This window comes from Musa acuminata, chromosome BXJ2-9, assembly GCF_036884655.1.
Source record: "Musa acuminata AAA Group cultivar baxijiao chromosome BXJ2-9, Cavendish_Baxijiao_AAA, whole genome shotgun sequence".
Lineage (NCBI taxonomy): Eukaryota > Viridiplantae > Streptophyta > Magnoliopsida > Zingiberales > Musaceae > Musa > Musa acuminata.
Genome location: NC_088346.1, coordinates 41,861,427 through 41,933,515, shown reverse-complemented (window position 1 = coordinate 41,933,515; position 72,089 = coordinate 41,861,427).

Genomic DNA, 72,089 nt, shown 5'->3' with positions numbered 1-72,089 from the left:
ATGTTGGAACAACATATGTTGAAGCCCTACAAACAATTTTTGCCAATTCGAACTTAGAATTTGTTCCTAAAAGTTGTGAACATTTACTGCCTCTAAACACTAAGGTACTTCATCACATCCTAACTAGCATCATTCTTCCTAAACAATATCATCATGATGAAGTAAGCCAATTAGAATTAGGAACTATATATATGATCATGAAAGGACATGACATCTGTCTTAGTTATCTTATCCAACAAAACATGTTGGAACTATCTAAGAAAGACATGATGCTCCCATATGGTGGTATAATAACTAAAATAATGAAAGCCTATGATATTCTAATACCACCGGAAGAAGAAGTAATAAAAGTAGATAGATTCAGCATAATTAATAAAAATCTACTTCACCGATTAAGATGTTTTTATAGAAACGGTAACTGGGTTAGAATGCCAAGAAGAACTAATCCCCCTCAACCTGAACCAGAACCGGAAACACTAGTCTTTAGGGGTACCCAATCTCCTCCAATCTGTCCCTTTGAGGAAACACATCCGTTTGAGCAAACTCACACATCATCTGTCGAAGATATTGGGATTCGGATGGACCGATTCGAACAAAGACAAGAACGACTTGAACATCAACAAGATCAAATCCTAACTGAGCTGCAGCAAATTCATCGACAATTTGACTCTTTATTTAGGCACTTTAACCTTCCACCTCATGAATGAGCTGGTATGAACACAATCATCCGTTGTTGTCATAAACTCCTCATGGACTTTGTCTTTAATATGGCATGTTATAAACTCTTTATGTTACTCACCATGAAGGACTTTGTCTTTGATATGGTTACCTGATATGTTGTAAACTCCGTATGTTACTCTTTACCTTGATCTGTAAGCATATGCAAAGTTACAGACATCTCTTGTTGTTTATCTCGGATTTTACATTGAAACTAAATGTTTTGAAAACCTTGTGCCGTGATAAATATAAAGTGACATACCAATGTAGTTGATAAGTCAGTAATATGACATTGATACGAAACTTCAATTTTTTACAAAACCTCTAAGTGAAGAACAATTTGATTTTATAAGAAGAGAATTAGGAATGTTGATGTGTCCGAATATTTAAACTAGTTAAAATTATTTTTCGGACTTTATTGAATGATCAAATCACTTGATTACTATTACATGCCTTGGTATCACTTGATCAAATAACATGTTGGAAATTATGTGTCAAATATAAAAATATTTTTGAAAATCAGTAGCTTACTCATATCCGAATGCATGAAAGAGGTTATTTTCAGATTTGCTTAACAATTTGAATGCTAAAAAATCGGATTTTCCTGTACACTCTTATGAAATTTTTTTTGAAAAATGAGTTTCCTCCTTCATACACAAAGAATTATAACATACAAGGAGAAGAGGTATTCAAAGTATTATATGTGCCATGCCTTCCTTTATGTGCTTGATAACCTGCTTATATTGTTCTCCTGGAATCACATCTACCATGCTTTTTGTTGATGACAAAGGGGGAGAAATATATGAATTGATATGTTTACTATCACTAATGTTGATATGGTTGATGCTGATATGTTTACTAATGATGATATGGTTGCTATCACTAATGATGATATGGTTGCTATCATTGATGCTGATATGTTTGCTATCACTAATGATGATAGGATTGCTATCATTGCTATATGCCCTGTATCAAGATATCAAACAAAAATTTGCATCGTATGAGCTGATATCTTACCATGTGATGCAATGCTACACTTGCTAAAATATTTGAAATGTGTACATCATGTAATGATATCAAAATCTTGCTTCACAGCTTTACATGTCGATATCTTACAATACGATGAATTGCTACAATTACCATCATTCAAACTTGTTATATTTGAAAATGTATGTCCAGCCTTGACATCATCTTCAAAGAAATACATCATGATAGGAATCATGATGGGAATATGTCTCTTGAATTTATAAAGTTTTTAAATTCAAGAAGTATGGCATATAAACAGGGGGAGTTAAGGTTAACTCCATTATCAATTGATTGTCATCATCAAAAAGGGGGAGATTGTTGAATCTCGGATTTTGATGATGAAGTCAATTGTCATTTGTTGTCTAATGTATGTGTTGAGATAAGTGTGCAGGATTGACTACGATGAAAGTAAGACATGCAGCAGGAGCTGCGCCGGAGTCATGACAATGATCATGTTGGGAGTTCGAGAGCTCGACGGAAGTTCGGACACTCGTCAGAGGTTCTGCGGGAACAAATCCGAGAAGTCCAGAAGCTTGCCAAAGGAGCTCATCGGAACTTGCCAAGTGGATCGTCGCAAGTCCAGGAGTTTGCCGGAAGTCCGCAGGAGCATCACTGAGGGTTCGTCGGATGATCGACGGAAGTTCGCCGGAAACTTGCCGGAAGAAGCGATTGACGCACCGGAGCAAGCTGCAGAATTTGTCTTAGGAAATAATCGTAGTTAGCACATTGATTAAGTTAGAAATGGGAGGTGATCCCATTAGCTTAATCTTGGGGCAATTGGGCCCCTAAAGAACTCAAATTGGGCCGAATGGATCAACCCATTAGGACCCAGGTTGCTGTGGGAGGTGCAACCGCCAAGGCAGGGAGGTAGCACCGCCCAGGCTATGTCTCCCAGCGAGACTGGGCGGTGCAACCGCCCCAGCCAAGAGGTGGCACCGCCCCGGGCTCAGTCTCCGAGCGAGACTGGGCGGTGCAACCTCTTCTGTCAAGAGGTAGCACCGCCAGAGCTCAAGTTTCGAGCTCTGCCAGGCGGTGCAACCTCTCCAGTCAGGCGGTGCAACTGCCTGAGCTCGGTCTTCGAGCTCTGGCAGAGAGGTGCAACAGCCCCTGACAGAGGTGGCACCGCCCAGAGGCTCAGTCTTCGAGCTCTACCAGGCGGTGCAACCGCCCTAGTCAGTGCTAGTCATAGGTGCCCAGCAAGCCAATCACGTGAGTGATGGCACGTGTGACTTGATACAGAATCTTTTTGCTTATTATATTTTGGCGTATATCACTTTATAACTATTGCATAAATGCATATATGTATTGTGATATCCTTGGATTTGTGCAATGGGAATCGGATCGTGATGAGATCACGATAATGAGATCGATTCACCTTTAAACACATATCCTAAATAATCCCGGTCATAGGTTACTCGAGAGGGACATCGTGATAACCGGATAGACTGGTGTGCTGTATACCCGTCCATATGATGGATGCAGCTGGTCTCATAGCTGCTCGTGTAGGGACACTAGGGATACAGTACAGGTGCTCATTGGAGAATGAGTTCACTGATTGATCCGCTTACGGAATGCTGGATGGTTGATGATGCCTTATTGTCAGACAGCGATTCCGTAGTCCTAGTGGTGTATTTGGTCCTTAGACTTGAGACACCAAGGATGTCTTGTATGAGTGCTCCACTCTTTGATACCAGACTTATAGGTTTGGCTGTCCCAGATCTAGTACAGCTGGTCATTGGGAGTGGTAGTCGACCTTACGAGGGCTATTGAGTGTCGACAGAGGATCATCCACTCTCGGCGTCATGAGAGGAATATCCCATGTGTTCTTGCTTAGACAAATCCCTGGCCAGGGTCATTCGGGTTGAGAGAGAAAGAGTTCTCCGGGAGAATCCGATTAGAGCGAGACTTAGTAGAAACCGTATGGGTCTGATAGCACCATGCTCGATATACGGTCTCTGGGATATTAGATGGATGAGGGACTATAGGTACATGGTAACTGAGGACAGACAGGTCCAATGGATTGGATTCCCCTGTATCGTCTGGGGACTACGGCGTAGTGGCCTAGTACGTCCGTAGTCGATGAGTCGAGTGAATTATTACATAGATAATAATTCACTGAGTTAGAAGGAGTTCTGACAGGTATGACTCACGGCCAGCTCGATATTGGGCCTAGAGGGTCACACACATATGGTAGGCATTGCGATGAGTAGAGGTTTGGATATGAGATATCCGACGGAGCCCTTGTCTTATTGGATGCAGATCCAATACCCACTAGGGAAGGACCCATTAGGGTTTGACACGGGATCTCTATAAATAGGAGGGATTCACAGCCTCATAGGCTAGAGTCTTTGCTTGCCTTTCCTATTCTCCTCTCCCTCTCCACCTCAGAGTAGGCCTGGAGTTTTGAGGAGCGTCGTCGCAACCCTGTTGTGTGGATCACCGCTAGAGAGGAGGACGCTTGACCTCCTTCACCCTCTCCTAAGGATCTGCAAGGAAACAGGGATATACGATCTCCCTAGGTAACACAATCTCTATACGCAGTTTTGTGTTTTGCGGATTTTTTTCGCACCAATCTTCGCACGACGACGAACATCTTTTTGGGAATCGAGGATTTTTGTTTTCTTGTTCTTTCGCTGCGCATATGATGTCGCCCCCCATGATTTCCCAACAGTCAGGAGGTGCAACTGCCTGATCCCGGAATTCCGAGAATTGATAGATTTGAGCTCCAAATTTGAACTGGGTTGGGGCCTATAAATACCCCACCCATTCAGCACTGAAAGCACAAAACACACACTAGAAATCTTGCTGTCTTTCTGTGTTTCTTAGAGCTCAAAACTGCTAGTTCTTCTCTTTCTATTCTTCAAGTTTGAGTTATAAAGAGAGGAGAGAAAACTTCTGTAAGGGTTGTCTCCTAAGCCCGTCAAAAGGAGTGAATCTGTAAGAGGGTGGTTGGCCTTCGCCTATTGAAGGAAGGCCTCTAGTTGACATCGGTGACCTCGTCGGTGGAGGAAGCCAAAAGTGGAGTAGGTCAAGATTGACCGAACCACTCTAAATCTCGGTTTGCATTTCCTTTGAGTATTTTACCTTCACTGCAAACTTCTCAATAGCTTACTGCCCTCTGCGATTTTACGAACGAGTTTCAAGGTTCAAACGTAAATCTGCATTTAGACGTAAATCTATGTTTAGACGTAAATCTGCGTTTAGACGTAAATCGGCTTTCCTCGTACAATCATCATATTTCAGTTTACGTTTACGTTTTGATTTCAATCATAACTGTTTACTGCCTTCTGCGATCTTACGAATAAGTTTCTAAGTTCAGAATTTTCCGAATATGCGTTTAGACGTAAATCAACTTTTCTCGTACGATCATCATATTTCAGTTTACGTTTATGTTTTGATTTCAATCATAACTGCTTACTGCCTTCTGCGATCTTACGAACAAGTTTCTAAGTTCAGAACTTTCTAAATATGCACTTACATAAATCGTTTTTTATCGAACGAACGCAGCTTTCTTTTTAATCGCTGAAAAATTTTCGCCGCACTAATTCACCCCCCCACCCCTCTTTTAGTGCTCTCGATCCTAACACTTCGATCTTGAGCATTCACTATCAATGTACCCTATCTTGCTCCTAGCTTGTGATGGTAAACGTTTCTATAAAAAATGATGATTTTTATGTTACATTGAGTCATTTAAGGTTCTTTTAGGAACCCAAATCAATTTATGTGGACTATATTTCTTAAATGGACAATGATAAGCTACATGCTCAAATTTACAACAAAAGTTGCATTTCTTTCGGGGTAAAACATGCAAGTAGTAGGGCCTTTAACAAAGGTGGTTGGATTATGGTGAGAGCTACTCACAAATCCGATTTCGCCTTTTCTATGAACGTGACCCTTGTTGGCAAGGATTATGTTCAAGGATTTGCTACCAACCTCGAACTTTTCTAAGGTTTTCTTAAGTAGTAAGTTTTCTTTTTGCAGTAATTCTAGTTCATCACATTTCGTACATGAAGCTAGAGTATCATTGTGCTCAACTTTTAATCTATCAAAATTGCTAATAAGAGAAACATGTTCCTTTTTTTAAAGAGTTATATTTTTTACTCAAGATTCTACATTCATCAAACAATTCATGAAAAACACTTGAAAGCTCATTGAAAGTTAAATTTACGTCTAGTGAACTTATTACCTTATCTCCAATAGCCATTAGTGCATAGTGAGTAACTTGCTCGGTGTTGGTTGGCTTCTCTTCTTCGGAAGCACTTGAGTCATCCCATATAGTTTTGAGAGCCTTCTTCTTTAGTTGCCTCCTCTTTGCTTGAGAACATTCACTCTTGAAGTGTTCTGGCTTCTTGGATTCATAACATATCACTTGTTCTTTCTTAGATTCAAATTTATTTTTAGTATCATTTTTAAATTTATTTCTTTTTATAAATCTTTTGAACTTTCTTGTTAAGAGTGCCAAATCATCATCAAAGTCATCATCACTTGAGTTTTATTTCAAGTGGTTTTCTTGTGTTCTCAGTGTCATATCCTTCCTATTCTCTGCAAGGGTGTTCTCAAGCTCTTCATGAGCTTTACATGTCATTTCATACATCATTAGTGACCTAATTAGTTCCTCAAAAGGAAAATTATTTAGATCAAGCCTCTTGAATGATCATGACTTTAGGGTCCCAACTCTTTGGAAGGGATCTTAAAATTTTATTAACAAGCTCAAAATTCAAGAAACTTTTACCAAGTCCTTTTAGATCATTGACGACATCCATAAATTGGGTGTACATGCCTCCAATGGTCTCACTTGGTTTCATTCGAAACAACTCATAAGAATGCACTAAAAGATTAATTTTTGACTCCTTCACTCTACTAGTGCCTTCATGAGTCACTTCAAGTGTGTGCCAAATGTCAAAAGCCGTTTCACAAATCGATACTCGATTAAACTCATTTTTATCTAATGCACAAAACAAGGCATTCATAGCCTTTGTGTTTAAAGCGTAAGTCTTCTTCTCCAACTCATTCCAATCGTTCAACGGAAGAGAAGATTTTTGAAAGCCATTTTCTACAATATTCCATAGTTTGAAATCCATTAAAATTAGGAAGATCCTCATTCTAGTCTTTCAATATGTGTAATCCATCCCATTGAACGTGGACGGACGTATAATTGAATAACCCTCTAGGTTGCTAGCAAATGACATATCTCTTGGGTTTAAAACCAAATGAGAGTGAACCTTGCTCTGATACCAATTGTTAGGATCAAGAGCGACACTAAGAGGGGGGGTGAATTAGTGCAGCAGACAACTTTCATGATTTCAAAAGACTTGTTTCGATTAAAACTGATTCCAATGAAAATGGTTTCAATTTAATCTATTTCGGAGAGAATTTGAACTTGAAAGCTTTCATAAAATTAAAGCTGATCTTGGAAGGTGTTTACTTGAAAGCGTATGTAGGCATAGTAAAAGTACAGTAAGAACGAGAGGTAGTTTGCTATAAAAGTAAATTGCTCAAAGTAAATGCAAACCGAGTTTTAGAGTGGTTCGGTCAATGTGACCTATATCCACTTTCGGATTTCTCCTCCGACGAGGTCACCGACGTCCACTAAAGGCCTTCCTTCAATAGATGAGGACCAAATACCTCATTATAACACTTTCTCCTTTTCCCGGGTTTAGGAGATGAACCCTTATAAGTCTCACTCCTCTTTCTTAGATGGTTACAAGGCTAAGAGATGAAGGAGGAGAACTCTAACTTTTATAATACTTTAAGACTTAAGAACTCAAGATTATGCCAATAGGTTTCGTGCCCTTTCATGCGGAAAAGGGTGGGGTTTTTATAGGCCCCAATGACTTTAAAATTAGAGTAAAAAGTTGTCACATCCCCGGAATTCGAGGTATTGGTAGTACCACTATCGTTATTGGGCGGTACTACCACCACTAATTTGACTCTGGGTAGTACTGTTAGGATCAGAGCGGCACTAAGAGGGGGGGGTGAATTAGTGCAGCGGATTTAAACTTGTAAATTTGAAAACGATTTCGTAAATGCGTAGAGATTTCAATTCGTCAATGACTTAGAGAAAGTAGCTCGAGTAAAGTGAGAAGATAAAAACTAAAAGCTTGTTGCTATGTAAATAACGGTTTCAAAAAAGTAAATACTCACACATTCAAGGAACACACCAATTTAAAGTGGTTCGATCAAAATAATCTACATCCACTTGTGAAGCCTTCTTCAATGAGGCTCCCAACTTCCACTAGCAAATCACTTTGAAGGAGAAGGACAAATACCCCTCTTACAACCTTTTACAAGTGGTTCACACTCCTACAAATTTTTAAAGAGAAAGAGAGAGGTGAACACTCAAGCTATTGAAAGCAAAACTTGCTAAAGACTTTGCTAAGGCTTTTATCTCAATCTCTTGCTTCTCAAAAGTTGTCTTCTCCGCTGAGAATTGAGGGGTATTTATAGGCCCAAAGAGGATTCAAATTTAGGCTCTAAATTTGAATTGCTTTTGGGTTTCCCGGTGCTGGCGGTGCCACCGCCTGTCACTGTCTGACACTAACAGTGTACTGGCGGTGCCACCACCAGAACTCTCAGGTTCTAGGTGGTGCCACCGCCCAGTCCGACGGTACCATCGCCCGACCTTTTGGGTTCTGGGCGGTGCCACCGCCCAACCTTACGGGTCACTGGTTGGGCTCCTAATTTGGCCGAAACCAGTCTATATTAGGGCCCAATTAGCCCGTTACAAGGTTATAAGATTAACCCTTCATCCTAACCCTAATTACATATAAACTATGAAATTAAGACATAGTCCGACAACATCAAGTTTCCTTTCGGCGAGCTTTTCGGCGAGCTTTTCGGCGAACTTCTGGCGGACTTCCGATACACCATCGGATTTCTCCCGGCAGACTCCCAGTAGGCTCCCGGTTTTGTGGCGAGTTCAGCGAGTCTTTGGCAAATAGCCGAACCTTCTTGGTGATCTTCACAAACCTCCTACGATCTCTCCGACGGACTTCCAAAAACTTCGGCAAGTCCCCGATTCCTTCAAGGTTGGTTCCGACAGCACTTCTGATGAATATTCAGACTTTCGGTGGACTCTCGAACACCCATCTAACTTGACTTTGGTAGACTTGCTTTATGTCTTCAAGCTATCGTAGTTAATCCTGCACACTTAACTCAATAATATGGATTAGATCAATTAACCCATCAATTGATTTCATCATCAAAATCTGAGATTCAATAATCTCCCACTTTTTGATGATGACAATCAATTGATGATGGAGTTAAACATAACTCCCTCTATCTAAATGCCATATAATGAGAAGATAAAAATACTTGAATTCAATCTCTTTGAATTCAAGCTTAAACCGATATGTTCTATCCGTTCAACTTATTGTTATTCTCAACAAGCATGAGCAAATTCAAAACTTCATATTTCTCATAATTTTAAGCTATTAAAATTATTTTTAAGTCGAATGATAAAAGACAATTATCATTTCGACAAGAGATATGAACTATCAACATAAATCTCATGATATAAATATAAGGCATAATTTCATATGATCATGAGATGAAACAACAATCAATCTAAAAACTTTCATATTGCGATGTTCTAAAAAAGTTTTACGATGCATATAAGATATTTTTGCGATGCATATGAGATATTTTCATTATATAACATATTAGCTTTTGCAATTCATATAAGTTATGCTATCACATTTGCGATGCATATAAAACATTTGCATTACACAAGCTTTTGCAATTCATATAAGTCATGCTATCGCATTGGCATAGGTCATCAATCTTTTGCTCATTCTTCTCCCCCTTTGTCATCAACAAAAAGGAGATGAGACTTTAAGCGTACAATTTGTGATCATAAAATCATTAGAAAAGGAGTTCAGCATAAAGATCGATCATTCTACATTCATAAGATTATACAAAATTCATCTTATAACAAGTTCAGCATTCGTCCAAAATTCATATTATTAGAAAGAAAATCAGCATTTATCCAAACATCATATCATTCGAAAGAAAATCAGTATTCATAAGATTATACAAAATTCATCTTATAACAACAAGTTCAGCATTCGTCCAAAATTCATATTATTAGAAAGAAAATCAACATTTATCCAAACTTCATATCATTCAAAAAAAAATCAGCATTCATCCAAAATTCATCTCAAAAAGAATCAGCATGACTTTCATACAAAAAGAACAAAGATGACAAAGCTTTAACTTGGAATTAAAAGTAATTATACAAGGATCGCATGTCAAGGTAATAAATTAAGAAGGCATATCGATTAATCCTTAGGAGGAAATCCATAGTTCTTATACATGACATCTATTTTTTGATTCATTTTTCATAGTTCCCTTAAAATTTCAACTTGCTGAGATTGAATTTGCGCTTGCTGTAATTTGAGTTGCTCTTGTTGTGATTTGATTTGATGCAATTATGCTAAAATGAGATCTTCAAAGGATGAAGCAGGAGCAAATTCTGAAGGTGCTGCACCAAAGGGACTAGGAGGAGGAGATTTATTTCCCCTAAAAATTGATATTTCGGGATGTTCGACTAGTGGGGAAGCTGGATCAGTCCTTCTAGGTTCCCTAACCCAAACATTGTTGCTAAAGGTGCACCTAAGTCTTTTGAGCAGGTTTCTATTGATAGTGGTAAATCTATCAACTTGAATTATTTCTTCATCGGGTGAGACACAAATATTATGGGCAAGTATTAATCGAGTGACTAACCCCCCATATGGTAACATTGTATCTTTAGTTATTATGTCCTACATATGTTGCCAAATTAAGTATCCAAAATAATTATGTTGGCCGGTCATTATCAAATACATAGTGCCTAGCTCTATTTGACTAATTTCATCATGATGAAATTGTTTGGGAAGTAGTATGCTAGTCATGATGTGATGAAGAAATTTAGAGTTAAAGGGCAATAAGTGCTAGTCATAGGTGCCCAGCAAGCCAATCACGTGAGTGATGGCATGTGTGACTTGATAAAGAATCTTTTTTGCTTATTATATTTTAGCATATATAACTTTATAACTATTGCATATATATATATATATATATATATATATATATATATATATATATATATATATATATATATATATATATATATATATATATATATTATGATGTCCTTGGATTTGTGCAATGGGAATCAGATCGTGATGAGATCATGAAAATGAGATTGATTCACCTTTAAACACATATCCTAAATAATCCCGGTTATCGGTTACTCGAGAGGGACATCGTGATAACCGGACAGACTAGTGTGCTGTATACCCGTCCATATGATGGATGCAGCTGGTCTCATAGCTGCTCATGTAGGGACACTAAAGATACAGTACATGTGCTCATTGGAGAATGAGTTCATTGATTGATCCGCTTGCGGAATGTTGGATGGTTGATGATGTCTTATTGTTAGATAACGATTCCGTAGTCCTAGTGGTATATCTGGTCCTTAGACTTGAGACACCAAGAATGTCATGTATGAGTGATCCACTCTTTGATACCAGACTTATATGTTTGGTTGTCCTAGATCTAGTACAGCTGGTCATTGGGAGTGGTAGTCGACCTTACAAGGGCTATTGAGTGTCGATAGAGGATCATCCACTCTCGGCGTCATGAGAAAAATATCCCATGTGTTCTTGCTCAGACAAATCCCTAGCTAGGGTCATTCAGGGTGAGAGAAAAAGAGTTCTCCGGGAGAATCCGATTAGAGCGAGACTCGAGTAGAAACCGTATGAGTCTGACAGCACCATGCTCGATATACGGTCTTTGGGATATTAGATGGATAAGGGACTATAGGTACACGGTAACTGAGGACAGACAAATCTAATGGATTGGATTCTCCTGTATCATTTGGGGACTACGGCGTAGTGGCCTAGTACATCCGTAGTCGATGAGTCGAGTGAATTATTATAGAGATAATAATTCATTGAGTTAGAAGGGGTTCTGATAGGTATGACTCACGGCCATCTTGATATTGGGCCTAGAGGGTCACACACATATGGTAGGCATTGCGATGAGTAGAGGTTCAGATATGAGATATCCGACGGAGCCCTTATCTTATTGGATATCCAATAAACCCATAAATTATTGGATCCTATGGATAAGATTTAATAAGAGCCCATGAGAGATTATTGGATAGAGATCCACTAATCTAAAAGGCTTGGGTTATTGGATGTAGATCCAATACCCACTAGGGGAGGATCCATTAGGTTTTGACAGGGGACTTCTATAAATAGGAGGGATTCAAAGCCTCATAGGCTCTGCCTTTGCTTGCCTCTCCTATTCTCCTTCCCCTCTCCACCTCAAAGCAGGCTTGGAGTTTTGAGGACCATCGTCGCAACTTTATTGTGTGGATAACCGTTAAAGAGGAGGACGCTTGACCTCCTTTACCCTCTCCTAAAGATCTGCAAGGAAATAGGGATATACAATCTCCCTAGGTAACACAATATACTCTATACGCAGTTTTTTCAGTTTCGTAGATTTTGCACACCAATCTTCGCATGACGACGAACATCTCTTTGGGAATGGGGGATTTTGTTTTCTTGTTCTTACGCTGTGCATGTGATGTCGCACCCAAGATTTCCCAACAATAAGTACTCGTAACTTTTGGAAATCATGCATATGTTTGAATTTACAAAAATAGTTTCTAAGGCTTTGGAGTAGGTTGATCCTATTGCTATCCCATTTATTTATAAAATAATAGCCCATGTCTTTTTCGATAATTTCAATTAATTCGCATATAGTGCTATCAAAGATTTTAATTTGTGTTCCTAAGAGGTAGGTAGTTAAGCTATCATTGTCCATACATAAGTTTGAGTAAAATAACTTAACTAACCTAGGATAAATTGGTTAATTGATTTGTAGGATAGGTAAGGCATCTAAATCTGCAAACCATCTAATGGGTTCTAGGTTTCCAAATTCATCTAGATCAACATGTTTGCCTTTATGTATAGTTCTTATTTCGAAATTAGGAAACCTAAGAGCTACTTCATTAGATCTAAAAAGGTTTTGGTCATAGGAATCTCCTTCCACCCTCTTCCCTTTTGTTCTTATTGATCTCTTAGGAGCCATGTCTAAACAAGATGATAAATCAAGGAAAAAATTATGAAGAGTAGGCAAAATAATGAGAGGAAGAAGGAAAGATTTTAGATTTTACCTTATGGAGAATTCCTTGGAAGATAGAGAGTTTGATCAAACAAGAATCCCTCTTTTAGGCTTCTAAAGGTTAGAATGAGGGTGAGAGAGGTTTAGAGAGTTTTATGGGAGTTCTAGGGAGAGTTCTCACAGGTTGGGGGTGGTTCCACCATCGGCCCTAACTCTTCCACTTATATGTGGATTCTCGGGCGATGCCATCGTCAATCCGAGTGGTGCCACCACCTAGGGACCGAGCACCCAAGCGATGCTACCATCGGTTTTGGTAGTGCCATCGCTAGCGTGCCAAAAATATTCCTTCCCTCCCCCTTTTTTTTTTCAGAGGTGTTTGATTCAAGATAGGATAGGATCTTGGATTGTTCTTTAAGATGTCATTTGGAATCGAAAAAGAAGGAAGAAGTCAAATCCACGAAAACCGGAGAGGAAAGAAAAAAAAAACTTCAAAAAATACATATAATCAAGTTTATTCACAAGGATAATTTAATATGCCTAGTTCCCTTCTAATAAAGTCAAATTAGTCTTCATTTAAGGCTTTTGTAAAAATATCTGCTAATTGATTTTTTGTGTCAATAAACTCTAGAATGACATTATTGTTAAGGACATAGTCGCGTACGAAATGATGCTTAATGTCGATATGCTTAGTTCTAGAGTGTTGAATTGGATTTTTGGTAAAACAAATGACACTTGTATTATCACATTTTATGTGAATTTTTTTCAAGTAAATTCCATAGTCTTCCAACGTATTCTTCATCCAAACAACTTGTGCACAACATGCACTTGCAGTAATATATTTGGCTTCCATCGTAGATAGTGCAACTGAATTTTATATCTTGAAAGTTCAAGAAACAAGTGCATGTCCTAAAAATTGGCATGTTTCAGATGTACTTTTTCTATCTATCCTGCATCCGCCAAAGTCGGCATCTGCATAAGCTATTAAATCGAATTTATTAGATTTCGGATATCACAATCCAAAATTGGGAGTTCCTTTAAGATATCTAAAAATTCTTTTAACACTTTTAAGATAAGATAATTTAGGATTAGAATAAAACCTAGCACAAAGTCCTACACTAAATATGATATCCGGTCTAGTCGCGATGAGGTAAAGTAGACTACCTATCATTCCCCTATACGTTTTTTTATCAAAATTTTCACTATTTTCATCCATATCTAACTTAGTAGAAGTACTCATAGGAGTGTTTATTGCTTTTGAACCATCCATGTTAAATCGTTTTAACAATTCTAATGTATATTTAGATTAATTAAGAAATTTACCATCACTAAGTTGTTTAATTTATAATCCTAAAAAGAAGGCTAATTCATCCATTAGGCTCATTTCAAATTCATGAATCATACATTTGGCAAATGATTCACATAGTGATTCATCCAAAGAACCAAAAATAATATTATCAACATAAATTTGAACAATAAGAAAATTATTTTTAAAATATTTGATAAACAATGTAGTATCAACCTTGCCTTTTGTAAAATTATTTAAAATAAGAAAGGAACTAAGCCTTTCATACTAAGCTCTAGAAGCTCGTTTTAAGCCATAGAGAGCCTTAGTCAATTTAAATATATGATTAGGAAGAAGAGAATTTTCAAATCTAGGAGGTTGTTCAACATACACTTCTTCGGAAATAAAACCATTCAAGAAAGCACTTTTGACATCCATTTGAAATAGTTTAAAATCATTACTATTAGCATAAGCAAGGAGCATCCTAATGGCTTCTAATCTTATCACAGGAGCGAAGGTCTCTTCGTAGTCGATACCTTCTTTTTGGTTGAAACATTTGGCCACTAGTCTAACCTTGTTTTTAACCACGATACCACATTCATCTTGCTTGTTTCTAAAGACCCATTTAGTACCAATGGCTAAATGGTCACTAGGTCTAGGAATAACCTTCCATACCTCATTCCTCTCAAATTGGTTCAATTCCTCTTGCATTCTAATAACCCATGAATCATCTTTCAAGGCTTTGTCAATGCATTTAGGTTCAATTTGAGAAAGGAAGGTGACATTAGCATAAAAATTCTTGAAGGAAGAATGAGTTTGAACCCCTTTTGATATATCTCCTATAATTTGCTCCTTTGGATGAGCATCTACATACTTCCATTCCTTGGGTAAGGAAATTTTGGAAGAAGATACATCCAAGTTGCTATTTTGAGGAGGGGCTTCATTTAAATTCAAATTATCAAAATCAAGATCATCATCAAAATCATTTTTTTTAACTCAAAAATTTTATTAAAAAGACTCCTCTATAACTAAGGTTCTTTTGTTAAAAATACGAAAAGCTTTAGAAATGGAAGAGTAACCAAGAAAGATGCCTTCATCGGATTTAGCATCAAATTTTTCTAAGGCATCCTTTTCATTCAAAATAATGCATTTGCAACCGAAAACTTTAAAATAAGAAATATTTAGTTTTTTGTTATTCCATAATTTATAGGGAGTTTTTGATAGATGGTCTTATTAGAACCCTATTCATGACATAGCAAGCCGTATTAACGGCTTCGACTCAAAAATACTTAGGTAGACTATGTTCATTTAACATGGTTCTTTCCATTTTTTTATAAATTTCTATTATTTTTTCAACTACCCCATTTTGTTGAGGATTTCTCGGAGTAGAGAAGTTATGATTATATCCATTGGATTTACAAAAACTTTGGAAGTCATGATTTTGAAATTCTCCACTATGATCACTCCGAATTGATGAAATCATGAAACCTTTTTCGTTTTGAGTAAGTTTACAAAATTTAGAGAAACATTTGAGATAATCATTTTTGTGAGGCAAGAAATAGGTCCAAGTGTATCTACTATAGTCATCGATAATTACGAAGGCATATTTGCTTCCTCCTAGACTCGTTGTGTCTATTGGTCCAAATAAGTCCAAATGGATCAATTGTAATGGTCTGGTGGTGCTAATTTAATTTAATTTAATTTGTTTACTTAGTTGACACACATCACATACTTTGTTCTTAACAAACTTTATATTGGGAATCCCTCGTACTAACTCTCTAGATGAGATCTTAGCTATTAGTTTCATACTTGCATGGCCTAATCTCCTATGCTAAAGCCAAGCATCATCATTTAAAGTGGAGAAGCACATTTCATTACTCAGTTCGTCAAGGTTGATTGTATAGACATTATTTTGTTTTAAAGCAATCATTGACATGTTATTGTTTGGTTTTTCAATAATGCACACATTAGATTCAAATCTAACGATGTAACCTTTATCGCATAATTGACTAATACTTAAGAGATTATGTTTTAATCCATTAACTAGCAATATATCATCAATTAAAAATTTTAATTTGTTACCTATGGTTCCCTTGCCAATGATTTTGCCTTTGTTGTTGTCTCCGAAGGTGACGTACCCTTCTTCTTTGCTAGTGAGCATAGAGAAATGAGATGGATCTCCAGTCATGTGTCTTGAGCATCCACTATCAAGATATCATCTCTTGCTCGTAGCTTGTGGGTTTGTCTACAAAAGAGGATGGTTTTTAGGTACCCATTTGATTTTGGGTGCCTCAAAAATTGATCTACCACTTTTGTTATTCATCATTGAACTATTTATAGTTCCTTTAGGAACCCATATCAACTTATGTAGACTAATTTTCTTAAATGGATATTTGTAAGCAACATGTCCGGATTTACAACAAAAGTTACATTTTAAATGAGGTGAAACATGTAATGTGGGTCCTTTAATGAAAGTAGTAGGATTTTGGTGAGATCCTCTCACAAAACCAAATCCACTTCTATTTGCGACGTGACCCTTGTTGCAAGGATCATGTCCAATCCCTTGCTACCGACCTTAAACTTGTTTAAGGTCTCTTTAAGTAGCAAATTTTTATTTTTTATTGCTTCTAAGTGTTCACACTTAGAGCATGAAGGAGTTTGAAGATTATTAAGCTTATTTTGTAGTAAGACATGCTATTTCTTTAATAGATTAAACTTCTTACTAATAGTTCTACACTCATCAAATAATTCATGAAAAGCGATAGAAAGTTCATCGAAAGATAAATCTTCATTAATTAAATCACATACCTCTTCTCCTAAAGCCATTAGCGCAAAGTTTGCCTCCTCTTTGTTGCTAGCTTCTTCACTTTCGGAATCACTTGAATCATCCCAAGTCGCTTTTGAAGCTTTATTCTTCTTCGGTTCCTTCTTCTTGGCTTGGGGGTATTCATTTTTGAAGTACCCCGGCTTCTTGCATTCGTAGCATATTACTTGGTCCTTTTTATGTTCAAGTTTGTTTTTAGTGTTGTTTTTAAATTTATTCTTTCTTATAAATTTTAAAAATGTTTGAGTTAAAAGTGCGATGTCATTGTCACTGTCCTCATTACTTGATGTTCCTTTTAAGTGGTCTTCTTGTGATGTAAGCATCATATCCTTCCCATTCTTTGGAAGGGGGTTCTCGAGCTCTTCATGAGCATGGCATGTCATTTCGTAGGTCATTAGAGACCCAATAAATTCTTCAAGAGGAAATGTTTTAAGGTCCTTGGCCTCTTGAATGGTTGTAACTTTTGAATCCCAACTCTTTGGAAGGAATCTTAAAATTTTAGTTACTAGTTCAAAGTTAGAAAAACTTTCACCAAGAGCTTTGAGTCCATTGATGACATCCGTAAAACGGGTGTACATGTCTCCGATGGACTCACTTGGTTTCATTCGAAAAAGTTCATAAGAGTGCATAAGAATGTTGATTTTGGATTCTTTCACTCGACTAGTGCCTTCATGAGTGACCTCAAGAGTTCTCCAAATATCAAAAGCCGAATCACAAATTGAAATGTGATTAAATTCATTCTTGTTCAATGCACAAAACAAGACATTCATAGCCTTTGCGTTTAAAGCAAAAACCTTCTTCTCCGATTCATCCCATTTGCTCATCAAAAGAGAAGATTTTTTAAATCCATTTTCGACAATGGTCCAAAGCTCAAAATCCATGGAAATGAGGAAGATCCTCATTCGAGTTTTCCAATACATATAATCCAACCTATTAAATATAGGCAGACGTGTAATGGAATGACCTCATGCATGCCAGAGTAAGCCATCTCTCTTGGGTATTAAACCAAATATGAGAGTGAACCTAGCTCTGATACAAATTGTTAGGATTAGAGCGGCACTAAGAGGGGGGGGGGGGTGGTGAATTAGTGCAGCGGATTAAAACTTGTAAATTTGAAAATGATTTCGTAAATGTGTAGAGATTTCAATTCGTCAATGACTTGGAGAAAGTAGCTCGAGTAAAGTGAGAGGATGAGAACCGAAAGCTTGCTGCTATGTAAATAATGGTTTCAGAAAAGTAAATACTCACACATTCAAGGAACACACCAATTTAAAGTGGTTCGGTCAAAATGATCTACATCCACTTGCGAAGCCTTCTTCAATGAGGCTCCCAACTTCCACTAGCAAATCACTTTGAAGGGGAAGGACAAATACCCCTCTTACAACCTTTTACAAGTGGTTCACACTCTTACAAATTTTTAGAGAGAAAGAGGGAGGTGAACACTCAAGCTATTGAAAATAAAATTTGCTAAAGACTTTGCTAAAACTTTTATCTCAATCTCTTGCTTCTAAAAAGTTGTCTTCTCTGTTGAGAATTGAGGGGTATTTATAGGCCCAAGAGGATTTAAATTTGGGCTCCAAATTTGAATTGCTTTTGGGTTTCTCGGTGCTAGTGGTGCCACCACCTGTCAGTGTCTAACATTGATAGTGTACTAGCGGTGCCACCACCGGAACTCTCGGGTTCTGGGCAGTGCCACCGCCCGACCTTACGGGTCACTAGTTAGACTCCTAATTTGGCCCAAACCAGTCTGTATTAGGGCCCAGTTGGCCCCTTATTAAGTTATAGGATTAACCCTTAATCCTAACCCTAATTACATACAAACTACGAAATTAAGACATAGTCCGGCAACATCGAGTTTTCTTCCGGCGAGCTTTTCGGCGAACTTCTGGCGGACTTCCGATATACCATCGGATTTCTCGCAGCAGACTCCCAGTAGGCTCCCGGTCTTGTGGTGAGTTCAGCGAGTCTTTGGCAAGTAGCCGAACCTTCTCGGTGATCTCCGTGAACCTCCGACGATCTCTCCGGCGGACTTCTGAAAACTTCGGCAAGTCCCCAAGTCCTTCTCAGTTGGTTCCAACAGCACTTCCAACGAATCTTCAGACTTTCGACGGACTCTCGAACACCCATCGAACTTGACTCCGGTAGACTTGCTTTATGTCTTCAAGCTATCATAGTTAATCCTGCACACTTAACTCAATAATATGGATTAGATCAATTAACCCATCAATTGATTTCATCATCAAAATCCAAGATTCAATAAGAACCACCACCAAACAGGGGTGGTACCACCACTGGTAGCACTACTGCCGGTGGTACCACTGCTCAGAAAACCAAGGGAACTGCCTTCCAAGCGGTGCCACCGTCGGCCATGTTTTCAGGGGCTGAATTGGGTGCTCAATTCAGCCCATAATTAAGTTAGTGGGATTACCTCCTAATCCTAACTTAATTTATGTTCTAAGTATGACAATTAAGCCATGTTTACTGCACTTCTTGTTCCGGTGCGTCAATTGCTCTTTCGGCGAGCTTTCGGCGTACTTCCGGCGAACATCCGACGAACTCTCGACAATGCTCCGGCGGACTCCTGGCAGGCTCTTGGACTTTATGCCGATCTTCTTGGCAAGTTCTGACGAGCTTCTTTGGCAAGCTTCTGGATTTCTCAGTTGGTTCTGGTAAAACTTCCGACGAATGTCCGGACTTCCGACGAACTCTCGAACTCCCAATGAGATCTCGATCTTGACTCTGGCACAACACCTGCTTTATGTCTTACTGCTATCGTAGTTAATCCTACACACTTTTCTCAACATATAGATTAGATCAAACAAGTTACAATTGAGTTCATCATCAAAATCTGAGATCCAACATGATGAAGATGTAAAATAGTTGCAAAGTAAGTAAATAGCAAAGAAGAGAAGGCATACCAATTTTATAGTGGTTCGGTCATCGTGATCTATATCCACTCCCGATTCCTCCTCTGTTGAGGTCACCAGTGTCTACTAATAGTCTTTCTTCAATGGGCGACGATTAACTATCCTCTTACAACTCTTTCTCCTTTTGACAGGTTTAGGAGATAACCTTTATAAGCCACTCACCCCTCTCTTAAACTGAAATCAACACTTAGAGCTAGAGAAGGGGAATTTTCACAAGATTGCAATAGTATTTTGCCCACTTTTTATTCTCAGTTGATGTGTTCACTAAGTATTTATAAGCCCCAAATGAATTTTAAAAGTGGAGCCTAAATTCAAATCCCTAGGATTTCGGGGTACTAGCGGTACCACTACTAGTACTCTCTGACATTGGGTGGTACCACTAGTACTCTCTAAAATTGGGTGGTACCACTATCCAATTTGACGATATCACCACCTGACATAGTCTCGATGATTGTGTCTTGGAGATTGAGCTGCTGGCGGTTCCACCACTTGGACCAATGGTTCCACCGCTTGACCAACTTTTGGGTCATTGAATGACCCTCCGAATGAGCCAAAATCAACCCTAAATAAGGCCCAATGGGCCCCTAATTAAGTTGGTTTAATTATGTTCAAAACCAACTTAATTATAACTTAAAATACTTTGATATTGATAAATTATTACATAGCATGAATCACATATTGTCCGACATGTCATTGGTTCATATGATGCTTCGTCTAACCCTTCGGCTCATCGTCCTCTTCTCTGGCATATTACCCAATCAGCATATTAACCTCCTGCAATATCCGATCTTCTTAGTATAATATCTAATCCTTCTGGCTCGATGCCCAAACTCATTGCACAAAGCCTTCTGCCGACATGTCGATCAATCTTCTGACATGTTCCATTCCAGCCCAACAATTGATTCTTCTTACTCTAATAAATTTGTCTCTCCATAATCAAAGCTAGTCGTGTGTCACTCAAGATGTAGATTAGATCATAAACTCATCAATTGATTTCATTATCAAAATCTAAGATTCAATAATCTCTCCCTTTTTGATGGTGACAACTAATTGATGATAGAGTTTAAACTAAACTCCCACTATCAATAAGCCATAATTGAGATAAACCTTGAATTGAATTCAAGTCAAAGCAATTTTAATCATCAATATTTCATCATTGCATGCATCATTATCGAAGTATTGCATGCATAATACTAAATCATCATGTATATTTTTAAAATATAAAATCATCATTATATATATGATTCAAAATCATCGTTCATAATTTTAAAATATAAAATTATATCATACCATGCATGATCATCATAACTTCTCATTGTATGCATCATCATAATATCATGTGTGTTTCATGCATAATTTCATATCATAACTTCTCCTCTGTCATCAACAAAAATGAGAAAAGTGCAACTAGCAAATTTTTTGAAGTATGCAAGCTATTAAGGTAGCTTGTTTTGAATATGCAAGCTAACAAGTTTTTCACTTATGGAAGTTAGCAAAATTATTGCTTCTTTTGATATATACAAGATAGCATATTTTTGTATCTTCTTCAAATGTGCAAGCTATCAAACTTTGCTTTTCTTTTAAGATAAGCAAGCTAGCAAGATTTTTTCTTTCTTTTCAAGCTAGGGATTTTTGTAAGTTTATAAGTTTTTGCTTCTCCTTGAATTGTGCAAGCTAGCAAATCTTTCTCCCCCTTTGTTATTGTCAAATAGAAGGGAAGAATACAATAGTATAATTTTTCTCCCTTTTTTTATATAATAATTTAATCATATCATGAGATATACAAATCATAAATACAAGATAATTATACATAATAAAATTAAAGTCATAAATATTAAGAAGTCAAGATCATTATCTGAAAAATGTATAAGAAGAATTTATGCATTTGAGAGATTTATCATGCCTAAGTTTAACATTCAAGCTAGTAATTATGGTTCTTTTGAGATGTTAGAAATTTTCTTTCTTCCCTTTGTCATTGCAAACAAGAAAGAAGAAGAGGGGAGGTTCAAAAATTTGCATCAATGATCATCATATGAAAGATATCAAAGATCATGAAAGATCAATGCAAAAGAGTCATAATGAATCTCAAGTTGAGAAATTAAGATTATAATTTGTATAAATCTCCTCTTAAATAAAAACATCATAGAGAATTTCAAGAATATCAAGAAATCAAGAGAAGGATCAAAATTAAAAGAAATCTCTTTTTTAGTGAATAGAAAAAGAAAGAATCATAATAAACAATCTTGATTCAAATGAAAAACATAAGTCATTGAAAACTAAAAAATCAAGATAAAAATCATGATTCATTTGCATAAGTATTCTCTTTAATAAAATGCAAGAGTCATATGAGAATAAAGTGTAGGGGATCTTGATTCATATAAAGAAAATCTCAAGTTATAATTCTGAGAATTTAAGAGCATGATATAGATAAAACTCATTCAAATTCAAATTATCAAAATCGCTTTCGAGAGATTCAAAATGACATATGTGATTTATTTCATATAAGCATGCCTTTGTATTTTATGCTAAACAAAAATATGCATTATCGTTTAAAATAAAAAAAAAAGATTTCTCATAAGAGTCATCAAGATCAATAAACTATAAATCACAAAAATCATTATTGTTAAGAACGAGTCGACACTGAGAGGGTGGGGTGGGTGAATTAGTGCAGCGGTAAAAACGTCAATTTAAGAAATTTCATTTCATACGATAAAACCAATTTTGCAAATGTTTAACTTTGAAAGAAATAAGAAGGAGGCTTGCAGTTAAAATAAAGTGCACAAAGGAAATGCAAATCAGATTTTTATAGTGGTTCGGTCATTGTGACTTACATCCACTCCGTCGATTCCTCTTTTGTCGAGGCCACCGACATCCACTATCGATCTTCCTTTAATAGGCGAAGATCAATCTCCTTCTTATACCCCTCTTCTTCTTTTCATAGGTTTAGGAAACAACCTTTATAAGTACTCTCTCCTCTCTCAAACTATTCTAACACTTAGACTATAAGAGGAGGATTCTCACAAGAGATTACAATAGCATTTTTCCCTTTTTAAATTCTCCGTGCTTGCTTAAGTTAACTAGGGATGAGAGGGGTATTTATAGGCTTCAAGTTGATTCAAACTTGGAGTCTAAAAAGGTCTCATCCCAAGTTTCTTGAGTACTGGCGGTACCACCGTCGTTCTTAGGCAGTACCACCGTCGTTCCTAGGCGATACTACCATCATAGGATCTGCTACTGGGCGGTACCACCATTGGCAAGATTCACTGTTGGCAGCACCACCGCCTAGATTTTCTAGGGTGATGTTCCCCAGGCCAAGCTTCCAGCACCCTGATTGGGCCTTGAGTCCGACCCAAACCAGCCTAACTTCTGGCCCAGTTGGATCCTAATAGAGTTGATGAGATTGTCTCCCAATCTCAACTCCAATTATGTGCTAACTACGATTCCTAAGACATAATCTAAGCCAGATAAGTTCAGCGAGCTTCCAGCGATATTCCGACGAACTTTCGATGATCTCTTGGTAATGTTCCGGCGGACCCTCGGTAAGCTCCTAGACTTCACAACAATCTTCTTGGCGAGTTTTGATGAGCTTCTTTAGCAAGCTCTTGGACTTCTCGGTTGGTTTCGGTAGAACTTCCGATGAACGTCCGGACTTCCGACAAACTCTCGAACTTCTAACGAAATCGCGTTCTTGACTCTAAGACTTCATTTTGCTTTATGCCTTGCTATCATAGTTAATTCTGCACATACAAAAATATACTTTGATCTAGACAATTACTACTAAGCATGAATCATGTCATCCGACAAGTCATTGGTCTATCGACGCTTCATCCGATTTTTCGGCGCATCGTCCTCTCTTACGGCCTATTACCCAATCGGCTAGTTGACCTCTGCAACTCTGATATCCTTAGCATAATATCTGCTCTTCTTGGCTTGATGCCCAAATCCATGACCCGAAGCCTTCTATCGATACGTCGACCGATCCTTCGACTCGACGTCTAATCTTCTAACATGTTTTTTCCGGCCCAACATGATTTTTCTTACTTTAATTGTCTTTCCCTGATCGAAGCATCCTGCATCACTCAAAATGCAGATCAAATCATAAACACTTATCAATTGATTTCATTATCAAAATCCGAGATTTAACAATCTTCCCTTTTTTGATGATGACAACCAATTGATGACGGAGTTAACCTTAACTCCCAAAGTTTAAACAAACTCCCCCTATCAATATATCATATTGATAGAACTCTTGGATTCAAAAATCCAAGCAATATGTTATCATAAAACTTATACATAACACTTCATCATACTTCTCCCCCTTTATCATCAACAAAAAGAAGAAGTCCAACTATCAAGTATTTAGACATACAAGTTCAAATTATCAAGTCCAACTATCAACAAGGAAGAAGTAGAGTGAAAGAATATAATTTTTACATCAATACTTTACTTATAACATGAGGTTTACAACCACAAAGACAAAGAAATTTACACATCATATCATGAAAGATAATAATATCAAATCATGAATGCCACAAGACATGATTTATTTCATCAAATCTCTTCTTTTTATAAATAACAAAAAGAAACATAAGAGATCAAATGATACAATATCTTGATTTATGCATAAGAAATCTCAAGTTATAAAACTCAAAAAATCAAGATAAAACTTATTCAAATTCAAATCATCAAATCAAAATCATTTTCAAGAGATTCTAAGAATAAAGATAGGTTCATTAGTCTCTCCTTTTTAAAAAGTCAATAAAGTAGAGAAATTTTTCAAGGAGAAAGCTTTCTTCTTTTTAGTGATTCAATTTATTGATTGATTAATACATGTATGTTTTTTTCTTTTATGCAAAATCCATGCATCATTCATTAACACCAAAAAAGAACTTTGAAAAGATCGTAAAAATTATCATGCATAAGTTCGAAATATAAACTTGTTAAGCATGCTTTCAAATCATCATTACATTTTCATTAAGACTTCAAGCATGGTTTCGTTGAACATAATGTTGAATGATTATTAAAGATATCTAAACTTCTTTAGTTTCAATTTGTGTGATTGACTTTATATTAGCATGCCCAAATATTTGTTCTTATGTCAAAACCATGCATCAACGTTTAAAATAGAAAGATAAAAAATCATCAAGATCAAAAAGTATAACACATAATTCCAAAACATATGATTTCAAATTATTACTTCAAGTCCTCATGCATAAAAATCATCAAGTATGATACAAACATTTATTTTCAAAACATTCATCATGATAAGACATACAAGTCAAAGAAATCATTAAATATAAAGCATATTCATCAATCATAGTTTCATTGAGCATAAGGCTTTTCCAAAAAAAATAAAAAATCAATATGAAAATCATCAAGATATACATTATTGATTCTTAAAGCATACATAGGATTTATCTTAAGTATTAGATTTAAGTCTAATATTTTTGTTCATTTATCATAAAATATATAATTTTCATGATTATTTTTAAAATTACTAGAAAGGTAAGCATAATCCTAATTTTTTAGTATTTTTATTATATTATTAAACATAAATTTTTTAAGAAAAATAATTAAATTAAATAAAAAATAACTCATGAAAAGCATCATGTAATTTCGAAATAAATTAAGGACATTTTGATTACCTCATCATCGAAAGCCGTTAAGACATAGTTTGCCACCTCGCCTTTGTTGATTTTCTCAATGTCTTCGGAGGAGCTCGATTCGTCTTTTTGGCAACTTCTTCTTGCGTTCATAGCAAGTAGTTCTGTTCTTTTTGTTCTTTAATTTTTGTTTAATGAACTTTTGCAAATTTCATAGTGATGAGTTCAAGTTCACCATCACTTAAGCTTATGCTCAAGTTGTTTTCGATTATTCCAAGTCCGGAATCCTTCCTATTCTTTGGAAGGTGGTTCTCAAGTTCTTTACGTGTATTGCATGTCATTTCATAGGTTATTATAGACCCGATAAGTTATTCGATCAAAAAAGTATTTAAATTTTTTGATTCTTGAATAGCTGTTATTTTCGAATCCCAATGTTTAGAAAGCGATCGTAAAATCTTGTTAACGAGTTCAAAATTAGAAAAGCATTTGCCAAAAGCTTTTAAACCATTGATAACATCCATAAAACGGGTGTACATGTCAACAATGGTTTCGCTTGGCTTCATTCGAGAAAGTTTAAAATCATGCATTAAAAGATTTATTTTAGAATATTTTACTCTATTAGTGCCTTCATGTGTGATTTCGAGAGTGTGCCATATATCGAAAGTCGTTTCGCAAGTAGAAACCTGATTAAATTCAGTTTTATCCAAAGTGCAAAATAGAGCGTTTATAGCTCTAGCATTTAAGGAAAAAGTCTTTGTCTTCAAATCATTCTAGTGGTTCATTAGAAGAGAAGACATTCGAAAATCGTTTTCAACAATACGAATAAGAGAGTGATCCTTTTGAAAGCCAAAATGAGCCATTTCTCTTAGATGTTAATGTCACGACCCAGCCTGATGGGCTAACTAGCCTATCAACTTCGTTTGGTTAAGCTGAAGTTGATAGTAGTACACTCATCAGACCCTTATAAGCCAGTCAACTTTAATCTTGCCCACTTTCGATGTGGGACTAATCAGGGGTGTTACAATCACCATGCTTAAGCTGAAGTTGATAGTAGTACACTTATCAAACCCTTATAAGCCAATTTTAATCTTGCCCACTTTCAATGTGGGACTAATCAGGGGTGTTATAGTTAAACCAAATGAGAAATATGAGGCTCTGATACTAATTGTTAGGAATGAGTCGGCATTAAAAGGGGGGGGGGGGGGGGGGTGAATTTGTGTAGCGGTAAAAACGTTAGTTTAAGAAATTTCATTTCGTGTGATAAAACCGATTTCAGAAATGCTTAACTTTAAAAGCAATAAGAAGGACGCTTGTAGTTAAAGTAAAGTGCACAAAGGAAATGCAAACCAGATTTTTATAGTGGTTTGGTCGTCATGACCTATATCCACTCCGTCAATTCCTCTTCCGTCGAGGCCACCAGCATCCACTATCGATCTTCCTTTAATAGGCAAAGATCAACCTCCTTCTAACACCCCTCTTCTCCTTTTCATAGGTTTAGGAGACAACCTTTACAAGCACTCACTCCTCTCTCAAACTATTCTAACACTTAGATTAGAAGAGGAGGATTCTCACAAGAGATTACAATAGCATTTTTCCCTTTTTAAATTCTCTGTGCTTGCTTAAGTTAACTAGGGATGAGAAGGGTATTTATAGGCTTCAAGTTAATTCAAACTTGGAGCCTAAAAAGGTTTCATCCCAGGTTTCCTAGGTACTGGCGATACCACTATCGTTCCTAGGTGGTACTACCACCGCAAGATCTGCTACTGGGTGGTACCACCGTCGAACAGGGGTGGTACAACTACTGGCAGCATTCAATGCCAACGGTATCACCGCCCAGATTTCCTGGGATGATGTTCCCCAAGCGGTGCCACCGCCAGCCAGGCTTTCAGCACCCTGGTTGGGCCTTGAGTCCGGCCCAAACTAACCCAACTTCAGGCCCAATTGGCCCCTAACAGAGTTGATGGGATTACCTCCCAATCCCAACTCCAATTATGTGCTAACTACAATTCCTAAGACATAAACTAAGCAAGATAAGTTTGGCGAGCTTCCGGCGATCTTCTGATGAACTTCCGATGATCTCTCGGCAATGTTCCGATGGACTCCCAACAAGCTCCTGGAATTCACAACAATCTTCTTGGCGAGTTTCGACGAGCTTCTTTGGCAAGCTCTTGGACTTCTTGGTTGGTTCCGGCAAAACTTTCGATGAACATCCAGACTTCCGACGAACTCTCGAACTTCCAACGAAATCACATTCTTGACTCCGGGACTTCATTTTGCTTTATGTCTTGCTATCGTAGTTAATCCTGCACACATAAAAACATACTTCAATCTAGATAATTATTACTAAGCGTGAATCACATTATCCGGTATGTCATTGGTCCATCGATGTTTCGTCCGATTCTTTGGCACATTGTTCTCTCTTGCGGCCTATTGCCCAATCGGCTAGTTGACCTTCGCAACTCCGATATCCTTGGCACAATATCCATTCTTCTTGGCCCGATGCCTGAATCCATGGCCCGAAGCCTTCTATCGATACGTCGACCGATCCTCTAGCCCAACGTCTAATCTTCTAACATGTTTTCCTCTAGCCCAACATGATTCTTCCTGCTTTAATTGTCTTTCCCTGATTGAAGCATCCTGCATCACTTAAAATGTATATCAAATCATAAACACTTATTAATTGATTTCATTATCAAAATTTGAGATTCAACAATTATTACTTCAAATCATCATTACTTCAAATTATCATGTATTATTAGATCATCAAGTATAATTTCATTAAACATAAAGCATTTTCAATCAAAATCATTTTGTTTGTTGTAGTAATGTATTTTTCTTTTTAAGTGAATCTAACTCTTTATGCTTAGTGCTAGGAGTTAACATGCAATTGTCATGCTTAAATTTTTTTAAATTTTTTAAAATCACTAGAAAGAGAAGCATGATCCCCCGCCCCCCTCCTTTTTATAAACTGATTAAAAAATAACTAATGAAATGCATCAAGTAATTTCATAGTAAAGTAGAAGGGTTTTGGTTGAGTCATTTACCTCGTTGTCAAAGGCCACCAAGGTGTAGTTCGCTACCTCTTCTTTATCGGTTTGCTCTTTGTCTTCATATGCACTCGAATCATCCCAAGTCGCCTTGAGTATATTTTTCTTCTTTTGTAACTTCTTATTCAATTGTGGACATTCGCTTTTGAAGTGCCTTGGCTGATTGGATCCATAGCAAGTTGTTTTATCCTTTTTAAGTTTATTTTTATTCTTAGATTTTTGTTTTATGAGCTTCTTTAATTTTATTGTGAGGAGTTCAAGGTCATCATCATTTGAGCTTTTGCTCAAGTGGTCTTCTTTTGTTCTAAATGTCAAATCCTTCCTATTATATGGAAGGTTATTCTTAAGTTTATCATATGTTATATATGTCATTTTATAGGTCATCAAAGACGCGATAAGTTCTTCACGTGAAAAGTTATTTAGGTCATTTGCTTCTTGTATTGCCGTTACTTTAAGATCTCAACTTTTGGAAAGAGATCTTAGAATCTTGTTTACAAGTTCAAAATTAGAAAAACATTTGCCAAGAGCTTTCAAGCCATTAATGATATTCGTAAAATGGGTGTACATGTCAACAATGGTTTCGCTTGGCTTCATTCAAAATAATTCAAAATCATGCATCAAAAGATTAATTTTAGAATCTTTAACTCTACTCGTGCCTCATGTGTGATTTCGAGTGTGTGTCAAATGTCATGTGTAGTTTCACAAATCGAAATACGATTAAACATATTTTTATCTAAAGCGTAAAATAAAGCATTCATAGCTTTAGCATTCAAAGAAAAATTATTCTTCTCCAAATCATTTCATTTATTCATTGGTTTAGAAGACTTTTAAAAATCGTGTTCAATGATATTCTATAAATTGAAATCCATAGAAAGCAAGAAAACTCTCATTCGAGTTTTTCAATATGCATAGTCCATCCCATTGAATAGAGGAGGATGAATGATAGAGTGACCCTCTTGAAAGCCGGAAAACCCATCTCTCTTGGGTATTAAACCAAATAGAGAGAAACATGGCTTTGATATCAATTGTTAGGACTGAAATCGACATTAAGAGGCGGGGTGAATTAGTGCTTTTATAGAACTACGTCGATCATGAAAATTCATATGATAAAATCGTATCGGAAAGACATTTAAGCTTAAAGATGTTCGTAGGAGAGTGATAAAGATGTAAAATAGTTGCAAAGTAAGTAAATAGCAAAGAAGAGAAGGCACTCCAATTTTATAGCGGTTCGACCATCGTGACCTACGTCCACTCCCGATTCCTCCTCCGTTGAGGCTACCGACATCCACTAACGATCTTCCTTCAATGGGCGAAGACCAACTACCCTCTTACAACTCTTTCTTTTTTTCACAGGTTTAGTAAACAACCTTTACAAGCCACTCACCCCTCTCTTAAATTGAAATTAACACTTAGAGCTAGAGGAGGAGAATTCTCACAAGATTGCAATAGTATTTGCCCCAATTTTTATTTTTAGTTAATGTGTTTACTAAGCAGGGATGAGTGGGGTATTTATAGGCCCCAAATGGATTAAAACAATAGAGCCAAATTTCAAATCCCTAGGATTTCAGGGTACTAGTGATACCACTGCCAATACTCTCTAACACTCGGTAGTACCACCGCCTAACACTGGGCAATACCATCGCTTGATATAGTCTCGGAGACTATGTCTTAGAGATTGAGCCACTAGCGATTCGACTACCTGGATCGACGATGCCACCACTTGACCCAACTTTTGAGTCACTAAATGGGCTTCCCAATGGGCCAAAATCAGCCCCAATAGGCCCCAAATTACGTTGGTATAATTGCATTCAAAACTAACTCAATTACAACCTAAACTACTTCGATATAGACAAATTATTACAAAGCATGAATCATGTATTATTCGGCATGTCATTAGTTCATCCGACGCTTTGTCCAACCCTTTGTCTCATCGTCCTCTCCTCTAGTGTATTGCTCAATTGACATGTTGACCTCCCGTAATATTCATTCTTCTTAGTGTAATATCCGATCCTTCTGGCCCGATGCTCGAACTCATGGCATGAAGCCTTCTGCCGGCACATCGATTAATCTTCTGACATGTTCCATTCCGACTGAACAATTGATTCTTCTTGATTTAATCAATTTGCCTCTCCTTGATCAAAGTTAGTCCTGCATCACTAAAAAAAAAGATTAGATCATAAAATCCTCAATTGATCTCATCATCAAAATCTAAGATTCAATAGTAATTACACAAGGAGGTATAGCGAAAGTGTGGAGGCAATAGTGAGACCCACGAACGATTGTAATATATGGAGATGTGTCGAGATGCGGAGGGAGCCAACAAGGATAAGATTGACGATCATAGGGTATGGAGATACCCCAAAGCATATATAGATCATGATGTGAGTGATTGGGCCCACTAACTTAGGCCTAATCATATTAGGCTATAGTCTATGATCATCTAGTGATATGTATATATATTTGCATGTGATATAAATATATATTAAATATGTATGTGTATGACACATTATAGGAGATCGAATAAAAATCCTCTCTCTTAATAATATTAAGTCAATAAACATGCGACAACTAGATTAACCCACGTGGCCTTTCATCATTATAGGAAGAAATTGATTTTCGACATAGGTTGAGTTGGTCGAGTCCCTCGAGGCTCACCTATATTGCGATTCAATATCTTGCCTATAACATAGAGACGTCACTGGTGACCTGAGGATGTGGTATACTTGGTCGAGTCCCTTGAGAGCATATCATCGAATTAGACTCATCTTATAATGATGGTGATGACTTAACCAACCATCATGGTTGATCGAGTCCTTTAAGACCATAGTAGTTCGGAGGCTGAACCGGATGAGAATCACAAAGAGTTATGATCGACAAGAGTTGCCTATATTTTCAAGTTTAACATGTTTTGTCGAGTCCCTCAAGATTACGTTGAAACACTGATTGGATCTCGATCCCTACTAGAGATCCGCTGGGGGTCTCCAATTCACATATTGGAGGGAGTTGTGTATTTCACGAGAAAAATAGTGGGAGCACATCAAGATAGAAGTCCATATCTTATTTATTTATTTTTTTATAAAATCTGCATGTTATTTATTTATGGCACATATCTTGTTTGTCAAAAATATATTGCTTTCAAATCCCTAACATAGCATACTTGATGTCAACCGCCTCACTAGTCCAAATTACACGGACTGGCTCCGTAATTTGAGAATCATTCTCACGATGGAAAAGATCGTGTACGTCCTTGATGTAGTGAGGATTAGATCGCTCACTATATGAAGTATATAAATGACTCCACTCTTACTCAATGTTATATGTTAGGCTCCATGACTCCTACGTTATAGAGATAGTATGAAAAGATGGATGCGAAATCCATTCTCCTGCATCTCTACAAATTGTTTAAAGAACAAGAAAAGACTCAACGATATAAGATATCAAAGAGTCTCTTCCACACCAAGATGATTGAGGAGACATCGGTTTAGAACCATATCCTTAAGATGATTGAATGGATAGTGAAACTCATGGGTCTAGAAATGGTCCTAGAGGATAACCTATGTGTGTATCTTTCGCTTTAGTCCCTACTAATTTTTTTTTCTTAGTTTATCATGAATTTTAATATGAAAAAACTTGAGATGACTCTCCATGAGCTTTTCAATATGTTAAGGGAGGCTGAGAGTACTATAAGAAAGAGAAACCAATTTTCTATACTGGTGAGACCAGAAAGAAAAGAAAAGTAGAAAAATCTCTTAAAAAGGGCAAAGGCATATCAGGTAAAGCCAAGGTTGTTAAGAAGGACCCGATAGAGGACAAAGGCCAGTGCTTCCATTGTGGCAAAGACGGGTACTAAAAGAGAAACTACAAAGAGTACTTTGCAGAGAAGGTGAAACAGAAACTTGGAGAAACTTTAGGTACATTCAGTCTTTATTTGTCAGATTCTTATAATAATACATAGGTATTGGATACTAGTGTGTTTATCACCTCCGTAATTCATTGTAGGTTCTGACAAGATTTAGAAGATTGACGAGAGACGAATTAGACTTCAAGATGGATAATGGAGCAAAAGTTACTACAGTGGCTGTTGGTGATGTCACCCTACATATGTCTGTTGGAGCTATTATTGCATTGGATGTATGCTATTTTATTCTTTCTATTATCAAAAATATTTTTTCCATTTCATGTTTGATAGTTGTTGCCCTTTTCCCTCTATTTTGTGATAACAAATTTGGCGACAAAACATTAATTTAAAACACCTTTTAACAAGGAGAAGACATAGTTCATATCTAAAAAACTATGACAAAAATCATAACAATCGGCAAAACATTTTCTACGCTGAAAAACACGTTTCATCACAAAACTCATAACAATCATTTAAAGTCAAAAAACATATTTCATCATAAAACTCATCAAGATCAATAGTATAGACATTGTTGGTTCTTAAGGTAATCAAAGATCTATTTATATGTGGTATTTTTATAATGTAAGCATTAGATTCAAATTTAATGTCATAACCTTTATCACATAATTGACTAATACGTAGCAAGTTATGTTTTAAAGCATCTACTAATAAAACATTTTCAATTAAAATGTTTGATTTGTTACTTATATTTTCTTTGCCAATAATTTTTTCTTTGTTGTTATTTATCACACAATTGGCTAGTGAGCTTAGAGAAGTGTGTTGGATCTCCGATCATGTGCCTTGAGCATCCACTATTAAAGTATCATCTCTTGCTCCTAACTTGTGATTTTAAACATATCTATAAGAAAGGGAGTTTTCTTTTAGGTACCAATTTAACCTTGAGTTCCTCATAAATAGATCTACCTATCACTGATTGATTTATGGTTTCTTTAAGAATCCAAACTAATTTGTGTGAACTAAACCGTTTAAATAGACATTTGTAAGCAAAATGATTACATCTTCCACAAAAATTACATTTTTCTCTCGGTGAAACATGTAATGTATGTCCTTTAATGAAGATAGTTGGCTTTTGTTGAGTGTTATTCATAAAGCCAATTCCTTCCTTTCTATAAACTTAGTAAGGATCATGTTTAGAGATTTATTACATATTTTAAATTTTTCTAAAGTTTCTTGTAGTAACAAATTTTCCTTTTTAAATGATTCTAACTTTTTACATTGATTACAAGGAGCTCACATACTATTGTCATGCTCATTTTTTAATCTATCAAATTCATTAACAAGAGAAGCATGCTCCTTTTTTAACATTTTATATTTTTATCTGACTAATTTATATTTATCAAATAAATCATTGAAAGTGATAAGTAAATCATCATTAGCTAAATAAGATTCAATTGAGTCACTTACCTCGTCATTAAACACCATTAGAGCGTAGTTAGCAATTTTTTCTTTGTTGGTTGGCTCCTCGTCTTCGGATGCACTCGAATCGTCCCAAGTTACTTTGAGCGCTTTCTTTTTCTTTGGTAGTTTCTTCACTTGGGGACATTCATTTTTGAAGTGCCCTAGTTTTTTGCATTCATAGCAAATTACTTGATCCTTTTTAGTTCATTTTTGTTCTTAGTATCTTGCTTTATAAAATTTGTTTTGTTTCTTCTTATAAATCTTTTAAATTTTCTTATTAGAAGTGTCAAGTCCTTATCATCACTTGAGCTTTTGCTCGAGTTGCCTTCTTTAGTTCTAAGTATCATATCATTCATATTATTTGGAAGGTTGTTTTTATGTTCATCATGTGTTTTGCACGTCATTTCATAGGTCATTAATGACCTGATAAGTTATTTAAGAGCGAAGTTATTCAAGTCCTTTGCTTCTTGTGTTGTCATCATTTTAGGATCCCAACTTTTTGGAAGGGATCTTGATATCTCATTAACAAGTTCAAAATCAAAAAAACTTTTACCAAATACTTTTAGACTATTGAAGACATCCATAAAATAAGTGTACATTATTAGGATCCAATCGACACTAAGAGGGGGGGGGGGGGGAGATGAATTAGTTGTTAGGATCGGAGTGGCACTAAGAGGGGGGGGTGAATTAGTGCAGCGGATTAAAATGTTGATTTCGACAAATTTTTCGTACGATAAGAACGGAACTTGAAAAGCTTAACTTGAAAGCGTATTCTTAAAGTTGCGCAGCAAAGGTAATGATGAAACAAAGCAAGTAAGAAGATTTGCAGTAATGTAAATGACAATAAGAAATGCAAACCAGAGATTACGCCGTTTTTAAAGTGGTTCGGTCAAGTGACCTACATCCACTTGCGAGGCCCCTCTTCGATGAGGCTTCCACCTTCCACTAGCAAATCTCTTGAAAGTGAAGGGTGAATACCCCTCTTACAACTTTTACAAGCGGTTCACTCTCTTACAGATTTTCAACAAGAAAGAAGGAGGTGAACACTAGCAAATTGAAAACAAGACAAGCTAACACTTTTCTAAGGCTTTTCTCTCAAACACTTGCTGCTCAAAAAGTTGTTCTCTCAGCTGAGATTTGAGGGGTATTTATAGGCCTCAAGAGGATTCAAATTTGGGCTTCAAAATTTGAATTCTCTTTGGGTTCCCGCTTTTGGAGGTGCCACCGCCCAGCCAAGCGGTGCCACCGCCCAGGGCTCGGGTGCTGGGCGGTGCCACCGCCTAGCCAGGAGGTGTCACCGCCCAGCTCTCGGGTGTTGGGCGGTGCCACCGCCCAGCTAGGCGGTGCCACCGCCTACAGTGTTTTCAGCCCGACTACAGTGTTTTCAGCCACTAGTTGGGCTTCAATCTTGGCTCTCTAGTTCGCTGGTTTAGCTTAATTTTTAGCCTAAACCAACTCTGACTTTGGGCCCAGTTGGCCCCTAACCAGGATATAGGATTATCTCTTAATCCTAATCCTAATTACAAGTGGACTACATAACCAAAACACATCCTAAGCAAATTTTCAACCGCGAACGTCGAGTCTTGTTCTAGCGAGCTTTCCGACGAACTTTCTGCTGACGGGCTTCTAGCAAGCTCCCGAACTTGTGATGACTTTAATGAGTAGCCGAGCCTTCTCGGTGATCTCCGTGAACCTCCGACGATCTCTTCAGCGAACTTCCGAAAATTCCGACAAGTTCCCGATTTCTTCTCGGTTGGTTCTGGCAGCATCTCCGACGATTCTTCGGACTCTTAAACGTCCATCGAACTTGACTCCGGTATTCTCGCTTTGTGTTTTCTGGTTATCGTAGTTAATCCTGCACACACAAGCAAACACTCTACTCCGATCTAGACAATTATTATAACGCAAATTGACATTCTGTTGCCCGGCACGTCATTGGTTGGCGCTTCATCCAATTCTTCGGTGCATCGTCCTCTCTTGCGGCTTGTTGCCCAATTGGCGGTTGACCTCCGCAACCCCGATATCCTTGGAGAATTTCGCTCTCCTTGGCCCGATGCCCGACGCCCGACGCCCGAAGCCTTCTGCCATCCAATATCCTGACGTGATCTCCTCCGACGCAACGTCAATTCCTCCTGTGTTAATTGTCTAATCCTGATCGAGTAGACCTGTATCACTCAAAATGTAGTCAAACGTTTAAACACAATCAATTAGTTTCATCATCAAAATCTGAGATTCAACAATCTCCCCCTTTTTGATGATGACAACTAATTGATGACTAACGGAGTTAACCTTAACTCCCCGGAGTTTAACTAAACTCCCCCTATCAATATGCCATTGATAGAACACTTGGATTATCCCAAATCCAAGTAACATTCATCATATGTTATGAAAAACATTTAAACTATCATGCAAATATAAAATATTTAATTCAATGCATGAAGTCATCAATATACTTCTCCCCCTATGTCATCAACAAAAAGGAGAAGTAGCTCTAGCTATTTTAAAAGATATGCAAGTTTTTGCAACATAAAGCGAGATTTTCATCACAACATATAAGCACAAAAGTATAGCAAGATTCTTAAGTTCAATCATGGCAATTCAACACTTGCTTCTTGTGCACGATTGCACTTTGCTTTTCTTTGCAATGTGCATGATAGTATTTCTTTGTAATATTCAAAATAGCAAATTGTACATCATGCTAGCTAGCATATTAAAGATGTTCAAGACAGTAAGTTTTTCTTCTCTTTTGAGAAGTGTTATTTTTGCTTCCTTTACAAAGTGCAAGCTAGCAAAGTATTTGAAAAAGTGAGCAAGTTTTGTAACATACAAGCTAGTAAAAATGTCAAAAGCAAATACAAGATAGCTTTCTTGTTGAAGTGTGTAAGCTATCGATTCTTACTTCCTATTGCAATGTGCAGGTTGCAAGTCTTGCTTCTTAAGATGGGCAAGATAATGATGTTCAAGAAGACAACTTTTGCTTCTTGAAATAAGCAAGTTAGCAATCTTTGCTACTTAAGATAGGCAAGCAAGCAATCAAGTTTTTGCATCTTCTTGACTTGTGCAAGCAAGCTATCTCCCCCTTTGTCATTGTCAAAAAGAAGGGAAGACCCATTACATCAATTATGACAAAGGTAAGTATCAATCTTAATTGTGCATCATCATATTTTCAAATTAGAATATGCACATTTTCAAAAACCTTATATTCATTCATGCATGATATTGAATAAATCGATCAACATTATAAGGATATCATACATGATACTAAAATTTTTAACTATTTGTCAACATTTTGATCATGATACCAAATATTCATCATTTAGAGTATTCATGATACAAAACATTAAATCAATATTTATAATACATCATTTTAGCGACAACTCATAGTATTTTAAATCATGATTTACATCATATGTAATACATCACATCATAATTAGAAAGCACAAGTATTGCATATATCATTGCAAATCATAAATGTTTCATATCATGATGGTATCAATTTGTCAAATTATATCCTACCAAAAACTTATCCCCATTTGTATTTCATGCATAATTTCACTTCATCACATTAGGAGTATCAAGAGGAATTAATTGGGTGATGAGATTAATATTTCACGAATACATGGAATTGTATAAAAAATCATATCATAAGTGTTTCATACTTTCATATCATCACATGAAGGAATATAAACAAAAATTAGTGATGAGATATTACTTCATGAATACAATAAAATTCATATAGCATATCATGGTTTACTAGAATTAGTCTTCCTTTTGGTGAATAGCAAAAAGAGTGGTAGGAGAGCAAGATCTCAATTCATGCATATCAAATATTCAATCATCAAAATCATGAACCATCTAGAAAATTCTCCTCTTTAAATATTCAAAGAGAGAATCATGATGAACATTCTTGGTTTACATAAAGTTTCAAAACATAATTGTCAAGATTATGAATACTAAAAGACTATGAAACATTTCGACAAATCTCCTTTTAAATAGAAAAGAAAATGTTGATTCATAAAGGATTTCATGTTATGAATTTCAAGAGATCAAGATCATGATTTCAATAAAAAATTATTCAAATTTAAATCATCAAAATCATTATCAAAATCCAAGAGATTCACAAAGATGATACAAATGGATTCATCAAAATCAATAAGATTGAGCAAAATAATTTTCAAGAATGTTATCCTCTTTTCGATTATTTCAAAACATATGATTTTGTTTCATTTATACCAAATAAAAACATTTATCATGTTTAAAACCGAAAGAGTAAGATTTATTACAACAAAAATCAATAAGGTACTTTCATTATGGTAAAAATCAATGATCCATAAATCGTAAAAGATTCATCATCCATAATTTCGAAATTTATTAAGCATGATCATTATGCATGACACTAAAACATGGTTTCAAAATGTTTAATATTTTCATTGCACAATTTAATCATTATGCATCATCATATTTTCAAATTCGAACATGCACAATTTCAAAACTATATCTTTTATTTTTCATGCATGATACAAATAAATCAATCATCAATATCGGCATATCATACATGATATTCAAGCATTCATGATAAATCATTTTGGCAACATGATCATAGTTATTCAAATGATAGTATCTAAATGTCAAAATTCATTACATCCTATCATGCATGATCATTAACTTCTTATTTGAATTTCATGCATTATTTTGTTTTATCACATAAGGAATATCAAGAAGAGTTATTGGGTGATGAGATAAATATTTCATGAGTACAAGGAATTGCATGAAAATCATATCATGAAAAGATAATAATAGAAGACACGTTTTGTTTTGAAAAATCTCCTCTTAAATAATCAATAAAAAATCTTAGGAGATCATGATATAGATAAAATTCATTCAATCTTAGAATAAGATATTAATTCAAGCATATAAAATTTCTCAATTCATTATGAATCATAAAAAGAATTGTGGTTCCGAAATATCACGATTTATTTAGAAAAATTTTCTCTTTAGTGCATGATAAGAAGAAATATAGCAATGATACCAATCATAATTCATTTGGATAATAGATGCTAAAAAGGAACATTGAGGATACAAGATCTTGATTTTTATAGAGTAAATCTCAAGTTATAAATCTCGAAAAATCAAGATAAAGCTCATTCAAATTCAAATCATCAAATCAAAATCATTTTCAAGATATTCATAAAAAGATGATAAAATAGATTCATCAAACCAAGAATTTTCAAGAAAAATACTTTTATCTATTTAGTTGTTTCATATGCCTTTGTCCTTTTTGTGCCAAAAAATATATATATATCATCAATCATTTAGGATCGAAAAACAAATTTCTTCATAACAACCATCAAGATCATTATGTATAACTTTTAAAATCTCATGCATAAAATGGTATTAAAACATTTAATATTTTCATTCCATCATTTTGCATTTTTATTGAGCATAATTTTGAATGATTCTTATAGATAACTAAAACTTCTTTAGTTTTAATTTATATGATTAACTTTATCTTAGCATGCTCAAATTTTGTTCATATGTCAAAACCATACATCATGTTTGAAAACCAAAGACAAGGTTCAAAAAAAAAATCATCAAGCCTTCCATTCAAAAGTCATGCATCGTCATTGAAAATCAATATGGAAATCGTCAAAATACAAATTCTTGCTTCTCAATCACATATATAAGATTAATCTTACTAGGTGTATAAGCATTAGATTTATATCTAACATTTTACTGCATTAACATAACACATGTAATTTTCAAGAAAATTAATCCTAAACTAAATTAAAAATAACTCAAGAAAGTATTTTGTAATATCGAAATAAATTAGTGGGATTTTGATTACCTCATTGTTGTAAGAGGGTGAGGCATAGTTTGCCACCTCGCCTTTCTTGATTTTCTCCTCGTCTTCGGAAGAGCTCAATTCATCCCAACTTTTGTTCTTCTTGCGTTCAAAGCAAGTAGTTCCATTCTTTTTGCTTTTTAATTTTTGTTTCATTTGTAGTTTAAGTTCACCATCACTTGAGCTTATGCTCGAGTGGTATTCATGTGTTCTATGTCCCAAATCCTTCCTATCATTTGGAAGGTTGTTCTCGAGTTTTTTTTTTGTCACATTGTTCATTTCGTAGGTCATTAGAGACCCAATAAGTTCTTCGAGAGGGAATGTTTTAAGGTCCTTGGCCTCTTGAATGGCCGTAACTTTTGGATCCCAACTTTTTGGAAGGGATCTTAAGATTTTAGTGACTAGTTCAAAATTAGAAAAACTTTTACCAAGAGCTTTGAGTCCATTGATGACATCCGTGAACCGGGTGTACATGTCTCCAATGGACTCACTTGGTTTCATCCGGAAAAGTTCGTAAGAATGCACAAGAATATTGATTTTGGACTCTTTCACTCGGCTAGTGCCTTCATGAGTGACCTCTAGAGTTCTCCAAATATCAAAAGCCGAGTCACACATCGAAACACGATTAAATTCATTTTTGTCAAGTGCACAATATAAGGCATTCATAGCCTTTGCATTTAGAGAAAACATCTTCTTCTCCAAATCATTCCAATGATTCATTGGGAGAGAAGACATTTCAAATCCATTTTCGACTATGTGCCATAAATTCAAATCCAAAGAAAGTAAGAAAACTCTCATTCGAGTTTTCCAATAAGTGTAGTCCGTCCCATTGAAAAAGGGAGGACAAATGAGAGAGTGACCCTCTTGAAAGCCGTAAAGAGCCATTTCTATTTGGGTGTTAAACCAAGGTAGAAAAACGTGGCTCTGATACCAATTGTTAGGATCGGAGTGGCACTAAGAGGGGGGGGTGAATTAGTGCAGCGGATTAAAATGTTGATTTCGACAAATTTTTCGTACGATAAGAACGGAACTTGAAAAGCTTAACTTGAAAGCGTATTCTTAAAGTTGCGCAGCAAAGGTAATGATGAAACAAAGCAAGTAAGAAGATTTGCAGTAATGTAAATGACAATAAGAAATGCAAACCAGAGATTACGCCGTTTTTAAAGTGGTTCGGTCAAGTGACCTACATCCACTTGCGAGGCCCCTCTTCGATGAGGCTTCCACCTTCCACTAGCAAATCTCTTGAAAGTGAAGGGTGAATACCCCTCTTACAACTTTTACAAGCGGTTCACTCTCTTACAGATTTTCAACAAGAAAGAAGGAGGTGAACACTAGCAAATTGAAAACAAGACAAGCTAACACTTTTCTAAGGCTTTTCTCTCAAACACTTGCTGCTCAAAAAGTTGTTCTCTCAGCTGAGATTTGAGGGGTATTTATAGGCCTCAAGAGGATTCAAATTTGGGCTTCAAAATTTGAATTCTCTTTGGGTTCCCGCTTTTGGAGGTGCCACCGCCCAGCCAAGCGGTGCCACCGCCCAGGGCTCGGGTGCTGGGCGGTGCCACCGCCCAGCGAGGAGGTGTCACCGCCCAGCTCTCGGGTGTTGGGCGGTGCCACCGCCCAGCTAGGCGGTGCCACCGCCTACAGTGTTTTCAGCCCGACTACAGTGTTTTCAGCCACTAGTTGGGCTTCAATCTTGGCTCTCTAGTTCGCTGGTTTAGCTTAATTTTTAGCCTAAACCAACTCTGACTTTGGGCCCAGTTGGCCCCTAACCAGGATATAGGATTATCTCTTAATCCTAATCCTAATTACAAGTGGACTACATAACCAAAACACATCCTAAGCAAATTTTCAACCGCGAACGTCGAGTCTTGTTCTGGCGAGCTTTCCGACAAACTTTCTGCTGACGGGCTTCTAGCAAGCTCCCGAACTTGTGATGACTTTAATGAGTAGCCGAGCCTTCTCGGTGATCTCCGTGAACCTCCGACGATCTCTTCAGCGAACTTCCGAAAATTCCGACAAGTTCCCGATTTCTTCTCGGTTGGTTCTGGCAGCATCTCCGACGATTCTTCGGACTCTTAAACGTCCATCGAACTTGACTCCGGTATTCTCGCTTTGTGTTTTCTGGTTATCGTAGTTAATCCTGCACACACAAGCAAACACTCTACTCCGATCTAGACAATTATTATAACGCAAATTGACATTCTGTTGCCCGGCACGTCATTGGTTGGCGCTTCATCCAATTCTTCGGTGCATCGTCCTCTCTTGCGGCTTGTTGCCCAATTGGCGGTTGACCTCCGCAACCCCGATATCCTTGGAGAATTTCGCTCTCCTTGGCCCGATGCCCGACGCCCGACGCCCGAAGCCTTCTGCCATCCAATATCCTGACGTGATCTCCTCCGACGCAACGTCAATTCCTCCTGTGTTAATTGTCTAATCCTGATCGAGTAGACCTGTATCACTCAAAATGTAGTCAAACGTTTAAACACAATCAATTAGTTTCATCATCAAAATCCGAGATTCAACATTAGTGCAGTAGATAAAAACGACGTCGATTCGAAAATCATTTCATTCGATGAAAACCGATATCGAAAATGCTTAACTTGAAAGCATGAAAAAGCATAGTGAAAGTAAGAATTAGGTATGTAATAAAGATAAATTATAAGAAATAAATACAAACCAGATTTTTGTAGTGGTTCGGTCATCGTGACCTACATCCACTCCGTTGATTCCTCTTCTGTCGAGGCTACCGACATCTACTAATGATCTTCCTTCAATAGGTAAAGATCAACTACCCTTTTATACCCCTCTTCTCCTTTTCATATGTTAGGTTTAGGAGAGAACCTTTATACCCCCACTACCTCCTCTCTTAAATTTCACTAACACTTAGAGTTTGAGAGGAGATATCACAAGATTATAATAGTGTTTTCTTCCTTTTTTGCTCTCAATTCTTGTGTAATCTGAGCAGGGATGAGAGGGTATTTATAGGATTCAAGTGGATTCAAACTTAGAGCTTGAAAGTGTCTCATCCCCGATTTTCAGGGTACTACCGGTACCACCGCTTGTATTGGGTGGTACCACTGCCTACAGTACTAACACTGGGTGGTACCATCGCCTAGTCTAGTGGTACCACTGCCCAGACTAGTGGTACCATTGCTTGATAGTCTCGGAGATTGAGTCTGGGCGATGCCATAGCCTGACACAGTCTCGGAGACTATGTCACCGATGGTTCCGCCAATTTGGATCATTGTTTGGGTCTTTTACTTGGCCCCACATAGCCCAAACTTAGGCCTAGTTGACCCCTAATTGAGTTGGCCTAATTACATCCTAAACCGACTCAATTAGACTCTAAGCTAATTCGATCTAGACATAATCGATTATAAGCGAATCCTATGTTGACCGACATGTCATTGGTTCTTCCGGTGCTTTATCCGATCCTTTAGTGCAATGTCCTCTCCTTCAATGTATTGCCCAATCAGCATGTTGTCTTCTTGCAACATCTAATCTCCTTGGCGCAATGTTCAATCTTCTAAGACGGATGCCCAAATTCATGGATCGAAGCCTTCTGCCGACACATCGATCGATCCTTCAGCTCGACATCTAATCTTCTTACATGTTTGCTCCGGCCCAACATCTAATTCCTTTTTCTTTAATTGATTTTTTTGATCGAAGCTAGTCCTACGTCACCTAAATGCACATTAGATGATAAACACATCAATTGATTTCATCATCAAAATCCGAGATTCAACATATATGTCTTCAATGGTCTCGCATGGTTTCATGCAAAACAACTTATAGCTATGAACCAAAAGATTAATATTTTACTCTTTAACCCTACTTGTGCCTTTGTGTGTGATTTCGAGTGTATGCCAAATGTCATATACAGATTCACTTATACAAACCTGATTAAATTTGTTTTTATCAAGAGGACAAAACAAAGCGTTCATTGCTTTAGCATTTAAGGAATAGATCTTCTTTTCTAAATTATTTCATTTGTTCATTAGTTTGGAAGATTTCTCAAAACCGCTTTTAACAATATTTTACAATTTGAAATCCATAGAAAGCAAGAAAATTCTCATCCTAGTTTTCCAATAAGTGTAGTTTATCCCATTGAATATAGGAGGATGAGTGATAGAAAATCCCTTTTGATTACCGACAAAAGCCATCTCTCTTGAGTTTTAAACCAAATAAAGAGTAACATTGCTCTGATACTAACTGTTAGGATCAAGTTGACACTAAGAGGAGGGTGAATTATTACTTTCGTAAATAATTATGTCAAATCATAAAACTTTGTTTCGATTAAAACCCGTATCAAAAATGTATTAATCATAAAGAAGGTGTGAAGGGGAGTAAGCAGCCAAGTCAATAAGCAAAATGAAGAAAAAGCAAAATAGGAATGACAAAATAGAGATCACACCAGATTTATAGTGGTTCGGTCATCGTGACCTACATCTACTCCCGATTCCTCCTTGTTAAGGTCACCGACATCTACTAACAGTCTTCTTTCAATGGGCAAAGACCAACTATCCTCTTACAACTTCTTCTCCTTTTCACGGGTTTAGGAGACAACCCTTATAAGTCTCACACCTCTCTTGAATGATCACAATACTAGAAAGGGAGGAGAAGGACTCTGATAAGACCCCAAGGTCTTATCGTAGAAGAAATGGAAGAAATGAGGATGCTTTAATACCAAATGGTAAGATCCTAAAGTCTTATCGTAAAAAAGAAGAAGAGAAAGGGGATGATCACTTCGAGGGGATCGGCCTCCTTGATCGCTTCGAGGGGATCGGCCCTCCTTGATCTCTTCGAAGGGATCAGCCTCCTTGATCGCTTCGAGGGGATTGGCCTCCTAGGATTTGTCAAAAGACAGAATAGTATTTTTCATATATAATTAAAAAGAAGCAGTTACATCCCTATTTATAGAGTTCCACCCAAAGTCCATCAAAACTTGAACTCTAATAATAAATAAATATTAAATAAACCTCTAATTGACTCTAATTGAACCAAACCGACTTAATAAACAATTAGACTAAACAGACTCATTAACATTATTCAAAAGCTCAGAAAAATGGTCCTAACAGTTCCTCCCTCTTCAAATCAGCCTTGTCCTTAAGGCTGAGTAGCATCAATCTCGGGGAGCTTCTCTTTCAGCACTTTAGCCATAGACTATCTGCAATGCACCACAACCTATTGATCAAGTAAGTATGGTCTCCACTTTTTGATAGTATAAGCAATAAGTCGGTCTTTCAGTGTAGTAATCGTTGCATGAAACTTCTGGCCCTGTATAATCAATTTTATCTTTGAACCTTTGCTATCACTAGTGAAATTCTGTCCATCAACGATCTTTACTTTGAATATGTCATAGTCTTCAATGTGGTGGACCAATCAGTCAACAGTCTCACTATCTATAAAATTGTTAGTGCTATCAGTATCAATCAAAACTATAATAGGTTGATGCTCTAGAGTTCCGGCAACTTCCATAGTTTGCGGGTTAGAGTAGTCGGCTAATATATGCATTGTATGTACAGTAGGTTCAACATCTTTATTAGAATTTATACCTTCATGATCGGAGTCCACATTCTTAGCTTTCGGCTCCTCTCCAATTGGTTCAATCATCAGAAGTTGCTCTTGTTTACATCGGTGCTCCATACTCCATTTTTCATCATAGTACAAATCCTTTGCTGATCTTTCCTTGCTAATTTTTTTCTCATATAGATTTACAAATGAGATTGCAGCTATCATAGTGCGGGGTTAACGAGCCTTAACTTCACACTGAATCTCTGGAATAAGCCCTTCGATAAATATATCCAAAAGTTGTCGGTCCGACCAATCTCTAGCTTGATTTGATAATCTTTCAAACCTACTCTGATATTCTAACACTATAGAAGTCTGATGAATTTTGGGGAGCTAGCAATCAACATTCTCATATTCGGATGGGCCAAAGTGAACAAGAAGCCCTCTTTTAAACTGCTCCCACGAAGGAACTCCGTGGAAAGTTTCATACCAATCGTACCACTGGAGTGCATCGCCATCGAGCTAGATTGAGGCTATTTCCACCTTGGATTCTTCTGGAGTTCTGTGAAAATGAAAAAAAATTTCTGCCCTAGAGATTCAACTGGTCAGATCTCCATCTTTCCATCTCGAAAATTTCACCTTCATGTGTAAGTAGTTTATGTCACAATCTTGGGATCTTTTTCCTGTATTTTCAGATCTATACAACATAAAACTTGAGCCCTCATTTTGTTGAAATTTGCTGAGGCTCTCCACTAGGCTCTTTTTAAAATTATTAAGTGTTTCTTATAATTGGTTTTCAATTTTGATTTCCAATGCTTCCATTTGTGCTTTCACCAAGTTATCAGTGGCCATTGCGTAAGATTACAAATCTGTAATCTCAACTCTTATTTTTGGTGTCGGTCAAGGGCATCAACACTGTTGATGCGAAGTTGCCGAGGAGATGAACGCTGAGGGCAGTGCTGCAGTCACTGAGTTAGAGGAAGAGTTGCTGCCCTATGTTTTTGTCACTACATGAAATGATAGCACGAATGCTGAAAGGCGATGATTGCGACTACTGTAACCCAAGGAAGCAATCGCCGAGCAGCGGTGATCGAACAGCTAGAGTTGCGGCTGGGAGGTGGGCAGCGGTGATCGAACGGTCGGGAAGCAGCGACGGCTGTGTAGAAAGAGGCAGCGAGCGTCGTCGCTGGCCGGGAAGTTGCGATGCTGGAGATGGGAAACAGGGTGCTCTGTTTTTATCGCACCATAGCCGGAGCCGCTGGCGATGCTGGCAACGGTGGTGCGGCGGTGATCGTGCGGCCGACGAGAAGCAGTGGCAGCGGTGGAGAAGGAGGAGTCGGCGGTGTCACGGTTGGGAACAAGGGCAACCGGTGAGTTGCCCTGTTTCTGGCACTACGGATGCAGAGCAAGGAGGATCGGCTGCTGGGAGGCGTGCGGCGGTCGTCGCACGGTGGCTGACAGCGGTGGTGGCTCGGTAACGAAGGAGAGGGGTGGCGTTGAAGTGGCCGAGAAACAGCGGCGGCGGTAGAGGCAACCGGCGCCTGCGACAGCAGAGGGACCAGCGGCTGCTCTGTTTCTATCGCACCACAGAAACAGCGACGCCGATAGATCGCACGGCCGAAGCTGCAACCAAGGGAAGGCAGTGATGGCGGTGCGGCTAGGGCATCGTCGCCGACGGTAGAAGCGGCGATGGGTGGTCCGCTGGCTGGGAAACGGCAGCCGCGGCCCTTCTCGCTCGAGCGAGATGCGGGCAGCGAGGAGGCGAGGTGAGAAGGTTGCTGGCCGGGGCACAGCGGTAGCGGTGGGCGCTGGCCGGGGAGCAGCGGCGGCGGTGGTCGCCGACCAGGAAGCAGGGGTGCGTGGCTGCGGGTGCTGCTTCTTCTTCTTTCTTTCTTTCTTTCTTTCCTTTTTTTTTATTTTTTTTTATTTTATAGTTACGTTGCAGCGAGAACGCAAGGATCGTTGCTCTAATACATAAGACAAGTCTTATCGTCGCTCTGATACTAAATGATAAGATCCTAAAGTCTTATCGTCGCTTTGATAGATAAGGCCCTAAGGTCTTATCGTAGAAGAAATGGAAGAAATGAGGATACTTTAATACCAAATGATAAAATCCTAGTCTTATCGTAAAAAAGAAGAAGAGAAAGGGGATGATCACTTCGAGGGGATCAGCCTCTTTGATCGCTTTGAGGGGATCAGCCCTTTTTGATCGCTTCGAGGGGATCGACCTCCTTTCTCGCTTTTGTGTCAACGATTTTGATGTCAAGCCTTTCTAAAATACAACACATACATTTCAAAACTAATATTTGCATGAACAACTTAGCTCTAATACTACTGTAGGAAAATTTAGAGGCGACATCACATGCACAATGAAAGAATATAAAATAAAAGTCTCAAATTTTCCAAAAGATGTTCATCATCATGCAAAGATTGGTACGCAAAATCTACAAAACTGAAAAACACATGCGAGATAGTTGTGTTACTTAGGGAGATCGTATATCCTTGAATTTTTACAAATCTATAAGAGAGGTTGAAAGAGATCAAGCGTCATCCTCTCTGGTGGTGATTTACATGGTAGGGCCTATGAAGACACTTCTCAAATCACTGCCCAAATCTCTACACTTGCTATCTGAGGAGGAGAACAGGAGATGGTAGTCAAGAAGTCTAATCTATGGCCCTTTAGTTCTCTCATATTTATAGAGGCCCCTTGTCAACTTAACCCTAATGGATCTTGCCCAATTGGGTATTAGATCTCCATTCAATTACCCAAGCCTCTTAGATTAGTGGATCTCTATCTAATAATCTCTCATTGACTCTTATTAAATCTCATCTATAGGATTCAATAATTCAGGGGTTTATTGGATATCCAATAAAATAGGAGCTCTAGTGGATATCTCATATTCAAACTTCTACTCGTTGCAATACCTACCATATGTGTGTGACCCTCTAGGCCCAATATCGAGCTGGCTGTGAGTCATACCTGTCAAAATTCCTTCTAGCTCAGTGAATTATTATCTTCATAATAATTCACTTGAATCATCAACTATGGACGTACTAGGCCACTACATCGCAGTCACCGGACGGTACAAGGGAATCCAATCCTTTTGACATATCTATCTTCAGTTACTATATACTTATAGTCCCTCATCCATTTAATATCCCATAGACCATATACTAGGCATATTAATGTTAGGCCCATACGGTTTCTCCTTGAGTCTCGCTCTAATCAGATTCTCCCTGAGAACTATTTCTCTTTCAATCCGAATGACATTAGCCAAGGATTTGTCTAAGCAAAAACACATGAGAAATTCCTCTTATGATATCAAGAGCAGATGATCCTTGATCAACACTCAATAACCCTCGTAAGATTGACTATCACTCCCGATGACTGGTTATATTAGATCTCAAAATTCCAAACTTATAAGTCCGGTACCAAATAGTAGAGTACTCATATAGGACATCCTTAGTGTCTCAAGTCTAAAGACTAGGTACACCACTAGGATGACGGAATCGCTGTTTGACAATGAGATATCAACAACCATCCAACATTTCATTGGTGGATCAATTAGTGAACTCATTCTCCAATGAGCACTTGCACTATAGCCCTAGCGTCCCCACATGAGCAGCTATGAGACCAGCCACCTTTATCATATAGATGGGTATACATCATACTAGTCTGCCTAGTTATCTCGATCTCCCTCTAGAGTAATCTATGATTAAGATTATTTAGGGTCTGTGTTTAAAGGTGAATCGATCTCATTATCGTGATCTCATCACGATCCGATTCTTATTTTATATATTTATGGACATCACAATATATTTATACATCAAACAATCTAAAGTGAGAAAATATCATAATAAGTAAAAAGACTACATGTCATGTCAAATGTGCCATCACTCATGTGATTAGCTTATAGGACATCTATGACTAGCGCACCTCATCCAAATGTGGGTTCGAGCAGTGCTGCTTGAATAGGTCCACTCTCGAGCAGTGTTGCCTAGCCAACTGAGTGTTTGAACAGTATTGTTCAGCTAGTCCTATATCCAAGTTATGTTGATCGGCTAGCCCAGTCCCCAGATTATGTTCCTTAACTTGTTTAGCCCCCCGAGTGGAAACCCCCCGGTCAACCGATGACTGAACCACCTAGCACAATGGTCAACCTGGCCGACAAGAAGCACCAAGCCATGCCCCGAGCCCCTCTGCGAGGAACTCGACGTATGCCTCTTTAGGGGGGGAAGAATGATATAGGGTATTCCAACATCATCTACATGGCAACGGTTGGCGACTATGATAGTGCCAACAAAAGAGCTCCAAGCTGACACGATGTGATACCTCGGACCTGAACGGGACGATCACTTGCCCTCATAATATTCGACGTCGTGCAAGTCAGCATCGTATAGCGTAGAGCTGCTCCGGAAAGCTCGGAATGGCACCACACGGTGTTGGCTCGTACAGCTTGATTGGTGCTCGCACGTAAGGTACAAGCCAGATTGCCAGAGGAGTCGACAATCGTTAATGGACCATATACAATCGACCTTCATTCATAGGTATAAAAGTCGACTCCCTGATTAACGTCAGAGAAGGGCTTTGAGCACTCAACTCCCCCTAACTCCACTCGACACTAACTTTAACTTTGGATGCGTCGAGTTAGAAAATTCTCCTCCCGATTTAGCCTGTGTGTAGGAACTCAACGACGAAGATGCAGACAACCTGCCAAGGAAGAAGGCCGGTCTCGAGAGACGAGGCTCGAACCCAACCCGACCCGACGCCTATTTTTACTATCTAAGCATTCACATGGATGACTTTATATATTCGAAATTGGATCAAACCATGCTGATACCTCGGCCACAGCAGGTTCCCCAACAGTTCTTAAAGCAATTGAAGTCGCTGGGTAACGTTGCAGACGCTGTCGCACACAATTCGCTTCTGCAGGTATTTGGTGAGGCTGGAAACCATGCCGAGACGTGGAAGTACTGTAGGAAATGGAGGATAACAGCTGCCCGACGGATACACTAACATGACACGAACATGTTGCAATTTATGCTGGAACTGAGTTGTAGGAAGAAAGGGCAGCTGTGTTAGATACCATGGCTAGTAAAGGAATCATACAAGGCTGCAAAAGCGGATGATGCTTTGGCTCTGTTTGATGGGAAGTAGAAATTGGCTTGTGTTCCTATTTCGTGTACATATAATACGATTTTTGGAATGCTTGGAAAGAAATCAAGAACAGGAGAGGTTGGACATACTATCTGACATGGAAGTCCAATGGGTGTGTCCCAAATGGGGAAGACAATGTTGGCTTTGTGCGGTAAGAGGGGCATGGGAGACTGTTGGCCAAGTGTTTGGTGAGATGAAGAAACCAGGGGTTGAGCCAGACAGGGATTCCTTTGTCACTAAGGTTGCTGCATATGACCGGTGTTGGTCAGGTACCCATTCTTTGCAGATGTATGATGAGATGATCATGGCTGGCTTTAGTCTTTGTACTACTACATATAATGCATTTTTTAATGCAATAACTAAGGTTATCGGGTAGCTGCAGAGTGTGTCATAATGGATATGAAGAATAAGAGATTCAAGCAAAATGAGATTACACACTCCTTGTTGCTTCAAGTTTATACAAAAGGAAGACACATAGAAGGGATGGATGCAATTGAACAAGAAGTTTATGGTGGCAAAATCTATCCTAGCTGGGTGATCCTAAGAACTCTCTTTATAGCCATCTTCGAGTGTACAGGATTATAAGGCATGGAAAAGGCATTTGAGGAGCTGATGAGAACATGTTCCAAACCTGACTTAGTTATCCTTACAACACTGTAACTAATGGATTTTGCAAGTAAAGGGCTAACGAATGAAGCCGTGAGGATTCTATCAGACATGAGGGTCAGAGGAGTTCCTTCTTGCAAGATAATTTACAACACTTTTTATTTCTAGATATGTCATCCTGGATGTGTTCAAAGAAGCTAGTGATGATTTACTAGTTACATGATACAGCACAACCGCTGGCCTAGTGAACTAACCTACAGGACAATTGTTGATAATTAATGTAAAGCCAAGAAATATGAAGAGGCCATAGAGTTTTTATCTGACATCCTGTATGTAGATACATTCTTTTCTGAACAAACCTTCAGGTACAAGAGAACAAGTCTCAGAACTGATCTGGTACTACCCAAATTCTGTAGGCATATTCTGGTGTTGCACCAGTCCAGGTAAGGAGGATCATGCTCGTATGAAGGGCTATCTACCCTAACTCCATATCAAAATGTTAGTTATAATTCTACATAGTTTTGCCTGTGTGTGGAGCAAAAAGGATCACTCATTTTCCACACTGTTACGCTATCAGAATCCTGTCATTTGTCATTTTGTTTTAAGAAATTATGGGCAGATTGCTTCTGTTACTAATCTTGAAATGTTTTAAAGCATCAGTGTCATAAACAGCCAGGCAATAATGCAGAGATTGCCTTCTTACAGAGGATGACTTATTGGATGTAGTTGTAGTCTTGATAACATAGAGCTGACGTTGCTTTCTTACAGAAGCATGATCTTGTGTGCCCCCGAAAATTAGTAACTAGCTTACTGCATTTAAAAAAAAGATTGGGGGAGTTTGATTTCCTGCTCATATGATAAGAATTGTAAACATTATTCCAGATGCTGACATCTCTAATGTCGTGACCATTTGCAAGCTTTGTGAGCTACACACTCTGAAGGGGCATGTAGAATCAGTAGTCAAGCTCGACATTGACAACATTCAGGAGCATTACAGTGTAAGAACCATTACTGGTTGCTGAATATTTTTGTTTGTTCTTAGTTTAGTGTTTTGGAGGCTTACTTTATTGCTGATGCACTTAGTTCTCCTTTTGAACTCCTTCCATCTCATGAGTTGTGGAAATAGCCCCTCTGGCTGAAGAGATTTAGATATAGATGAACTAATACAAATCTTATTTTCTTTTCTGCTTCATACTTTTAGCCATTTGATTTTGACTTTAATTAATCTTTTGCACAGAATGTTAACTTAATACAGGTCTGTTCCTGAAGATGGATTAATGTCTCTCTTGGTGCTTGCAGGATCAGTCACAGAAGCATGGCTAATTAGTAAACTTTTTATGTTGCAGAACCTCTTGGCTCCTGACGTCCAGAGTCTCCAACTGGTGAGCAGACATGGGAGATCAACACATTGTGATTGATATAAATGACAGTGGAAGTGTCAAAGTAAAATCCAGATCCATTTATGAACAAAGGCAGCTTGCTGCATCCCATTTTGGATGAACACATTCGACTCGTTTCCATTACACATGCAGCAAATGGGACCAATAGGCAGATCCCTGTTGGCTAAGTTGCTTTCCAAGAGGAGACATGCAACAAATATGTCAAGCTCAAAGGGATTGACACTGACAACCTGGTCTCCGAAGGAATCTTGTGCAAGTCATGATCACATCCATTTTCGTGGACCATATGGAAGATGGTTCACTGGTCCATGTGTTTCAATTTCAATCGATCTTCTTTGATTCATGGTTCAGCTGGGGAGGACATGCATCATAAGAAGATGCTTTTGTTCTTAACTGAACACCTGACCTTTCTACTAACTGGATTGGACAAGTGCAAATATGTGTGGTCTTCCAGTAGCTTCAGAACATGGGATCATCTTGACACCAGTCCCACAAATCTTGATGGTAATGGCATGGAATTCCTATTTTCACCATCAACTTCAAGCTAGTATGAACCCGTTTGCAGTTCCCTTTGGGAAAGAGCAATGCTGCTGCATGCTTGAATCCTGCTTGTTATTTGTGGCGGGCATATCGAATCTTTGGAGCTGGTATTGGCTGCTACGTCGCCATGTTTTCTCTGCCTGCTTTTATGTGATGTCTTCAGCAACAGAGTTTGAGGAGGCAACTGGTGAGCCCGTCACCTGGTACTCTCGATGATGATCTCTTCTCAGGCTTGTGAAGCTAGATTCTTTTCTGTGTCAATGGACAAAATTTAGCTTTCTCGAGGAAGAGCCTCTCTAGACAACTTTTCTGGATGATGCTAACATCACCAAACATGCAAATTACTACTTGTTTTCCACTATGTCCATCTGTATAATGTCACCTCACATTGTGCATATGTAGACTTCCTATATTATTACTATATGCACGTTTTGTAAAATTACTGACTAGTTTGCACTCCACAAAACCCCAAATAGTTGAATATATATATATATATATATGTATATATATATATATATATGTATATATATATATATATGTATACATACATATATATATGTATATATGTATGTATGTATGTATGTATGTATGTATGTATGTATATATGTATATATATACATATATACATATATATGTATATATGTATATATATATATTTATATATATACATATATACATATATATGTATATATGTATATATATATATTTATATATATATATATATGTACATATATGTATATATGTACATATATACATATATATACATATATACATATATATGTATGTATGTATATATATATATACATACATATGTTAGGATCAGAGCGGCTAAGAGGGGGGGGGGGTGAATTAGTGCAGCGGATTAAAACTTTGGTTTCGACAAATCTTTTGATACAATAAAAATCGAACTTGAACGCGTATTCGTAAAGGTATGCAGCAAATGTAATGAGAAAATAAAGCACGTAAGAAGGTTTGCAATAACGTAAATAGCGATAATAAAATGCAAACCAAAGATCACGTCGATTTTAAAGTGGTTCGATCAAATGACCTACATCCACTTGCGAGACCCTCTTCGATGAGGCTCCCACCTTCCACTAGCAAATCTCTTGAAGGGGAAGGGCAAATACCCCTCTTACAACTTTTTACAAGCGGTTCATACTCTTACAAATTTTCAGCAAGAAAGAAAGAGGTGAACACTCTAGTAAATTGAAAACAAAACTTGCTAAGACTTTTCTAAGACCTTTCTCTCAATCAATTGCTTCTCAAAAAGTTGTAATCTCAGCTGAGAATTGAGGGGTATTTATAGGCCTCAAGAGGATTCAAATTTGGGCTCCAAAATTTGAATTATCTTTGGTTCCTGATGTTATGATCGAGAGCACTAAGAGGGGGGGGGGGGGGGGGGGGGGGGTGAATTAGTGCAGCGGAAATCTTTTAGCAATTAAAAGCGAAAGCTGCGTTCGTTCGATAAAAACGATTTTGATGTAAAAGCTGATTCTAAGATTACTTAAGATTGAGCGCAGTTGACATCAAAACACAGTTTACGTCTAAACGCATTTTACGTCTAAATGCAGTTTGCGTCTAAATGCAATTTTACGTCTAAACGCAATTTTACGTCTAAACGCAGTTTTACGTCTAAACGCAGTTTGCGTCTAAACGCAGTTTTATGTTTAAACGCAGTTTGCGTCTAAACGCAGTTTTACGTCTAAACGTAGTTTACGCAGTTTTACGTCTAAACGTAGTTTACGTCTAAACGCAATTTGCGTCTAAACGCAGTTTGCGCAGTTTATGTCTAAACGCAGTTTTACGTCTAAACGCAGTTTGCGTCTAAACGCAGTTTTACGTCTAAACATAGTTTCGGAAAGATCTGAACTTAGAAACTCGTTCGTAAAAGCACAGAAGATAGTTTGCAGTTATAAATGGAATCAAAACGTAAACGTAAACTGCAATGTAATGATCGTACGAAAACACCGATTTACGTCTAAATGCAGATTCGGAAAGATCAGAACTTAGAGACTCGTTCGTAAAAGCGCAGAGGGCAGTAGCTATGTAGGAGGTTTGCAGTAATGATAAAGTGCTCAAAGTAAAAGCAAACCAGAGATTTAGAGTGATTCGGTCAGTCTTGACCTACTCCACTTTTGGCTTCCTCCACCAACGAGGTCACCGACGTCAACTAGAGGCCTTCCTTCAATAGGCGAAGGCCAACTACCCTTTTACAGTTTCACTCCTTTTGACGGGCTCAGGAGACAACTCTTACAGAACCTTTCACTCCTCTCTTTACAACTCAAAACTTGAAGAACAGAGGGAGGAGAACTTTAGGCCTTAACCACAATTTTGAGCTCTAAGAATCACAGAAAAGATCAAGATTTTGGTGTCTATCTGTCTACTTTCTGTGCTGAATGGGTGGGGTATTTATAGGCCCCAACCCAGTTCAAATTTGGAGCTCAAAACGATCAAATCCCGGATTTCCGGGATCAGGCGGTTGCACCTCCTGACTAGAGAGGTTGCACCACCTGGCAGAGCTCGGAGACTGAGCCCAGGCGGTTGCACCTCTCTGTCAGGGGCGGTTGCACCGCTTGAGTCTGGCTCGGAGACTGAGCCCCAGGCGGTGCCACCTCCTGACTGAGGCGGTTGCACCTCTCCTGCCAGAGCTCGAAGACCGAGCTCAAGCGGTGCTACCTCTGTCAGGAGAGGTTGCACCGCCCAGTCTCGCTCGGAGACTGAGCCCAGGCGGTGCCACCTCCTGCCTGGGGCGGTTGCACCGCCCAGCTTCGCTGGGAGATCCTCTCCTGGGCGGTGCCACCTCCAACCCTGGCGGTGCCATCTCTTTCACTATTTCAGCTCACTTGGTTTGGCTCCAAACTTGGCCCAAACCAGTCCGAACTTGAGCCTAATTGGCCCCTACTTGGGTTATAGGATTAACACCTAATCCTATCCCTAATTAACGTGCTAACTATGAATTTAAAGACATTTTCTAAGCTATTACAAAGTCCATAAGTCAAGACTTCTTCTAGCGAGCTTCCGACAAACTTCCGGCGGTCTTCCGATGAACTCTCGGAAACCATTCTGCGGACTCCCGGCAAGCTCCTAGACTTCACGATTTGATCTTAGCGAGTTCCAATGAGCTTCTTCGGCAAGCTCCGATCTTTCTCGGCGAGCTCCGGTAGCATTCCCGACGAACCTTCGGACTTCTGTTGAACTCTCGAACTCGCAACAAATCCTTCGCGCTTGACTCCGACACTTTGTTTCGCTTTATGTCTTCATCATTATCATAGTTAATCTTGCACAATTAAAACAAAACTTCGATCGAGACAATTAATCCTAATCAATTTAACCAAGTTGTCCGGCATGTCATTGGTCCCTCGACGCTTCGTCCGATTCTTCGGCGCATCGTCCTCTCCTGCAGCCTATTGCCCAATCGGCCAGTTGACTCCGCAACTCCGATATCCTTGGCACAATACCCGCTCTTCTTGGCCCGATGCCCGAGTCCACGGCCCGAAGCCTTCTGTCGATACGTCGACCGATCCACCGGCCCGACGTCCAATCTTCTGACATGTTCCTTCGGCACAACATGATTTTCCTGCTTTAATTGTCTCATCCTGATCGAAGCATCCTGCGTCACTCAAAACACAGATTAAATCATAAACATATATCAAGTAGTTTCATCATCAAAATACGAGATTCAACAATCTCCCCCTTTTTTATGATGACAACCACTTGATGACGGAGTTAAACTTAACTCCCGGAGTTTAAACAAACTCCCCCTATCAATATGCCATATTGATAGAACCTTGAATTCAAACTGAATTCAAGTCATTGCAATATTCATCATGAATACTTGCAACATGTTAACATGAACATATGCATAAACTTATGCATCACATGTCATATCATCAACATACTTCTCCCCCTTTGTCATCAACAAAAAGGAGAAGTACCACAATCAAGTGTGTGTGATATTGGTTCAACTCATTGCATGAAAATCATAATATCAAGTTTTATCATCATGCAAGTTTGCTAATATCAAATATCAACATGAAAAATTACGATGTAAGCTTTTGATATCATAACGCAAACATTTCAAGTGTTTATCAATTGTAGCATTTCATCATATGGCATGATATCGACATGTAAAGCTGTGAAGTAAGATTTTGATATCATTTCATGATGTACACATTTCGAATATTTTAGCAAGTGTAGCATTGCATCACATGGTAAGATATCAGCTCGTACGATGCAAATGTTCGTTTGATATCTTGATACAGGGCATATAGCAATGATAGCAATCATATATTATTTGGTGATGTAAGTATGGCCTAATCATAGCATCAGTGATAGCAACCATATCAACATTAGTGATAGCAAACATGTCAATTCATATATTTCTCCCCCTTTGTCAACAACAACAAGGAGAACGATATAAGCAAATTTTAAATATAAGTGTGATGCCATAAGTTGGTTCATGTCGTTTTCCAACAGTGAGTGATAGGATACCAGTAATGCAAACATCTCGAGGAAAACATGACATGGAGATAGCTTTTATTGCTTCTTCCTTTTTATTTGTTATCTTTTTACATGAAGGAGGAAAGCCATATGTGAAGTTCAAATCGATAAGATATTAAAGCACACTTCATTTTTGCAAGGATTAAGATATGTAAGTGAGTCAAATCCTTGTATGTAAAAATATCTTCCTTTTATAAGAGGGAATCATCAGATATGTTTTTCGAAAAATATTTTTCACATGATAAGTGCATTTGCTAGATGATTCCATATGTCAAAAATCAATGATGGAAATTAAACTTGATATGACATATGCTTGTTAAATTCGGAAGAGGATAATGTATCAAGAAAATCCAATTGTTAGGATCAAGAAAATCCAAAAATGAAATTTGACATTTTCATACATTCGGACAGGGTTTTACTAGAGATATTCAATTACAATCATGAAGGTAAAACATGCTTATTATCATGGAAATTTTTGTATTCAAGCACATAATTTCCAACATGGCAAGTAATTGTGTAAAATCATTATGCCAATCAAGTGATTCGATCATTCAATCAAGAAGGTTCGAAAAATAATTTTAACATGTTCAATCATTAGGACGTATTTTTGCCATAGTTTTTCAAATACAATCATAAAGATAAGACATGCTCATCATCATGGTAGTATGATAGCAAGTTTACCATATACAAGCTAGCAAAAAATTTCTACATTTTAAGGCCCGCAAGCTAGCAATTTTGAGATGTTCAAGAAAGCAACTCTTGCTTCTTGAAATATAAGTTTTGCTAGATGTACAAGTTAACTTTTTGCTTCTTGAGATAGGCAAGATAGCATTCCTTGGTGATGTTCAATATAGCTAAGTTCTACATCATGCAAGCTAGTGAATTTTATAACATTTTAGAACATTCATAATCACCAAAGCATCATAAATTTTAATGATGTGCAAAATTACAAATTTTGCATGATTGCATTTGTGTGTCTTGAGATTTGCAAGATAGCACTTCTTGGTGATGTTCAAGATAGCAATTTCTTCTCTTTTGAGAAGTGCAATTTTTGCTTTCTTCTTGAATTGTGCAAGCTAGCTATCTCCCCTTTTGTCATTGTCAAAAAGAAGGGAAAAACCCTTTACATCAATTTTTAAATCATGACAAAGGTTAGTATCAATCTCATTTGTGCATCATTAAAACATGCACATTTTCAAAACATATAAACTCATTATTATATACATGATTCCAAATCATCATTCATATTATTTCAATCATTGTTTCAATCACCACTTATAGCTTATCATGCACAATATATAAAATCATCTATCATGATATAAATATTTATTTATTTAATTTTTTTTAAGCATTTATGATACACATCATACATTGTCATAATAAAAAGCATATGCATCATTCCAAATCATAACTATTTCAAATTATCATGGTATTAATTTGTCACATTGCATCCAACCATGCATGATCGAAACTTCTCATTTGCATACATCAAAATAAATTGATGAATATCTCATGCATTCATATCATCACTTGAGGAGTATTGAAAAGGAATAATTGGGTGATGAGATAAATATTTCCTGAGTACAAAGAATTGCATAAAAATCATATCATGAATACAAGGAATACAAGTCACAATCATTCAAGAGAAAAATCATCATTCATTTTCAATTCATTCAATTTGATAAATCAAGATCATGATTTTTATAAAACTTATTTCAATTTTAAATTATCAAAATCATTTTTATGGCTCACAAAATTTATAAAATAAATAGATTCATGATTTCATTTACTCAAAATCGAGAAATAATAATGGAAATTAACATGATACACATTATTACTTCTCAACCACATATAGCATGATTTCATAATGTATTTTTAATCAAAATCATTTTGTTTATCATAAACAAGCAATTTTCATGATTATTTTCAAAATTACTAGAATGATAAGCATGATTCCTAATTGTTTGTATTTTCATTATAAAATTATTAAACATGTAATTTTCAAGAAAGTTAAATATAAAAAAAAATGCTTTATGAAAAGCATCATGTAATTTCAAAGTAAATTAAAGGCATTTTGATTACCTCAGCGTCGAAAGGCGTAAAGGCGTAGTTTGCCACCTCGCCTTTGTTGACTTTCTCCTCGTCTTCGGAGGAGCTTGATTCATCCCAATTTTTGTTCTTCTTCTTGCGTTCAAAGCAAGTAGTTCCGTTCTTTTTACTTTTTAATTTTTGTTTCATTTGTAGTTTAAGTTCACCATCACTTGAGCTTATGCTCGAGTGGTCTTCAAATGTTCTATGTCCCAAATCCTTCCTATTCTTTGGAAGGTGGTTCTCAAGTTCTTCATGTGCATTGCACGTCATTTCATATGTGATCAATGAACCAATTAGTTCTTCAAGTGGAAATTGGTTCAAGTTTTTCGATTCTTGAATAGCAGTTACTTTTGAATCCCAAGTTTTAGAAAGTGAGCACAAAACTTTGTTAACGAGTTCAAAATCCGAAAAGCTTTTACCAAGTGATTTTAAACCATTGACGACATCCGTAAAACGGGTGTACATGTCAACAACGGTTTCGCTTGGTTTCATATGAAAAAGCTCGAAATCATGCAGTAAAATATTAACTTTCGAGTCTTTGACTCTACTAGTTCCCTCGTGCGTGATTTCAAGAGTGCGCCAAATATCGAAAGCCGTTTCGCACAAAGAAACCCGATTGAACTCATTTTTGTCCAAAGTGCAAAATAAGGCATTCATAGCCTTTGCGTTTAAAGAAAAATACTTCTTCTCTAAATCCGACCATTCGTTCATCGGTTTAGAGGGAAGTTGAAAACCGTTTTCAATGATATTTCATAAATCCAGATTTAGAGAAATCAAGAAAACTCTCATTCGAGTTATCCAATAAGTGTAGTCCAATCCGTTAAACAACGGTGGACGAAAGATCGAAAAGCCCTCTTGAAAGCCATGAAGAGCCATTTCTCTCGGGTGTAAATCCGAAATGAGAAAGACCGGGCTCTGATACCAATTGTTAGGATCGAGAGCACTAAGAGGGGGGGGGGGGTGAATTAGTGCAGCGGAAATCTTTTAGAAATTAAAAGCGAAAGCTGCGTTCGTTCGATAAAAACGATTTTGATGTAAAAGCCGATTCTAAGATTACTTAAGATTGAGCGCAGTTTACATTAAAACACAGTTTACGTCTAAACGCAGTTTGCGTCTAAATGCAGTTTGCGTCCAAACACAGTTTTACGTCTAAACGCAGTTTGCGTCTAAACGCAGTTTTATGTCTAAACGCAGTTTGCGTCTAAACGCAGTTTTACGTCTAAGCGTAGTTTACGCAGTTTTACATCTAAACGTAGTTTACGTCTAAACGCAATTTGCGTCTAAATGCAGTTTGCGCAGTTTTCGTCTAAACGCAGTTTTACGTCTAAACGTAGTTTGCGTCTAAACGCAATTTTACGTCTAAATGTAGTTTCAGAAAGATCTGAACTTAGAAACTCGTTCGTAAAAGCACAGAAGATAGTTTGCAGTTATAAATGGAATCAAAACGTAAACGTAAACTGCAATGTAATGATCGTACGAAAACACCGATTTACGTCTAAATGCAGATTCGGAAAGATCAGAACTTAGAGACTCGTTCGTAAAAGCGCAGAGGGCAGTAGCTATGTAGGAGGTTTGCAGTAATGATAAAGTGCTCAAAGTAAAAGCAAACCAGAGATTTAGAGTGGTTCGGTCAGTCTTGACCTACTCCACTTTTGGCTTCCTCCACCGACGAGGTCACCGACGTCAACTAGAGGCCTTCCTTCAATAGGCGAAGGCCAACTGCCCTTTTACAGTTTCACTCCTTTTGACGGGCTCAGGAGACAACCCTTACAAAACCTTTCTCTCCTCTCTTTACAACTCAAAACTTGAAGAACAGAGGGAGGAGAACTTTAGGCCTTAACCATAATTTTGAGCTCTAAGAATCACAGAAAAGATCAAGATTTCGGTGTCTATCTGTCTGCTTTCTGTGCTGAATGGGTGGGGTATTTATAGGCCCCAACCCAGTTCAAATTTGGAGCTCAAAACGATCAAATCCCGGAATTTCGGGATCAGGCGGTTGCACCTCCTGACTGGAGAGGTTGCACCGCCTGGCAGAGCTCGGAGACTGAGCCCAGGCGGTTGCACCTCTCTGTCATGGGCGGTTGCACCGCCTGAGTCTGGCTCAGAGACTGAGCCCCAAGCGGTGCCACCTCCTGACTGAGGCGGTTGCACCTCTCTTGCCAGAGCTCGAAGACCGAGCTTAGGCGGTGCTACCTCTGTTAGGAGAGGTTGCACCACCCAGTCTCGCTCGGAGACTGAGCCCAGGCGGTGCCGCCTCCTGCCTGGGGCGATTGCACCGCCCAGCTTCGCTGGGAGATCCTCTCCTGGGCGGTGCCACCTCCAACCCTGGCGGTGCCACCTCTTTCACTATTTCAGCTCACTTGGTTTGGCTCCAAACTTGGCCTAAACCAGTCCGAACTTGAGCCTAATTGGCCCCTACTTGGGTTATAGGATTAACACCTAATCCTAACCCTAATTAATATGCTAACTATGAATTTAAAGATATTTTCTAAGCTATTACAAAGTCCGTAAGTCAAGACTTCTTCTGGTGAGCTTCCGGCAAACTTCCGGCGGTCTTCCGATGAACTCTCGGAAACCATTCTGCGGACTCCCGGCAAGCTCCTAGACTTCACGATTTGATCTTAGCGAGTTCCAATGAGCTTCTTCGGCAAGCTCCGATCTTTCTCGGCGAGCTCCGGTAGCATTCCCGACGAACCTTCGGACTTCCGTCGAACTCTCGAACTCGCAACAAATCCTTCGCGCTTGACTCCGACACTTTGTTTCGCTTTATGTCTTCATCGTTATCATAGTTAATCCTGCACAATTAAAACAAAACTTCGATCGAGACAATTAATCCTAAGCAATTTAACCATGTTGTCCGGCATGTCATTGGTCCCTCGACGCTTCGTCCGATTCTTCGGCGCATCATCCTCTCCTGCAGCCTATTGCCCAATCGGCCAATTAACTCCGCAACTCCGATATCCTTGGCACAATACCTGCTCTTCTTGGCCCGATGCCCGAGTCCACGGCCCGAAGCCTTCTGTCGATACATCGACCGATCCACCGGCCCGATGTCCAATCTTCTAACATGTTCCTTCGGCACAACATGATTTTCCTGCTTTAATTGTCTCATCCTGATCGAAGCATCCTGCGTCACTCAAAACGCAGATTAAATCATAAACATATATCAAGTAGTTTCATCATCAAAATACGAGATTCAACACCCGATGCTGGTGGTGCCACCGCCTTGTCACGACCTTAGCTGGTTTTGCCTAAGGCGTGCGGCACCCTCGCGCGTCCGTCCGCAAAGGTCAGCCTCCCCGAAGCCTCCCATTGTCCCTTAGGACCAACAAAAGAGAGAACGGGTTAAAGAGAACGCCTCAATCGGGATCCACAAGCAAACATGTCCGAAAAATACTTCATAGACAATGCAAATTACAAACAGACTTTACAAGCTCTGAATAGTTGCACAACAAAGGGTAAAATGGTCCATTACAGACCGAAAAGCTCTCGCACGTGTCCACATGACACAACCTTTATTTACAAGCCTAAAGAGGCCACCAACCCAACTAACATGGGACTATTTAGCCTTCGGCCGCCCCTCTACCTGCTGTACAAGGCATGAACATGCCAAAAGACAACGGACAGACATAAGCATTACATCCAACATCTTATTTAGAAGTTTGTCCGTTACAGCCTGGCTCTCGGGTGCTGGGCGGCGCCACCGCCCAGTCTGGCAGTGCCACCGCCAGACCCTTCGCTTCACAGGTTGGGCTTTAAGTTTAGCCCAAACCAAGTCTAATTTTGGGCCCAGTTGGCCCCTAACTAGGATATAGGATTATCTTTTAGTCCTAATCCTAATTACATGTGAACTACATAACTAAAAACATCCCAAGCAAGTTTTCAACCGCGAACGTCGAGTCTTGTTCCGGCGGGCTTTCCGACGAACTTCCGGCGGACTTTCGATATGCCCTCGGATTTCTTTCGACGGACTCCAAGCAGGCTCCCGATCTTGTGATGACTTCAACGAGTAGCCGAGCCTTCTCGGTGATCTCCGCGAACCTCCGATGATCTTTTCAGCGAACTTCCGAAAATTCCGACAAGTTCCTGATTTCTTCTTGGTTGGTTCCGGCAGCATCTCCGACTATTTTTCGGACTCTTAAACGTCCATCGAACTTGACTCCGGTATTCTTGTTTTATGTTTTCTGGTTATCATAGTTAATCCTGCATACTTAACTTAATAATATGGATTAGATCAATTAACCCATCAATTGATTTTATCATCAAAATTCGAGATTCAATAATCTCCCCCTTTTTTATGATGACAATCAATTGATGACAAAGTTAAACATAACTCCCCCTATCTATATGTCATATTATGAGAAGATAAAAACACTTGAATTCCATCCCATTGAATTCAAGCATAAACCGATAAGTTCTAACCGTAGAACTTATCGTTATTCTTATTAAGCAATAGTAAATACGAAACTTCGATGAAAATCATTTTCAAGTCGAATGATAAGGGACAATTTTTACTATGATAGGAGATAAAGATTTTCAACATGAATTTCATGATATAGATGTAAGGCATGCTTTGAATATGATCAATCAATCTTACGATATTCTTAAAGATTTTGCAAGATATATAAGACATTCGTATCACACAAGCTTTTGCAATTCATATAAGTCATGCTATAAAAATGGTACAAGTCATCACTTTTCTCCCCCTTTGTCATCAACAAAAAGGAGATGAGACTTTGAAGCACACAATTTGTGATCATAAAATCATTAGAGAAAGAATTCAGCATTAAGATTAATCATTCAAATTTGCCAAAAATATTTATCCAGAATTCATCTTAAAAAAAATTAGCATTCATCTAGAGAAAAAATCAACATATATCCATAATTTTAAAAATACATCTAAAACGAAGGTTCAGTTTTCGTTCAAAAGATGACAAGCTTCGAACTTGATATTAAGAGTAGACAGAACAGAATAAAAAGATACATCAATTAATCCTTAGGAGGTAATCCACAGTGCTGATACATATCATCTGTTTTTTGATTCATTTATCGTAGTTCCTTCAAAATTTCAATTTGCTGGAGTTGAATTTGTTCTTGCTGCGATTTGAGTTGGTCTTGTTGGAATTTGATTTGAGACAGTTTTACCATAATGAGTCCTTCAGAGGATGAAACGGGAGCTGAAGGTGCTGCATCAAAGGGACTAGGAGGAGGAGATTCATTTACCCTAAGAATTGGTGTTTTTGGGTGTTCTACTGGTGGAGGAATAGGATCAGTCCTTCTAGGTTGCCTTACCCATATTCCATTGTTAAATGTGCACCTAAGTCTTTTAAGTAGATTTTTATTTATGATGGTATATCTATCACTTTGAATTGTTTCTTCATCGGGTGGGATACAAATGTCATAGGCAAGAAGAACTCTAGTGATTAACCCCCCATATGGCAATATAGTATCTTTAGCTATAATATACTGCATGTGTTGCCAGATTGAGTATCCAAAACAGTTATGTTGACCGGTCATAATCCAATACATTGTGCTTATCTCTATTTGACTCATTTCATCAAGATGAAATTGTTTAGGGAATAGTATGCTTGTTATGATATGATGAAGAATCTTAGAGTTAAAAGGTAGTAAGTGTTCGCAACTCTTGGGTATTATTCCGAGGTCCGAGTTTGCAAAAATAGTTTCGACAGCTTCGGTGTAAGTTGCTCCGATTATGTTAACATCCCATTTATCTCTAAAATAGCAGCCCCTATCTTTTTCAGTGATTCCAATTAGTTCACAAATAGTACTATCAAAAATCCTAATTTGTGTTCCTAAAAGGTAAGTACTTAGGCTATCGTTATCTACCCATAAGTTTACATAAAAGACCTAACTAACCTAGGATAAATTAGTTCATCTATTTGTAGGAGAGGTAGGGCCTCTAGATGAGCAAACCACCTAATGGGTTCTAAGTCTCCTAGTTCATTGGGATCAACGTGTTTACCCTTATGGATACATCTTGTTTCGAATTTTGGAAACCTAAGGGCCACTTCTTTGGATCTAAAAAGATCGTGGTCATATGAATCTCCTTCAATCTTTTTCTCTTTTGATCTCTTAGGAGCCATTATCTAGACAAGATGATAGAAAAAAAATATGAAATTGTAATGAGTAGGTAAAACAATGAGAAGGGGAAGGAAAGATTTTACCTTATGGAGTGTTTCTTGGAGGATGGAGAGCTTGGACCAATAAGAATCCCTCTCCAAGACTTCTAGAGGTTAGAATGAGAGTTAGGAAGATTTTGGGAGAGTTTGAGGGAGGTATTCATGGGTTGGGGGCGGTGTCACCGCCGGCCCTAACCCTTCGGTATTTAAAGGGTATCTCGGGCGGTGCCACCGCCTGGCGCCCGAGTGCTCAGGCGGTGCTACCGTCGGTTTTGGCAATGCCACCACTGGCGTGCTGCGGAAGAAGAAGAAGAAAAAAAAGAAGTCTTTCTTCCCCCTTTTGTTTTTCAGAGGTGTTTGACTCGAGATAGGTTAAGATAATGAGTTGTACTTCAATATGTCATTTTGAATCGAAGGAGAATGATGAAGTCAAATCCATAGAAGAACGGAAAGGAAGAGACATTTTTCGAAAAATATATTCAAACAAGCTTATTTTCAAGGACAATTTAACATGCCTAGTTCCCTTCTAATGAATTCAAATTGGTCTTCATTTAATGCTTTTGTAAAAATATCTGCCAATTGATGTTTTGTGTCAATAAATTCTAAAACAACATTATTATTAAGGACATGATCGTTTATGAAATGATGCCTAATATCGATATGCTTAGTTCTAGAGTGCTGAATTGGATTTTTGGTAAGACATATGACACTAGTATTATCATATTTTATAGGAACATTTTTGAAGTGAATTCCATAGTCTTCTAATGTATTTTTTATCCAAACAACTTGTGCACAGCATGCACTTGCAGCAATGTATTCGGCTTCTGCCGTAGATAGTGCAACTGAATTTTGTTTCTTGGAACTCCAAGAAACAAGTGCATGTCCTAAAAATTGGCATGTTCCAGATGTACTTTTTCTATCTATCCTGCATCCGCCAAAATCGGCATCTGCATAAGCTATTAAATCAAATTTTTCAGATTTTGGATACCACAATCCTAAATTTGGAGTTCCTTTAAGATACCTAAATATTCTTTTAACACTCTTAAGATGAGATAATTTAGGATTAGATTGAAACCTAGCGCAAAATCCAACACTAAACATAATATCCGGTCTAGTTGCGGTGAGGTAGAGTAGACTACCTATCATTCCCCTATATGTTTTTTGATCAAAATTTTCACTGTTTTCATCCATATCTAACTTAGTCGAAGCACTCATAGGGGTGTTTATTGCTTTTGAATTATCCATGTTAAATCGTTTTATCAATTATAATGTATATTTAGATTGATTAAGAAATATACCATCACTAAGTTGTTTGATTTGTAATCCTAAAAAGAAAGTTAATTCACCCATTAAACTCATTTCAAATTCATGACTCATACATTTGGCAAATGATTCACATAGTGATTCATCCGAAGAGCCAAAAATAATATCGTCAACATAAATTTGCACAATAAGAAAATTATTTTCAAAATGTTTGATAAACAATGTAGTATCAACCTTGCCTTTGGTAAAATTGTTTAAAATAAGAAAGGAACTAAGCCTTTCATACCAAGCTCTAGGAGCTTGTTTCAAGCCATAAAGAGCCTTAGTCAATTTGAATACATGATTAGGAAGAAGAGAATTTTTAAATCCAGGAGGTTGTTCGACATATACTTCTTCGGAAAGAAAACCATTCAAGAAGGCACTTTTGACATCCATTTGAAACAGTTTAAAATTATTACTACTAGCATAGACAAGGAGCATCCTAATGACTTCTAATCTTGCCACAGGAGTGAAGGTTTCTTCGTAGTCGATACCTTCTTCTTGGTTGAAACCTTTGGCCACTAATCTAGCCTTGTTTCTAACCACGATACTATTTTCATCTTGCTTGTTTCTAAAGACCCATTTAGTACCAATGACTAAATGGTCACTAGGTCTAGGAACAAGCTTCCATACCTTATTCCTCTCAAATTGATTTAATTCCTTTTGCATTGCAATAACCCAAAAATCATCTTTTAAGGCCTCGTCAATGCATTTAGGTTCGATTTGAGAAAGGAAGGCGGTGTTAGCACAAAAATTCTTGAAAGAGGAACGAGTTTGAACCCCTTTTGATGTATCTCCTATAATTAGCTCCTTTGGATGAGCATCTATATACTTCCATTCCTTGGGTAAGGAAATGTCGGAAGAAGGTACATCCAAGTTGCTATTTTGAGGAGGGGGTTTATTTAAATTCAAATTATCAAAACCAAGATCATCATCAAAATTATTTTTCTTTAAATTAGAAATTTTATTAAAAACTACATGAATAGACTCTTCTATTACTAAGGTTCTTTTGTTAAAAACCTGAAAAGCCTTAGAAACAGAAGAGTAACTAAGAAAGATGCCTTCATTGGATTTAGCATCAAATTTTCCTAAGGCATCCCTTTCATTCAAAATAAAGCATTTACAACCGAAAACTTTAAAATAGGAAACATTTGATTTTTTGTTATTCCATAATTTATATGGAGGTTTTGATAGGGACGGTTTTATTAGAACCCTATTCATGATGTAGCAAGCCGTATTCACGGCTTCGGCCCAAAAATACTTGGGTAGACTATGTTCATTTAACATCGTTCTTGTCATTTCTTATATGTTTCTATTTTTTTTTTCAACTATTCCATTTTGTTGAGGATTTCTCGGAGTGGAGAAGTTGTGATTGTATCCATTAACTTCACAAAATTTTTGAAAGTCATGGTTTTGAAATTCGCCACCGTGATCACTCCGAATTGATGAAATCATGAAGCCTTTTTCGTTTTGAGTGAGTTTACAAAATTTAGAGAAACACTTGAAACAATCACTTTTGTGAGCTAAGAAATATGTCCAAGTGTATCTAGTATAGTCATCCACAATTACAAACGTATATTTGCTTCCTCCTAGGCTTGTCGTGACAATTGGTCCAAATAAGTCCAAATAAATCAATTGTAATGGTCTAGTGGTGCTAATTTGAATTTTTGGTTTGAAACTAGTTTTTATTTGTTTACCTAGTTGACATGCATCACATACTTTGTCCTTAATAAACTTCATATTTGGAATTCCTCATACTAATTCTCTAGATGAGATCTTAAATATTAGTTTCATGCTTGCATGGCCTAGTCTCCTATGCCAAAGCCAAGCATCATCATTTAAAGTGGAGAAGCACATTTCATTACTTAGTTCATCAAGGTTGATGGTGTAGACATTATTTTGTTTTAATGCAATCATAGTTATGTTATGGTTTGGTTTTTCAATAATACACACATTTGATTCAAATCTAACGATATAACCTTTATCGCATAATTGACTAACACTCAAGAGATTATATTTCAATCCATCAACTAGTAAGACATCATCAATAGAAAATTTTAATTTGTTACCTATGGTTCCATTGCCAATGATTTTTCCTTGGTTGTTGTCTCCGAAGGTGACGTACCCTTCTTCTTTGCTAGTGAGCATAGAGAAATGAGATGGATCTCCAGTCATATGTCTTGAGAATCCACTATCGAGATACCATCTCTTGCTCCTAGCTTGTGATGGTGTATGTTTCTATAAGAAGGGATTATTTTTAGGTACCCATTTTCTTTTGGGTGCCTTAAAAACTGATCTGACTTATTCATCATATTGCATAGAATTGATCATAGTTCCTTTAGGAACCCAAATTAGTTTGTTCGGACTAATTTTCTTGAATGGACATTTATAAGTTTTATGTTCATATTTGCAACAAAAGTTGCAATTGCTTTGGTGCCGAACATGTAAGTCAAGGCCTTTAATGAAGGTGGTTGGATTTTGGTGAGGACTTCTCACAAATCCGATTCCACTTCTTTTAGGAACATGACCCTTATTTGTAAGGATCATGTTTAAAGACTTACTATCAACCTCAAATTTCTTCAAGGTGTCCTTAAGTAGCAAGTTCTCCTTTTGGAGAGTTTCTAGATCATGACATTTTATACATGGAGCTAAACTATCATGATATTCAGTCTTTAATTTATCAAAATTACAAGTGAGACTATCATGCTCCTTTTTTAGCAATTTGTATTTTCTACTAATTGTCTTACATTCATCAAATAACTCATGGAAGGCATTTAATAATTCATGATATGATAAATCTGCATCAATTAAATTCGTTACCTCTTCCCCGATGGCCATTAGGGCGTAATGAGCAACTTGCTCGGTGTTGGACTCCTCTTCTTCGGACGCGCTTGAATCATCCCACGTTGCCTTGAGCGTCTTCTTCTTTGATGTTCTCTTTTTGGCTTGAGGACAATCATTCTTGTAGTGTCCCGATTTTTTACACTCATAGCAAATCACTTGGTCCTTCTTGTGTTCAAATTTATTTTTTGTATTATTTTTAAATTTATTCTTTCTTAAATATTTTTTAAATTTTTGAGTCAAAAGTGCAATGTCATTGTCACTATCCTCATCACTTGATGTTCCTTTCAAGTGATCTTCTTGTGATGTGAGTGTCATATCCTTCCTGTTCTTTGGAAGGGGGTTCTCGAGCTCGTCATGAGCTTAACATATCATTTCATAGGTCATTAGAGACCCAATAAGTTCTTCAAGAGGGAATGTGCCTAAGGCGTGCGGTTTTGCCTAAGGTCATTAGAGCTCGTCACGACCTTAGCTGGTTTTGCCTAAGGCGTGCGGCACCCTCGCGCGTCCGTCCGCAAAGGTCAGCCTCCCCGAAGCCTCCCATTGTCCCTTAGGACCAATAAAAGAGAGAACGGGTTAAAAAGAACGCCTCAATCGGGATCCACAAGCAAACATGTCCGAAAAACACTTCATAGACAATGCAAATTACAAACAGACTTTACAAGCTCTGAATAGTTGCACAACAAAGGGTAAAATGGTCCATTACAGACCGAAAAGCTCTCGCTCGTGTCCACTTGACATAACCTTTATTTACAAGCCTAAAAAGGCCACCAACCCAACTAACATGGGACTATTTAGCCTTCGGCCGCCCCTCTATCTTCTGTACAAGGCATGAACATGCCAAAAGATAACGGACAGACATAAGCATTACATCCAACATCTTGTTTAGAAGTTTGTCCGTTACATTCTCCCCCACTTATCCCTTCGACGTCCTCGTCGAAGCCTTTGTGAACACTGCAACTCTTCGCCTTTGCTGAGTCTTCAATCTTCCGCTCCAGCTGCAATGCGCCTCCTAGCTCCCAACTGCTCTCTGCTGCTGTATCTGAGTAGTCGAACCTTTGATCCGCCATGCTGCTTCAACTCACCAATGACTCTGACTCTGGTGTGGGGGGTTGGCTGAGTTGTGTTGATCCTTGTTGATTCCTACGGATCCACCAAATGAAGGAAAAGACCATCCTTACTGCGCTAGTCTCTCAAAATTTCCACATGCTGCTTGAACTGGGTGGATGCTTGTTGGAGCTTTAACGAGCATCGCCTCGCAAACTTCTGAAGTTTTGGGTCCTTCCTCCACAAAATCTGCTCATTGACTCTTCTTTCAGTTAGTTGTCACGTCCAAGTAGGTTCGCATCACTTCCGCTTTCGATTGGCATTTCGTTGGGAAATGAGGCGGACAATCTACTCTCAGTAGCACTGATCACCGTTGGTGAGGATTTGACAACTACTGTATTCCATTATCTTCGAAGGGTCTTTGAGCTTGTGCAGAGCTCCTCTGCTGGATAGATAAGAGAACTGGGGTACTCGGTTTCGCCCATTCTCTTAAGAGTTGAGAAGGCAAAGGTTACTTTGACTTCGCCCGCCTCCTCGAGGTTGTACTTCATGCATCGAGCTGGTTACTGGCCTTCGCCTGCTCTTTGCTCACACTTCTGAAGCACTTGAAGTGTTTGCACTCCTTGCATTGAGTTAGCTACTATGATTCACCTTCTCAATGCCATTGAACTTCTAGAATGCAGGAAGTTTTCACCCCAACTTGGAGTAATTCTCTGATAGATGAGGTCGCCTCTGGGATTGTACCGTCTTCTCCATCAACCCTGCCGCCTACTCCACTGAGTAGCAAAGGTACAGCACCGCGTACTGCCTGCTTCGTTCCTTGGTCGTGCACTCTTGCATGACCCGAAGTCCTTCATTTACGGCTATCTTGATGAGAAACTTGTTAACACCGGTCTTACAAAGTTTCTTAGCCTCTGCCCTTCAGCCTTGTCTCGGTACTTGGAGATTGCCTCTGCATGCTCCACCTCCTTGGCCCCTTTCACGACCAAGTGCTCTCCCTCCGTGAGAGCAAGGGATCAATGACTTGCACGGAAGTCCCGCCTCTGCGGTACCATGGCGCTGCCATGCCCATGGCCCTACTATCCATCGCCTCGCCTTTGTATCCCTTTTCTTCACAATTAGTAGAGATGTCTCCGTGGCACTCCTCTGAGTCCACCTCCATTCTAACTGATGCTTGATTTTGGGTAGCTAAGTCCCTCTGGACTCATCGTCGCTTCCTCGCCCCTTTCGACCCCCTGCTTCAACACCTCTGTGTT